The 60,948-nt window shown below is 41.4% G+C and overlaps 6 protein-coding genes across 12 annotated transcripts in view; 2 read left to right on the top strand and 4 right to left on the bottom strand.

The window, feature by feature from the left end:
- Positions 1–1,430: 1,430 nt before the first annotated feature.
- Positions 1,431–6,230, bottom strand: LOC102714476 (pentatricopeptide repeat-containing protein At1g03560, mitochondrial). Of its 3 annotated transcripts, XR_005812236.1 has the most exons (3): positions 3,732–6,230; positions 3,087–3,477; positions 1,431–2,592 (listed from the first exon to the last, which is right to left on the bottom strand). XR_005812236.1 is itself a non-coding variant. In XM_040526194.1 (2 exons), the coding sequence occupies exon 1, from the start codon at positions 6,223–6,225 to the stop codon at positions 4,288–4,290; it is 1,938 nt and encodes a 645-aa protein (XP_040382128.1). In that variant the 5' UTR covers positions 6,226–6,230; the 3' UTR covers positions 2,785–3,477; positions 4,253–4,287. The 3 variants fall into 3 exon arrangements, 1 of the variants encoding a protein (XP_040382128.1); XM_040526194.1 differs by lacking the exon at positions 1,431–2,592 and having other exon boundaries at positions 2,785–3,477; positions 4,253–6,230; XR_005812235.1 differs by lacking the exon at positions 1,431–2,592 and having other exon boundaries at positions 2,795–3,477.
- Positions 6,231–10,285: 4,055 nt separating this feature from the next.
- On the top strand, positions 10,286–14,517 carry LOC102714024 (COP9 signalosome complex subunit 7). 3 transcript variants are annotated; one of them, XM_015839311.2, is made up of 9 exons: positions 10,286–10,585; positions 10,753–10,828; positions 11,491–11,579; positions 12,076–12,165; positions 12,380–12,424; positions 12,513–12,583; positions 13,096–13,228; positions 13,499–13,604; positions 14,194–14,517. In XM_015839311.2, exons 1-8 carry the CDS (start codon positions 10,415–10,417, stop codon positions 13,568–13,570), a joined length of 747 nt encoding a protein of 248 aa, XP_015694797.1. In that variant the 5' UTR covers positions 10,286–10,414; the 3' UTR covers positions 13,571–13,604; positions 14,194–14,517. The 3 variants fall into 3 exon arrangements, with proteins under 3 accessions (XP_015694797.1, XP_006657716.1, XP_006657715.1); XM_006657653.3 differs by having other exon boundaries at positions 10,287–10,585; positions 13,496–13,604; XM_006657652.3 differs by having other exon boundaries at positions 10,296–10,585; positions 13,516–13,604.
- Positions 14,518–19,497: 4,980 nt separating this feature from the next.
- LOC102713752 (poly [ADP-ribose] polymerase 1) lies at positions 19,498–36,361 on the bottom strand. Of its 2 annotated transcripts, XM_006657651.3 has the most exons (21): positions 35,981–36,361; positions 34,794–35,027; positions 33,559–33,608; positions 33,246–33,432; positions 31,151–31,316; positions 30,774–31,074; positions 29,748–29,943; positions 29,506–29,664; positions 28,887–28,947; positions 27,846–27,909; positions 27,485–27,742; positions 26,806–27,043; positions 26,603–26,715; positions 26,434–26,510; positions 26,181–26,344; positions 25,425–25,616; positions 25,195–25,303; positions 24,754–24,836; positions 24,524–24,661; positions 19,873–20,055; positions 19,498–19,784 (listed from the first exon to the last, which is right to left on the bottom strand). In XM_006657651.3, the coding sequence occupies exons 2-21, from the start codon at positions 34,935–34,937 to the stop codon at positions 19,737–19,739; spliced, it is 2,931 nt and encodes a 976-aa protein (XP_006657714.2). In that variant the 5' UTR covers positions 34,938–35,027; positions 35,981–36,361; the 3' UTR covers positions 19,498–19,736. The 2 variants fall into 2 exon arrangements, with proteins under 2 accessions (XP_006657714.2, XP_015695279.2); XM_015839793.2 differs by lacking the exon at positions 35,981–36,361 and having other exon boundaries at positions 34,784–34,852.
- An 8,803-nt stretch (positions 36,362–45,164) lies between these two features.
- Positions 45,165–47,717, bottom strand: LOC102713476 (vacuolar protein sorting-associated protein 32 homolog 1-like). 2 transcript variants are annotated; one of them, XM_006657650.3, is made up of 3 exons: positions 47,583–47,717; positions 46,476–46,722; positions 45,165–45,548 (listed from the first exon to the last, which is right to left on the bottom strand). In XM_006657650.3, exons 1-2 carry the CDS (start codon positions 47,643–47,645, stop codon positions 46,492–46,494), a joined length of 294 nt encoding a protein of 97 aa, XP_006657713.1. In that variant the 5' UTR covers positions 47,646–47,717; the 3' UTR covers positions 45,165–45,548; positions 46,476–46,491. The 2 variants fall into 2 exon arrangements, with proteins under 2 accessions (XP_006657713.1, XP_015695036.1); XM_015839550.2 differs by having other exon boundaries at positions 45,165–45,543.
- A 6,090-nt stretch (positions 47,718–53,807) lies between these two features.
- Positions 53,808–57,677, top strand: LOC102713198 (ranBP2-type zinc finger protein At1g67325-like). Its single transcript, XM_006657649.3, has 8 exons — positions 53,808–53,897; positions 54,004–54,052; positions 55,182–55,300; positions 55,626–55,845; positions 55,929–55,996; positions 56,082–56,154; positions 56,552–56,664; positions 57,160–57,677. Exons 1-8 carry the CDS (start codon positions 53,883–53,885, stop codon positions 57,307–57,309), a joined length of 807 nt encoding a protein of 268 aa, XP_006657712.1. The 5' UTR covers positions 53,808–53,882; the 3' UTR covers positions 57,310–57,677.
- Positions 57,663–60,948, bottom strand: part of LOC102722136 (nucleobase-ascorbate transporter 11) — a 5,704-nt gene continuing 2,418 nt past the window's right edge. The window contains exons 2-10 of the mRNA XM_040525925.1: positions 60,914–60,948; positions 60,656–60,826; positions 60,088–60,188; positions 59,865–60,000; positions 59,655–59,705; positions 59,218–59,505; positions 58,879–59,113; positions 58,517–58,797; positions 57,663–58,351 (exon numbers count right to left, since the gene is read on the bottom strand). The exon at positions 60,914–60,948 is cut by the window's right edge and continues 63 nt beyond it. Of these exons, the coding sequence (XP_040381859.1) occupies positions 58,130–58,351; positions 58,517–58,797; positions 58,879–59,113; positions 59,218–59,505; positions 59,655–59,705; positions 59,865–60,000; positions 60,088–60,188; positions 60,656–60,826; positions 60,914–60,948 (1,520 nt within the window). The 3' untranslated portion in view covers positions 57,663–58,129. The remainder of the gene's footprint in view (positions 58,352–58,516; positions 58,798–58,878; positions 59,114–59,217; positions 59,506–59,654; positions 59,706–59,864; positions 60,001–60,087; positions 60,189–60,655; positions 60,827–60,913) is intronic.

Genomic DNA, 60,948 nt, shown 5'->3' with positions numbered 1-60,948 from the left:
GCACCAACACTAGATGAGGACTCCGGTGAGAGTGATGCCCCTATTCCCTTCATCTTGTATCTGACCAAGTTGGTATTTCTAACTTACGAATGACTATTTTTCGGAATGGGCAGATACTCATGTTGGTGACACTCACATAGGCAAACAAAAAACTCGATAGGGCCCGAGACAAAGAAAGGACAAAAAACCTAGAGGAGCCCCGAGGTCACCGCCTAGTGTTCACATCGACGATGAGACAGATTTAAGTCCTACGTACCAAAAATCAACCGACACTAGCTCACGGATTGAAACAGATAGCAGTGACAATAAAGATGGACAGGGAGGCAGTGGTGCACAGGGTGGTGGAGGTTCACACAAAGGTGGCGGCACACGAGGGGGTGTCCACAGAGGTTCACAATCACAAGCCCCTAGAATCCAATTCACATGTAAGAATGTTCAAAATCAATATGTACTTCAGTACATTGCATTGTTTTTCCCTTACAATATTTTATATTTTCTTTTTCAATATGAGTGAGGCTGAGTTCACTCATGCCGCTCAAGATGAAGACCATGGTGCTCCTGTATCACAGTGTGTTATAAGCTGAGGAAACAAATTATTCATGGGATCCTTTCACTCTAGAGGATAGCTACAACTCGTATAGTTCCAGTAGCATCCATGAAACTACCTATCCAAGATATACATATCCTCGTCTTGTTTCAGCTGATTGTCCTCCTGTTACATGGGTGTATGAGTGACAAGAGCCAGAGTGGTATGCTCAGTTGTACGTACAGTAGCAATCCACTGCTTGCTGGACAGGCCAAACTTGGCAAGAGTACAAGGCGGGATTGCTTCGGACGCAAGACCTAATGCTCATGTCGAGTATGACATGGCGTATTAGTACTCGTGTCATCATATTCTAGTGGTTCCGTTGAAGAACACATAAGTATTCTATTTCTGGTGTGATGTTTTAAAGAACTGCAATAAGTGATATTTCTTAGTGGAATTTTCCATAGCATCTTCCATTTTATCATCTCGGAATATAATGTTTACTAAAGATGATAAAGCTGGCGATGTATACTTCCAACAGGCTATATTCAGAACCGCAGGCAGTAACCATGGAAATATGAAGTACTCACCTACTATGTGTGCCATTACCTGCACATGTAACCAAAGTAGTCAGTATCCCGATCCGTATTTTAGTATCTTGTTATGCCATGATCCTACCAAGCCGAAACAATACTAATCCCACCTAGTATCCTAATTTTTTTCATTCGATCTTACATTTCACTTTCACACGATACTACCAAATCTTAGATAGTATCCCGATTCTGCGATCTGTATGATCCTACGATAATATGATTTTAAAGTAGATTGAAAATAGTGTGAATAAGTATGCTCAAGTTTACTAAAAGTGAATTAAATCTACCAAAATCAATATTATGTGCTTCAATTTATACAACATACATATTACATATTTTATATAAAAATATACACTTTCTCAAATTCAACAGTATGCCAATCCTACAATAGTATCTCGATTCTATGATACTACCAAACAGAAAACAATCCTACCTAGTATCCCGATACTGATCACCTTGCATGCAACAAACAAAAGAAACCATATCAGTCGATGTTCAATGCTAAGATAGCTCTGATCAGTCGGTTTACAGTCTGACAGTAAAATTAAATATGAGAAATTTATAGTGTAAGAATATTCATGATATTCAGGTTGATCAGCTCAGGGCTAGCATGAACTGCTACCAGATTTAGGTCCTTCAGCTCATTCTTAGAAAAATAATTGTCAGCATTAAAATGAGTCCATGTTTTGTATTGCTATTGATGATAACCAAAGAAAGCCGAAAATGTGGACAATTAAACCATTCCTCCTTGTTAGAGTCACATAAAAGAGGATACGAGAATGATTACCTTCCACTTCATGTTCCTGTTCAACATGTAGGATATCTGATATTCAACCTTCTCCACATTCCACATATGGAAAAACAAATATGTGTCTAGGGATGGCAATGGGTAAATACTCATCGGGTGTTGCTATCCCATACCCATACCCATTGTACCATTAAAATACCATACTTGTCACAGGTAAGAAAACCTCCCCATACCTATACCTGCTTGGGTAAACTTTACCCGTTGCGTCACCCATATACCCGCAAAAGTTCAAAACAATCTAAATATCACAGTTTCCATATAGTATATTGCATAGACACTAGATACTTAGGACATCATACATTCATATAGTGTAGTGAAAAATGTATAGATGGTTTAAATACCTATGGTTTTGGTTAATTAGGCTATGCTAATTTGATATTAGGCCATGACATACATTTAAACTTTATGGGTATTTATTACCCATGGGTAAACGGGTATGGGGATCATAAGAACGTTTCCATACCCGCATACCCATTGGGTAAAAGTATTTGCCCAATTACTTACCCACGGGTAACATATTTAGCTCATATCCATACCCTAATGGAGTAAATATCCACCAGGTCTCAGGTCGCGGTCCCCTTTGCCATCTCTATATGTGCCACTTGCAGCTACAGTTCAACATGTAACTCTTGATGTATCAATATCTTGATTCCTTGGAGACAGAACTGAAAGTAGTTAAGAGACTAAAAAATGTTATTGCGTCGCCTATAATCTCAGATGAACCATGTGTATTAAGAGTTTTTCTGTTACTCACAAATAAATCAAGAGCATCATTCCATGCATATGTATATTCCAACTATTTGAATAAAGTCTTATTTAATTGCAGATAAAATTCAGATGTGGGCAATACGTCAATATATCATAAGTTTGAGTAAACTGTCAACCATACGCATTCTGCAATGCTCAAAATTGCTTAAGAGCAAGTAGTATGTATATTAAGGGAAAATTTTAATTTCCAAAATGTACAGAAAGGACATAGTGGTACTGTTGTTAAGGGCCTTCAATTTCACAAGTTTGTCTTGCAAAACCCCTTTAAACGGGAATGTAACAAAAAAAAATCAAACTCGAAATAACAAAACACAATCTAAGAGTAGGTAATCATACAGGGTAACAGGGAAAACTAAAGTTGGAAATAAGAGGACGGGCACACATGCAGTACCTAAATGAATCCAAGATTCAAGGAAAGAAGCTCCATACACAACCGCAGAAGATTGCCTGGAGAGCCTCCAATCGTGCTCGGATTGCTGCTGAAGCGGTGAAGCCTCCAACATGGTCCTCGTCACTACGAGACAAGAGCCGCAAACCACCACCAGATGTAGGTCTGAGCTCGAAACGGAGCTCTGCTATGATTTCCCTTTAGTGATACTGATACGAGCTACTGAACTAGCTAAACATGGCAGTTTCTCCAGTTTCTTCTCCATCTCTCAATTTTGCTTTCTTTTTCCTGTTCTCCCAAAGTCCCCCAGATGAACTATAGCAGCAGACCCCAGCCTCATCCTCTCCCTGAGATTTTGGCGCACAACATTTCTCCCAAGGTGGGTGAAGAAAACCTGCAGCAGGAGAACAACAAAACAAAGCCAATCTTTTATGCTTTTTTATGCTAGAAATAGATTTGAGGTGTCATCAGATTACTGAGTGATAAGGAACCACACAAACTAAATATCCTCTAATGGCCCTTCATCCAAGGTTACAGGAAAATAGTTGCTACATTATCTTACTCTGGTAGTTCAATCTTAATAAAGTTTGTTTCACCCTAAAAGGAATGGCTATATGCACTTTGTGATATATAGTAGAAGAGACGTACAAGAGGTCGGAGCACCATTAGTGCCCCATATGAAGGTTGTTTGCTCTAACATGCTATATTATCATTGATATGTCTTCACGCTCCATCCTACTTCATCTCCAGCAAATGAACACATATTCTCTCGTGCCTTAGGCATTACTCAAAGGTGATACCTCAAATTAGTTGGAGAATATCCAGGACCGAGTTCTTTTCTTTTTCTTAGGTGATACTCATGGACCAACTTTCTTTTCTCTAGTTGTAGGTGGAAGATTGCTCTAACCTCTATGTTTACTAAGGCAATGGCATTTCCTTTGGTTGTTCAAAATTGACATGTTTCAAGCTTCTGGAATCCTGAAATCTGCCAAATGTTCAAAAATATTTGGAGGACATTCTTTCTCCTGCACTGCAGTGTGAGACCTAAGCGTTGTCCATGGTATCTCTACTCAGGCCTAGCTTCGGATTGAGGATTTTTTTTTTCTAATTCCTGTGCAGATAGATTAATTACTGTGAAAAAAATCATGCAAAATCCATCAGTAACTCACATGCCTTCCCACTTTCAATAACAATCAGCAGCAACTCACTGAAACAGGGTCTGAAATTTCACTCTTCTTTTGATGCTGCCAGATCTTTCATATCCAATGCCTATCTTACTATGCACTAGTTTGACAGCTAGATCAGTATTTCCTGCTTTTCGAAGTGCATTGATCATCATTGTACGAACCCTACCAGGTATTTCACGGCCTTTCTTTACAATTCCATCTGCTAATTTGCAGGCCTGCTTGAATCTGCCAGCCTTACACAGCACATTAATCATATCCTCATGAGCTGTCTCAGGAATAACCCCCATTGGAGCAAGTTCATCCAATATCCTGCATGCCTGGCTGAATTTACCAGAAAGACAGAGCCCATTGGCAAGGGTCCTAAAAGCTGCAGCTGTGGGGGTAATTCCCTTATCGATCATTGCGTCCCAAAATTTCAGTGCCTCCTCATTCTTGTGTTTCTTGAACAAACCATCAATGAGAATGGTATATGTATACACAGTTTGATCACAGCCATCATCTTCCATTCTTTTACACAAAGCACATGCATCATCCATCCTTCCTGATTTGGCTAATCCATCAATTAGAACATTGTAGCAGTATGAATCAGGCACAAAACCTTTAGCAATCATCTCCTCAAAGAGCTCCTGTGCTTGGTCGACCATTCCAGCTTTTCCAAAGCCATCAAGCAAGCTTGTATAGAAGATGGCATTCACTGCAATGCCCTTCTCTTCACAATTTCTGAAGCATGCAACAGCCTCATCAAATTTCCCAAAGCGGCACAGGCAATTGACAATCACTCCATAAGTAACTGAGTCGAGTTTAATCCCACTATCTTTCATCCTCTCAAAAAGTACCATTGCCTCCTTTTCTCTACCGAATTTACCCATTGAGTCAATGAGCGCAGTGTATATAGCTGCATTGGCTGCACAACCTCGCTTCAGCATCCTCTCAAACACTGCCATTCCCTCAAATGGCTTCCCATCCTTGCAGAGTGCACCAATCACCAAAACATAAGCATGCTGTGGTATGTCTTTCCCCATTCCTCTCTCCTCCATTTCCTGGAACAATCCTATGCACACTGGATAGGTGCCTTCGCTGTAATGGCACTGCATTAGTGTGAGGTACGTCACCTTGTCCGGTGTGAGCTTCGCCTGTTCCTGCATGTCGCTGAGCCGTGCCATTGCATCCTGCGCCCTCCCAGCACGGCAATACCCCTTGATGAGGATGTTGTAGGAGACCACGTCAGGGCGCACTTGATCTTCCGTGGACATTGCGTCGAACACATTGACGGCAGTATCAAGAAGGCCGGCGTTAACAAGGCCATCGAGAAGGCAGTTGTAGATCAGCCTGGACGGCTCGACGCCGGCGAGGCGCATGGCCTTCCACGCCCATAGAAGTTCATCAGAGAGGCCGAGAGCAGCGAGGCTTCGGATCAGAGACGCCGACGACGACGGCGTGAGGTGCTGCAAGGCGAGGTCCCCGCGCGCGCGCAGCTCGGCGACGAGCTGCCGCGCGTGGGCCGCGGCGCCCGGGCCGGCCTCCCCGGAGTGGGCGAAGGAGCGCAGCAGCGAGACGTAGCAGCTCACCAGGTGCTGCGGGTGGGAGGAGAGGAGGTCGGCGGCGCCGTCGGGGAGGGAGCGGAAGAACTGGAGCGAGGGGAGCGGGTGGGGGAGGAGCTGCGGCGACCGCAGGGCCGCGGCGACGAAGGCGGGGGAGAGGCGGAGGAGGAAGGTCCTGCAGAAGGCGCGGAGGTCGGCGGCGAGCGTGGCGGGCGGGGAGCGGAGGACGAGGGAGACGACGCGGGCGAGCCACGGCGACGGGGTGGCGGAGGCGGACGGGCTGGGGTCCGACAGGTCAGTGTACGGCTCGATCCACTCCGGCGGCGGGAGCGGTGGCGGCGGCTGGTGGTGGTGGTGGCCGTAGGAAGCGGCGGCCGCTCGCCGGCCTCGCGGAACAGAGCAGAATCGCCGCATTATTAGGGGACTAATGAAAAAAAAATGGCATTTGCACTTCATAAGCGTGGGCAGCTTTGAGCAAGTTTTGTACGCTGCTTCGTAGTTCGTTCAGTTCTACAGTATCATCGGTTTTTCTTAAATTGTAGTCGTCCAATTAGCCACCATGAGTGCTGTTCATTTTTTTTCCATTGACCGAGATCTTTCAATTTGGATAAAAATCCAAAGATATCAAATTGTAAGCTTTTTGCCAAATTTTGGATGGAAATCCAGTTTTTTTGCCAAAATTTGAGAGTTTTTCCTAATTATTTCGGTCATTCAAACAAAAAAATATTAATAGTACTCATGATAGTTAACTGGTGATAGTAAATCGTAAAAGTTAAGCAAAAATCGATGGTATATTATAAAACTGAACGAAACGGGTGGAAATTCGTGGCAGTGAAATAGAAAGATCATTTTTACTAGTGCATCCACCTTATAATATTAAAGCACGGTACTGGACATAATGGAAATAACAAGCTCTGGACAAACCCATCAGAGTGCTCTAGACAAACCCATTTAGATTTAATCTTACGTTTTGCCATATTGAATACTATGTTTTCTATGTTTTATGTTTTAATGTGATGAGATGGAAGTAGCAACCACCTATAATTTTATCGACATAATACATCTGACACACTTTCTCTAATACACCGTAGTAATAATTTTACTTTTAGAGTGAAGTGTATAGTTGGGTCGTAAACTTATTTGCCTATGTTATCTAGGTATCTACATTCTCAAAACGCATATATATAGTTTTAATTAGGTTATAATTACATAAAATGATATTATAGAAATATACATTATACTTACTAATAACATAATTAGGGCTAATTAGTTGATTAGCTAATATAGAGATGGAAGGATAGAACCTACGATCTTTTGAGCCCATCGGTAATAGAGATGAAGTAGAATAGTCACTGCTACAGGAATGATTTTTCTGGACACTAGTCCCTTTATTTCCAGGCGGGCCGTAAGCGCCACCTGGAAAAATCGGCAGATCGGCGTCGGGCCGTTACCCGATGGGAAGATGCATTTTCCCGTGTGGGCGTCTTAAAACGACCGCATAGAAAAATGCATGTTCTCGTGTGGTCGTTTTAAGACGCTCGGATGCAATGATGCACGCATATATAAATTCCAGCCTGATCGCAACCTTTCCTTCTCACCCTCGTCGTCGCCACCTCCTCTCCTGCTTGCCCTCACCGCCGCTGACACTTAGATCCGTCATCATGACTCTCCTCTACCCCAAGCCACCTCTCCTCCTCCCCTCGCCGACGGCATCGATGATGCCACCAGCCTCCCCGACAAAGCTGCCACCGATCTCCTCCACCAAGAAGCCGCCAACCTCCTCCCCTCGACGTCGGGCTCCATGATGCCTCCTCCCCTGAGACGTCGGCCTCCACCAAGACATCGCCGATCTCCTCCACCAAGAAGCTACCGACCTCCTCCCCCTCGGCGTTAGGTTCCAAGACACCGTCGGCCTCCTCCCCCAAGCCGCTGGCCTCTCCCTCCCCAAGCCGCCGACCTCCTCCCCCTCAGCGCCGTCGGCCACCAGGCCGCTACCGGCATCGATCGCATCGGCCTATTTGATATGTGTTTGTGAGATGTGATATTTTATATCTAGGCAAATTGTGAGATGTGGTATTTAAAAATGTTTATCTTTTGATGTGTGAGATGTTAATATTTTCAAATTGTGAGGTATTGTATTTGCTATATGGGAAAGTTGTGACATATGAAACTTGAGACTTAGGATGATATGTGAAATGGCTAGCATGTGCTAGGCCGAATGCACGGGATAGCACATGCTAGCCAAATAGGATAATCCATTATCCCGTGCGGTCGACTTAACGGGACCACACGGGATAATCGATTATCCGTGTGGTTGGGCTATCCGCATAAGAAAATATTGATTTTTGTAGACCCTTTGATGCAGATGGACGGGACCTCCGCACGGAGAAATGCATTTTGACCGCACGGAATAATCCAATCTCTAGTAGTGAGTGCCATGTAATAGGCTTCAACTATGATTCTTTTTATTTAATGGAAGTTTTATTAAACTCAATTAATTATAAACTAAGTTTACTCCTAGCCTCTGGATAATTAAAATGCACACAAAGTAACTAAAAATTATATGAGCAAAAGAAATCAATTGCTATCAAATTGTACACTAAAACGCTACCCGTGCTCCTGGGTAAAACATTCCTTTGCCACCTGGTCCAAATAAATTAATGTTGTTTTGCACTTTTTGCATGCATGCTTTGGCGCTGTTAGGATATAGATAAAAACATGGGGCCTATACTATTGATTATAGTGCATGGTGTTCTAGCAGCAAGAAAAAGGTAAATTGAATATATTGTAAAAATCAAATGGTAGAGGTTGGAACTAGGTTTCACGAACTAATTTGCACAATTTTTTTGCAAAAAACATCCCATCAAATTTTTAAGCACACATTAAAGTATTAAACGTGGTTTAATTAAAAAAATTCAGATTCCGCTTGGAAACCGCGAGACGAATCTTTTGAGTCTAATTAATCCGTCATTAGCACATGTTACTTACTGTAGCACTTATGGCTAATCACGTCCTAATTAGGCTAAAAAGATTCGTTTCATGATTTTCCCCATAACTGTATAATTAGTTTTAATGTTTATGTATATTTAATACTTATTTAGTTGTCTAAAGATTCGATGGGATGTTTTTTGGGAAAAGTTTTTGAAAGGACCTAAATCTTACGTAGATCCAAAGTTGTTAGCTATATTAGAGTGGACGTATCATATAATATAAAAATGCTTTTAGGTTTGACCATTCTCCCGAGAGTATGTGGTACCATCATCATTAGCAAATTCCTACGAGGGCAAAACTAGATTTAGTTTGGTTTGGATTTATCGTACACTGTAGACGTACGTGTTTAGTTCAGTTCAGTTAGTTGGAAAGTAAGTTTAGTTATCATAAAGTCATGATCGAAATTGGTTTTCGACAAAACTTGGATTGAACCATTTGGTTTCGGTCATAACTGAAATTTGATACATCGAGTTTGCAACAAAAACAACATGACTTGAAAAAAAATTGGTAACACCTCCCCTCTTTTATGTCTTTTTCTTGCACATGCAAATAAACATCACTAATCAATCATATATTCAGTTCACAGAAGCCAAAACACAAGCGAATAAACATCCAAATCATGTCTTGTAATATTTATATTCGTTCGATTCTTTCAGTTAATCGATAATAATAATCGAATTAATCAGGATTATTTTAGTTAGTCCAAACGGATCCGATAATTCAGTTTCGGTTAATTCGGTACGACGTTTTTTTATTTTGTTTTTCAGGCCCTGTTTAGTTTAGAAAATCGTCACTTTGAATCTTTCGACACCTAAATAAAGCATTAAATATATATGATTATTAAAACTAATTAAACAGTTATGGGAAAATCGTGAGACGAATCTTTTAAGCCCAATTAGTACGTGATTAGCCATAAAATGCTATAGTAACCAACATGTGCTAATGACGGATTAATTAGACTCAAAAGATTCGTTTCACGGTTTTCAAGCGGAATCTGAAATTTGTTTTTTGATTAGACTACGTTTAATATTTTAAATATGTGACCGTATGTATAGATGTGATGTTTTTAAAATCATTTTGAACACAGTATCAACTTAGGCCTTGTTTAGTTCTCAAATTTTTTTCAAAATAACATCACATTAAATTTTTGGACACTTAAATAAAGCACTAAACATAGATGAACCAAAAAACTAATTGCACAGTTATGGTAGAAATGTTAAGACGAATCTTTTGAGCCTAATTAGCCCATAATTACCTATAAGTGCTATAGTAACTAACGTATGCTAATGATGGATTAATTAAGCTCAAAAGATTCGTCTCGTGGTTTCCAGGCTAGCCGTGAAATTCATTTTTTTATTCATATCCGAAACCTCTTTCACCATTCAATCAAACATTTAATATGACACTTGTTCTAAGAAAATTTCACTCTAAACATCCCTTACCCTACTTGGCACCGTGGAGCCCAACCGAACCAGAATTTTAACCCACTATAATCCCAAAACAGAGAGAAAGGCAGGAGGGGACATCACGAAAGCGAAACCACGCGAGACGAGGGACGGGGGGCATCTCCTCCAAACCCTAGCCGCGCCGTGGGACGTGATCGCCGGCGGCGATGGCGATGGACGCGGAGCGGCGGCAGGCGGAGCTGATCGAGCAGTTCTCGGCACAGGCGGCCGCTCTCTCCTCGTCGGCGCCGCAGCTGGCGGCGCTCGTGCTCGAGGCCACGTCCCACCCGGCGCTCTTCGCCTTCTCCGAGCTCCTCTCCCTCCCCGCCCTCTCCAAGGTAAGGCGTGCCCGCTCCTCCCCCTCCCCCAGCCACCACCGGCCTGCGCCCGCGCGCATTTAGGGTTAGGGTTTGGGTTTGGGTGCCCCCCACCCCACCCCCCTCCCCTTCTGATTTCGATCTGATGTCGTGCGGCTGCTGCTTTTTTTTCGCTCGTTTTGCTGCAGCTCACGGGGACGCAGTATGCTTCGTCGCTGGACGTGCTCCGCCTCTTCGCCTACGGGACATTGAAGGACTACAAGAGTAAGATCACTCCCTCCCGTTGCGATTCACACATTATTACATCGCCCTTGCGGGCGTGTTTGTGTTGTCATGCGCCATATGTGTATGTGGGTGTAGTGCATTGTCCTTTTGTTGTGGATAAGGACTGTATGCCATGAGATAGCCGCTTAACATGGACCCTAACGTTGGCATGTGAGGGTAAGAGGGTTATATATTTGGAAACTCTGAGATGAGGGATTACAGTCATTTAGTGGTTAACAGCAATGCTAATAACATATTAGTTCACACATTTTTGTATTATACTATTATAGGTTAATTTCATTGGCGCCCTAATCAATCAATTGGCATTTGTCTTGTGGTTTATCTCATGAAATTATATGTGGAAACATTATATCGCATTTCCATGCTTGAAATCAGAATTTGAGCTGTGATGATTAATTTGCCTTTGACCCACCAATATGATCAGTGCTCATTGTGCTGTTTGTAGGTGGAGGTAAACATGACCTTGTTCGTTCTTGTTAGCGTTGCTTGCTTGTGGTTACTAGAATTTTCTGTTTTTTCTCACTGTCATGCCATTAAAATGGTTTGTTGTTTGTAGTATGCTCTGTTTTTGGTAATAACCGTAAGTGCAGAATGAAATATTTACTGTTCCATCAATTATTTTGTTCTTATTGTATGTGTAGGTAATTCTGGCACCCTCCCTGCATTGTTACCTGATCAAGTCCGGAAGCTGAAGCAACTCAGTGTGCTAACATTGGCTGAGTCAACCAAGGTGCCAATTCAAGCTGATACTGTCTAATTCATAGAGCAGTTCTCTGCATTTATTTTGTTCTGCATACATAACTACTAAGGGAGTGTTTTGATCCTTGTCAGTGGGGATTCTAGACTTGCATAATGAGGGGAGTCATTGGATAGTAATTAAAAATGCTAGCTTTCCCTGGCAATCTAGCCAATCAGTGTCAGAAAAAATCTTGTCGGTGGTGGGGAATTAAAATGGCTTTGCCTTCAGCTGCAAGCATGTGACAGTGAAGATGGCACCAAATATATTTGCTTTGTGCAGTTCATAAGCCCAAATGAGCAAGTCTGTATTAACCATGCTGAGCAAAGTTAACGTAAGAGCTAAATGTACCCTAACTCACCATTTGTTTTTTTTGATGTGGGTTAGTTCAAAACCGCGACTATTATCTTTTACCTGTAATATTGTCCTATGTTTTCTCTGTAGACAATTCTAAATGTTCTTGGTTCCTTTTTCTCGTTTCTTTATTCAGGTGCTACCGTATGATCAACTCATGCAAGAATTGGATGTTTCCAATGTAAGAGAACTTGAAGATTTCCTCATCAATGAGTGCATGTACTCGGTGAGAATTCATTTTCACCTTTGGCACTTAAGTCTACATATTTTTCTGTCTTTTGACCTCCCTAGCAAAAACCATGTCAATATGAATATATCTTCAATGAAGAGCTCTTGTAAGCTCTCTAGCATTTAGGATAATATGTTTGTTTCTTGATCTTGATACCAAAGAGAATTAATATTTCTAGCACCAAATCTTAATGTTTTAATTGCTTCCTTAGGGTATTGTCAGAGGCAAATTGGATCAGGTGCGGAGGTGTTTTGAGGTCAGATTCTTGCAGCCTACTCAATTCATGGATTAAATGTGTTGTCGGCAAATGGACTCTTATCTCGTTTCTTGTCTGTACTTGACAGGTACAATTTGCAACTGGAAGGGATCTTACACCTGATCAGCTGAACAACATGATAGATACATTGTCTGACTGGTGTGTATATTTAATTTAGAAATGATTGTTGCATCCCATCTCTATTTGTTCCAAGAAATTTTAATGTTTTCATTTAAATATGTTTTCCCTCATATCTAATCTTCAGAAAGTTCATTGAGGTTGTATGTCCTGGGAAGTGGGAACTGCAGCTGGGTTATTTTCTACTATGCTTATTTTTTCTGAACTCCATGTGTGTTGTCCTAAGTTACTATTATAGTTCCGATGGTTTCAACTTTTAAGTTTGCCAATCCATAGCTTTATGTTGTTAATATGAAATTGCTTCCCTGAATTGGTTAAAAATGAATAATCTCTATGAGGTTTTTCATTTAGACAATAGTATATATACATTGTTAAGTGATGGTATTGTGTTTTGACCCTTCATTAATTAATTTATATGTTCATGCTTTGACCTTTCCCTTCTAACCTATTCTATGCTGAACATTATGAAGTGCAAGTTAAGGGGACTGATGAAAATTTATTGGTACCAACTCATGCTGATTTGTATTGCACAGGTTGGGAACATCAGATAATTTGTTGCACCAGATCCAGGAGAAAATCAAGTGGGCTGATACAATGAGTGAAGTGAACAAGAAGCATCAGAAGGAGTTCGAAGACAAGGTAGAAGAAGCCAAAAAATCAATCAAGGTGAGTTGGATTAATTGAAGCATCAACTTAGTTTGCAGTTTCTCAGATACTGAATGATGAACACAACTTGCATCTGTTTTGTTTTCATAGAGAACATCAGCATTTTGCATAATTCTTATGATTTTTTTATGTTATGCCCATTCTTCTACTCACCTGTGTCCTTTTACCTATTTGCTCCATTTTTATTTTTATTATTAATTACTTTTTAAGTATTCATATAGTATTGAATAGTGGAATTGCCGGACCTCGTTTCTTACTTGATGGCAGAAGTTGAACAATTTAAACAGGCAGACATCGACTTACGGGGGCATGACGACTTTCTCTCTGAACCTGGAGGAATAATGGATTTTGAAGAGGACCGCATCCGACCAAAAAGGTAACATTTTTTTATTTGGAGCAGCCCATGTTATTTTTCGTACCTCAGATGTTTATATTTTTCTTTTAAAAAAATTAGGTCAGTTTGCTGATAATTTGTAAGGGACAGCTAGCTGGGTTATGCTGTCAAGTACCTTTTACTAGTGGAAACAAGTACTCACTCCGTCCCAAAAAAAACTTCATTTTTTGTTTATGTTTCCATTGACCATTTGTCTTATTTAAAAAAATTAAAAAAATTAGTTTTCCGTAAACTAGTATTCATGTTTTATCATCTAATAAAAATAAAAATGTTAATTGTAAAAAAATTTAAATAAGATGAGTCAAATATTATATCTAAAAACTGAAAAATGAACTTATTTTGGGACGGGACGGAGGGAATAATAGATATACAATTGCAGTTCATGCCATTATTTGGCTTAGGAAAACCTAGCTTTTTATTTTTTTATTTTTAGATGGGTTTCAACATGTTTAAAAATATGGATGTTTAATAATATTTTTATTTTTATATGGGTTTCACCAAGTTAACTAATTTAGTGGTTCTATGAAATTTCCTTATTACCACAACTAATCTGGGTAAAATTTGGATGCAGGAGGCGACAACCAATGGCATAGTTTCAATGAAGTCGTTGCTGCCTCCCCAATTGTGGAAGTGCTGACGCCTGCCTCGAGAGACATTTTGGCACTAGAGCTGAGGAAACTCCCCTCATCAATTATTTATGGTGCTTCCTTTTAAGCGAGTAACCATTATCAGTGTTTCCTCTAGAGAAAATACTCGTTTATGGTACGAGATGTAAGAAGATGATTCTTACCGTAGCATTTGTTTGCTGGTTAAGAAAAAAAACAGGTGGCTGGCTTAGCACTGTAAAGATTATGGTTCTGATAGTATTTTTCTAAAGGTATTTACTCTGTTTGCATATTGGTTGTGTTTGTGCCTGTGATTCATGAGCTGTGCTCATCGAGTTAAACCATCAAGCTTGTAATTACCAATCCAGATGATCCTCTGTGCACCACAAGTTTCATTCTCTACTTTGATTTGAACCCTATCTGCTCTCTTTTGCATTTTGCATAACTCAAAATACCTTGGGGCTTGAGAGTCTGGTAAAATGCTACTCCACTGGTTGTCAAGTGGCAGCTGTCGGTGTAGAAACATTGGAGCCGATAGTTTGGTTACACAAAATTGGAAGCACTATAGAATGGTTGTAACTTGTAAGGCAGACTTGAGAAAAATGTGATATTTTCAGATATCCGTTTCATTGAGAACACACGAATAGGGGAGAATTTAGAAAATTTACCATCAACTTTTTTACCACCCAATCCACATGTACTCTACAATATATCACTACGAAGGTTAATTAATCTATTTGGTACCACTTTCTCTATTTTTCATTTACTAGTAAAATACCCATTCGTTGCAATGGGCTTAAACAAAATTGGAAAGTTATAAAGATGCTCGATTGACCTATGCTTGTTTAAAGATTATAACTAACATGTAATTCCTCTTCTTGATTTTGTATTTAAACTTGAATTTTTTACCATGAAAAACGGACAGTTTTAAATATAGAGAGAAAACTGGACAGAAATAACACTATTATTTTATTTTATGAAGAATTTAACTATTTAGTTTCAAATTCTAAAGTAGATAAAATATATCATAAAAAGTAGAAACACAAGAGGAAACGACGATTTACCTGTCACGAACCGAAGTTAAGAAAGTCAAGACCGTCATCGCAGTTTCCTCAAGATATTGTAGCTAAGTTGTAATACATGTGTGTTCAAATATGGTTTTTTCGACAACAATTAATAGGAGGTGTAAAAAAACTCAACTTTTATACCATTTCTCGAATCGATGATCGGAGACCGTGCACGCGTTGGGTTCATCGAGTAGTGCAAAATAGACTTTAAGTTTGTATTAATCATAGTCTGGATGAATTGATAGTAATCGAATAAATTTGGATAGTTGGATATATATATTAATATCATCTATTTATTTAAGTAATAAAAAAATCGACGATCGGAGACCGTGGACGCGTAGGGTTCATCGAGTAGTACAAAATAGAGTTTAAGTTTATATTAATCAGAGTCTAGATGAATTGATAGCGATCAAATAAATTTGGAACGTCGAATTTTCATAGCTGTCATCTATTTAAGCAACAAAAAAGAGAAAAAAGAGATCGATTGCATCGATCTACCAGCCTCCTCAGCCAGTGGGCCACGCACACAATGGCATCGTCCTCGTTCCTGTCCACGACGCCAGGAGAAAACGACCCGATCGGCCCACGCGTGTCTGGTTGGTCCAAGCAGACGACGTACCAATATCGTAGGCAAACAAGGCCGGAAGAAAGCGCTCGGCCCACGTGCGGCGGCCCACGCGCGACTGATCGGCCCAGGTGGATGACGGACGGAAAATTCTGGCAGAATCATTATCGCTTTTTATAATAGTATAGATTTTATATTTCTTAATTTCATTTATATATTTTTTCAAGTTTGTGGAAATTTTTGCCCTTGACCCCACCTGTCAGATCCAAAGAGAGAATAGATCGTTCTATCCACGAACATATTGTCCACCAAGACTCAGTGTCGTTGTCGCCAGCGTCCCCTCCTCCACCGAGGCACCGACCCCGCCACCGTGATTTTCATTGGCGTAGCCCATGCCGGCAGTGCTCCACCAGCCCACCGTCACGCCGTCGAGCGCCGGTCTACGCCACCGCCGCTGCCGCCGAGCGCCAAATAGCGGGAAAGGCTAGTTGTAACCAGCGTGCAAAAAGTAGCTACAGTTATCTCTTTCTTTGACATCTAGAAAGCCATGAAAAAATTGATATCTTAACATCAATAATATGCAACTGAACCGATGCTCTCAGATTCACAATCTCGTTGTGCTATCTTCTGAGCAATCTAGTTGTGATGTGCAGCAATGCAAGGATGCATTCTTCCCTGAATCATTCAGACTTGAAGATATCAGATGGCTTCTTATGTGGTTTCAAGCAGAGCTCCATCGCATTGTAGGCTGAAGAGAAGATGGTGGCAAAGGTGTTGTTTTTATTTATTTAGTTAGTTTTTTAATTGCTTCCAAAATCAATTGATAGATGAGATGGTAGCACAAAGCAGATCATATTTTGTTCAATTGGAGATGCTGATGTGTATAATAGCAGCACTAGCTGTGTGCACTTTTTTGACAGCATGTATAGTGTACCCAATTGTTATACGTTGTTGCTCTAAAAAAATAGATTAAATTTTGACAGCATATAGCGGCAGCGGTGGCACAGGGTTACGGTAGGGGCGGTGGTGCACACTGGCGGCCGAGACTATGGTGCTCGACGGTGGTGGCGCAGACCGGTGCTTGGCGGCGGGGCAATAGGCCAGTGGAGCATTCGACGGTGTGGGAAACGCCGTGGCACTGTGGCACCGGGGTCAATGAAGGAGGAGATGCGGGAAGAATGATCGATCCAAGTAGAGAATATCTCTATGATCTGACAAGTGGGTCTAGGGGCAAAACTGTCATCAAGTCTAAAAAATTGTATAAATAAAATTAAAAAACATAAAATAGATGAAAAATAGAGAAAGTGATACTAAATAGACTAATTAACCTTTCTAGTGATATATTATAGAGCACATGCGTATTAGATGGTAAAAAAGTTGAGGCAAACAAATTTGATGCTAAATTCTCTAAATTCTCCGAATAGGGCAACCGTCCTCTCAAAAGGAAAGAAATAAACAAAGAAGAAATGAAAAGATGGTTGTCCTCTAAAATAAACAAGGCTATCACTAACCCTACATTAGATAGATCTAACACGATGTTCCCCTCATCCATTGCTTGCAGTTACTGAGGTTAGCATAGCTGCTCAGGTAAAAATTGCTGCCATCTACTCTGTAACAAGAGCACTTTTGGTTAAATGATTGAAACAAAAGAAATGTAACATAAAGAACTTATTGTAAAAATGAATACAACATGTGACACACAAGATGTTGCACTTGATCTGCACAATCAGTACAATCAGGTATTGAAAAAGAATTCAGGTTGCACATTATATGCTTATAATTCTAGACTGAGACATTTAGGGGCTGTTTGGATGACATACTTAATTTGTCTAAGATTGCCACAATATTTTAGCTAATTTGCCTAAGGTTTGGCTAACAAAAATAGAGTCACACTTTAGATAACATGTGATAAGTGTGTCACTTTTTTATGTCATTGATATGTGATTCATGTATATTGAAAATAAAATCTTGTCACAAGTATGGCACAAACCTAGATCAAATTTAGCTAATTTGAGGTGTGACAAACTTAGATAAGTTGTGGTAATCAAACCAAACAGTCCCTTACAGTCTCTTAGTGCCATAGTGCCAGTTCACTTATCGAAGAGAAAATCTACATCAGATTTCACGCCGCAGAATGGTTTGCAGCGTGCACTGACATTGTGCTCACATAGACAATATAAGGGCACAGCTCCTGAATCAGCGATCGCAGTCCACCCAGTTGAAACATGATTTTGCTCTCATTAAAATACTGAAATCAGTGATATTGACCATGCTGAAGGTGATTGTTTTTGTCAGTTGAATCCAGTGAGTACAAATGAAATTTTATGTTCATGGTTTACATAAACCATACACGCTGCAGTTTATGAGATAAGACTCATTTGAAAGTAAACCAAGATTCCACATCGATGATAATAACAGTGAGGATAAGTACGGAAAATACCATATTATAGGAAATAAGCAAGTCTAAGCCACAAATAGTGAACAAAAAAGGGTCAAAATATGTCACTTTCATATACTCCCTCCGTCTCAGATTATAAGGGATTTTGACTTTTTGTTTACAGCGGTTGACTGCTTGTCTTATTAAAAAAATTTGAACGTATTATTTATTTTTTTTATTATTTTCTTTATTATTAAAAGTAGTTTAAGTATTACTTATAATTTTTTATATTTACACTAATTTTTTAAATAAGACAAATGGTCAAAAATTATAAGTGAATAGTCAAAATCCCATATAATATGAGACAGAGGTAGAACTAAGTTTTCAGTCTAGGCCACAAACATGATTTTAACTTTGACTAGATTCATTAATCGATCAATGTATATGTATATAGTTTATACATATGTCTGGATGTAATTGTATTAGTATCCACAAACATGATTTTTATAGTGTTATTTGTCGTAACTTTTTATCATCAAATATATAGACAATAGATAGTAAATTTTAACACCAAAATTTAGTCAACTAAATAAATTGTCCAAATAAATCATTATTATTGTGAACAAAAATATTTTATTTGTGTTTAAAGTTTATGAATACATATGCATAAAATTTACGACTAGAAATATTTTATCTGCTGACCCACCAGCATGGCACACAACAAAAAAAAAGAATCATTAAAGTGGAACGTAATTTATCTTTAATTTTTCAAAAAATCCAAGTAGCAATATAATTAACATAAAAATAGAATTGTATTAGTGCTATAATTCTGTTTCTATTTTTTAAAAAGAAAACCAAATAGATATTTCACCTGAATATATGTTCTAGGGCAAATGACCTACTCACTCTAGCTTTTAATAGAATTTTAATTGATAATGCTATTATTTTTTTGGTGCATTGGTTTATTTGCTATAAAAAGTATAAAATCAGAGCCAGAGTAACGCAAAACATCTAATCCATATAAAGACAAGGATATCATGCCTAATTATATACATTTAAATTTATCTCCACCCCTTGCAACGCACGAGCATTTTTTTTTTCTAGTCTTACGTTATGAATCAGAGATAATATTATAAAGGGCATCAATGTTAATGGGATATAGTGCCCAAAATAGTGGGCAAAATGGGCCAAAATGCAATACCGCACAAATAAAGCGACTGATGACAAAACAGCAGGGCAGACGAAATGCCACATGCGCACATTGCTATAGGAAAATAGGCAAGAGTCCGTCAAATGTCGTTAGACATGGGGATTACCTGTGCCACTCGCATGATGCCCATGCAACATTCCCCAAAATTATGGATCATATGCGAGCAGCAGATAACATATTTACCTACCTAAATAGATCATTTTTAACACATCAAAAGCGTAGCCTGGGCAGGCTACTGATACTGACAGATATTTCCAGTAATTAAATCAGCACCTACGTTACTCTTCCGTTCACCTCTTGTGATGGAACCTAACCTTCAATAGGAACTGCATCTTCACCTGCCAATGATCATGAAAGGTAATGAACGAATTTACAATGAACAGAAGAAAAGGAAAAGAGTAGGTAGGGGTAACAATTTGTCTGAACCTGGGATGTATTGTAGACAATATACTCATTGTAGAGAAGCTCCGATGCTTTGATATTTGCTGGCACTGGCTTTCCGCATGGCACAACAACATCATCCCTCCATTTCGCAAACTCAGACTCCAGTGGCACAGTTCTGCCTAAGCCCTTGGTCGAGTGTTTCCCTCTTGGAGGTTTGTCCATGGACTAAAGCAGTAACCCAGTAAGTGTGGTGCTAAACCATGAAAAATGTAGGGGAAAAAAAACAAATAATGCTACTAGAGTTGCAACGAGTGCTGGAAGGCATTTATACATGCATAGGATACATGGGTGCATAAGAGTAAGACTACCATTTCATGGCTTAAGTCATAAAACAGTTACTACTATGTATTTCACGAACCTAAAAGCAAATAACTCATACCACCACCACCATGTGAGCCTGATATAGGCCCAGCCTACAAGTGTGAGCATCGTTGTCTAACAAATGGGCCCAACCTATGAGGTAAACAAAGGGCTTGTCATGTGCAAGGGAATAACCTGTAATGGAGTCATAAACCACAACAAAGGGCTTGTCAACCTCTTAATGAGGTTCTACTAGAATATGATGGTACCGCCATAACTATATTACGATGATACCGCCATAACTGCGAATCACGGAACGTGCACCGTAGGTGTCAAGGGCGTTGGCGCCCAAGACAGCAGGCCCTCGACTACAGAGGTCGTAGCTCGAGGAGGTAGATGTGTCGGGGATTTTTCTCGAGCGCGCAATGTTGAAAGAGCTAAGATTTAGAACAGCAGAAGAGAGATTAGGAATAGGCTGCTATTGCTTGATTCGTAAATTATCTTTATATAGGCATTTAGCCTGCTACTAAAAGAAACAAAATATCCTGCTACTAAAAGGAAAATGCTGATTTCCTAGATTGCCGCGATGGGTGCGGGCCCGTCGCTGGTAGTGTCGGCCCCGCATGACATCTCCCCACCCCACCCCCCTCGACGAGCAGCTCGTCCTCGAGCTGGAAGGTTAGATAGCGGTCGATGAAGCTGTCAAGACGTGGGTTCGCCCTTCCATTGGACTAGGATTTGGCGAACTCCTCGGGCAAGACACGAATGCATGTCGTTGACAACAGTGAGGATGCGGTAAGGCCTATAGAACCGTGGCTTCAGTTTGCCTGTGGTTGTGACGTTGAGGGAGGCCGGGGCGCGATGGCGAAGACGAAGCCATACCCAGTCGTCGACGTTAAAGCTGATGTCGCGGTGATTCTTGTCGTAATGCCGCTTGTAGATGGCCTGAGCTTGTTGAAGACGATAGCGGACGTCTGTGAGAAACTCGCCCTGTTCCGCCCTACTCTTGGCGACGACTGCCACCCGAGCATAGCCTGGCTCATATGAGTGGATGGCGGGAGTCACGGCCGTAGATGACCCGGAACGGTGTCCTTGAGTGTCGATTGAAGGGTCATGTTGTAAACGCATTCCACCCATAGCAGCCAACTAAGACACTGACAGGGACGGTCTCTAGTGAGGCAGCGGAGGAACATGACGATGACCTTGTTGATAGCTTCGATCTGCCCATCGGACTACGGGTGGAAGGCCGACGTCATATGTAACTTGGCGTCGATGATACGCATGAGCTCCCTCCAAAACAGGGAGGTGAACACTAGGTCCCTGTCCGAGACTATGGATTGCGGCACGCCATGGAGCCGATCTCGGTGAAGAACGCTTGGGCCACCGATTCCACTGAGTACAGGTGCGCTAGTGGTATGAAGTGGCAGTACTTGCTGAAGCGATCCACCACCGTGAGGATCATTGACTTGCGACCGACACGAGGCAGCGCTTCAATGAAATCAAGGCCAACGTCTGCCCAAACTGCGGTAGGTACCGTGAGTGGAAGGAGACCAGCCAAGTGTAGATGTTCAGACTTGTAGCGTTGGCAAGTGATGAACGTGCGGACATGGTCCTGAACAACCATGTGAAGGTTTGGCGAGTGGAAGTCACGTCTGAGTTGATGGAGCGTGCGCTGAACACCTTCATGGCCATCACCATGTATCGCGGCGATGATTTCCTGGAGTGGTGAAGCCGATGGGATGTAGAGGCGGCTGTCGTACATCACCATGTCGTCGATCAAGGCCCATGGGGCCCTGCACTGGTTGGCCCGCAACTCATACCAGAGTGCCATTAGTACGGGATCAGAGTCGTGGGCTTGACGCAAACGGTCCATGAAGTCAAACCACGGCCCGGAGATGGTGAGGAGCATGGGCTCGTCGATGTTGCGCCGCGAAAGGGCATCTACCAACATGTTGCTAGTGTCCACCTTGTACTCCACCGTGAAGTCAAAGCCAAGGGGCTTGCCCACCTAATGATGTTGGGGGATGGTGGCTAAGCGCTGATAAAGCAAGAATTTAAGACTAAAATGATCAGTTCGTACCAAAAAACAGCGGCCCCATAGATATGGTCTCCAATGGCAGATAGAGGACAAGGCCAATTAATTCCCGTTCATATGCCGCCAATGAACTGTGGCGATGCGCCACTAGCTGGCTGAAGAAGGCGACGGGATGGTGGTCTTGGATGAAAACTGCACCAAACCCATGGGTGGAGTCACACTTGACGAACGGCTTGGCGAAGTCAGGGAGGGCAAGGACTGGTGCAGTGGTGATGGTCGTCTTAAGGGTGTTGAAGGCAGCTCCCACCTCAGCTGACCAGGAAAAGCCCTCGCGCAGGAACGCGATGAGAGGTGCGGCGAGCCGGCGATCGTGCCAAAGTCCTTGACGAACTTGAGATAGTAGCCAGTCGGTGACAGCTTGAACCTTAGCCAGGTCAATGGCGACGCCCATGGCATAGATGACGTGGCCGAGGTAACTGATGGAGGTGACGACGCATTGGAGTGGAATGAGGAACGCCTGGAAGTTGATGCCAAGAACTAGGTCAATGGCGACGCCCATGGCATAGATGACGTGGCCGAGGTAACTGATGGAGGTGACGACGCATTGGAGTGGAATGAGGAACGCCTGGAAGTTGATGCCAAGAGCTAGGTCAATGGCGACGCCCATGGCATAGATGACGTGGCCGAGGTAACTGATGGAGGTGACGACGCATTGGAGTGGAATGAGGAACGCCTGGAAGTTGATACCAAGTTGTCAAGGGCGTCGGCGCCCAAGACAGCAGGCCCTCGACTACAGAGTTCGTAGCTCGAGTAGGTAGGGGCGCTAGGGATTTTTCCCAAAGCGCAATGGTGAAAGAGGTGAGATTTAGAATAGCAGAAGAGAGATTAGGAATAGGTTGTTATTGCTTGATATGTAAAGTGCATGGTACAGTTATTATATAGGAATTTAGCCTGCTACTAAAAGGAACAAACTATCCTGCTACTAAAAGGAAACAAACCCCTTAATTCTAGCTTTCCTTAGCATGCTAATTCCTAGATTGCATTCTAGCCACTAGGAAACACCAGTGGCTGATGTTGCGCATCTTCTGTTGAACCATGGGTGCAGGTCCACCACTGGTAGTGTCGGCCCCACATGATAGTAGGTAGCAAAGGTCTAGTGTTGAATAGTGTGGACTATAGGCCAATATTGTGCAGAGCACACAATGGGCGTATATTAACTAAGTCACAAAAGTTCCAGTGTCGATGGATTGAGGAACAGGAACACAGGCCATGGAACACTAGTTTTAAGAAATATGGTACATAGAGGGTACAATGTACACCTCTTCAGAACGCTCCTTTAAAGGATGGAACATGTCACAAGGATTTCCAGGAAAGTAGTCCAGAATGATGGAATATTTCTAAAAACTTTAGGGCTTAATAAACTGAATGGACTTTGGCATCATAGCAGCAAATAGTGGGCAACAAGGGAGCAATGAATTGTCATGAGGAGGTCAGTCCCACGTCCTACTGGTTCCTCGTTTTAGGACGACAATCCATCTGATTCAGGATGAAGTTCCACATAGTTCCCGTTCCATGTCCCAGGACAAAGTTCCCATTATTGAGGAACGAACTCACGTTACACATTCCCAGGATTCTTTTTATTTTTTTGATCTTTCTAAATAAATAATTTTATTACTAAAGAGTTGTTCTTTACCTAGGTTAACTAACTCAGATTCTCTTGTTTTTAGCGTGCATGTTTCCCAAACTGCTAAACAGTGTGTATTTTGCAAAAATTTTATATAAGAAAGTTGATTTCAAAAATCATAACAATCCATTTTTTATGTTTTTTATAACTAATAATTAATTAATCATATACTAATATGTTACTGTGTTTTCGGCACCGCTTATATAACCCACAAAAGAACAGGGCCTAAACCTCATGTGTAAATATTTTCACCATCTAAACCTTTTTTGCCACGCCACCCCGCCTGGCGTGGTAAAAAAAAGAGCAGGGTTGTCACACAACCGCCACTAGCATGACAGGAAGCATTGTCATGCCAACTACTCAACGTGGCAAGAAATTGCTGTCTTGCTATGCCAGATGGGATGGCATGACCAAAAGGTTTAGATGGTAAAAATATTTATCTAGGAGGTTTAGTAATAAAATTATGTATTAAAAATGTTTTAAAAGTAAAACATTATTCCATTCCCAGTGACAAAGGGCAGGATCAATGGTCATATTTCATAGCAAGGATAAAGATTCAAGTTAATGTTAGAATTAAATTTTTCCTTTCAATATTGAGAGTTTTTATATCTCACCGTGGCTTTCTTCAGTTCATACATGTCACCTAGAGCAACCTCAGAAAGAAGCATCAGACCAACTGGATTCTTCCTGTCCACGTAACAATATTGTGCACTTTTGCTTACCAAATCAGCAAAGTAGAGGCCTTTTCCGAACTGTTGAATGAAAAAAATAGCACAATTAAATTGACCCAATCTTTTAACAAATGCTACAGTGGCACAATATATAAAGTGAACAAAGAGCAAACCATATAGCCTGTCACGGGAGCCTCGGGAGGTGCTATTCTTAATCCTTGACTAAGAATTCCAACAAAATTTGTCAATCTTGAACCTACAAATTAAATTTAGAAATAATGGAATCATTCAAATAGTAGAAAAAAAAGGGTTACTTAGGGGGGCATTAAAGAGATCTTCAGTGCAATTAAGAAAATGTAGCATTTTAAAATAGTAACACCACACAGGTAAACCACACGAACAATTAGGAAGGAAAATAAGCATTTACAACTGTTGGATTGCCTGCGAACCCTCTTAGCACTCATGCGCTGCCATGGCAAATACAGTACATGGATAATAACTTTGATCTCAAACCTAGATTTTGGCACCAAATGCTGAGCACATAAAAAGTAGGAGAGATTCCAAAACTATTTAAGATAAACCTTTTCAAATAGCCACCTGGACAGATTACTTACCATGCCATAACAGCATCTTATTGTGGAGATTGTTCTTATATCTTGAGTACTTATTGAATTCTCCATCTCGATCAAGCAAAAAGACTTCCTCTAATTCCAGTGACCAGTCCTTCAAAAAAAATTAAAAGAAAACATGTCAATACCTATACAGAATTAAACAAAGAAATAATCATCTGTATTGCGCAATCTACACAAAAAAATTAAGTCTTTTGTATACACAAGAACCATGCCTTGTGGGTTGGAGCATGAGTGTTGAGAAGATACTTCTCAACTAGCTTGTAATCTTCAGTATCGTGAGGCAGTGGGGTAATGGCACATCGAAGTTTCTTGTACTTGTCATCAAGAGACTCGTCATCGTCACTATCGAAGCCAACAAGTTTAGAAGCGATTTCAATATCTTGCAGAGCTTCCAGCATTTTCACCTGCACCAAAGTTAGCAGCACAAGAAAAGATATGATCATAGTTAGAAAACAAGTACAGAAGTAACACAAGATTCAAGATAGCAGTTCATCGCTGGGCAATAAATTGATAGCATTGTATCTAAGGCAAGGAGACAAAATGTGAAGCAAACGAGAAGAAAACGAAGAATGTCATCGGTCAGTAGTAAGTCAACACTTTCTCTTTAATCTGTTATAACATCCTCTCAAATCTTCAAAAGAATGACCCAGAAAGAAAAGACCAAACAAAACGAGAGCCACTGAGAACTTGCATCATAATTATAAAGACAGTAGTGAGAAAACACATTTTTTTCACTTCAATAACATAGTTATATGACACAGAAAGAATAAATTTGTGTTCCCATGATTCCATTTGAGCGTTATGTAATTACCAGTCATGTATGATCTACAAATGAAATGGACTACTTTAATTTCAGCAATGATCATAGAAAACTTTTATTCTTTCACGAAAGCAATCCAAGTTGTAAGAATAGTCACACAATATCTTCCCAATATACAGGAATATAATTCAAGGCAATAAGCACATACTTTGACCATCAAATCATCCTCATCTCGTATTATATGAGGATGAATTGAAGGTATAAGAGTGAAAAACCGATTGCTTGCAGCAACAATCAAGCTCTCTCTAAGTGCCAATTCTTGATTGTCAGTGTTACCCAATAAATTCTGTATATCAGTTAATGCTTCAAAGCCTGCATGCAGTGCAGGCAAGAGAATCATGGCAAGTTTGAATTATAGATAGATCAACAAAATGAGTTCCACAAGGAGCAAAATATCACACCTTTCTGGATATTTTCCTTGCTTAGTTTACCAAGTGGCATCTCTGACATATTAATTTCAAATTCCAGCATAGCAGCCCTGCAATAAAATAATGTGAAATATCTTTTTTAATAATAGAAAACAAAACATGTGCACATGCAAAACCTGAAAATAGAACAGCAAAATTGCACCTGTATGTTTCAACATTAAAAAGCGTATTCATGAGATCCAGCAACTGGGGAGCAAGTGAACTTTTCATATTGTTAATGTCTTTCCGCTTTGGTCCTTGCCGAACACCGTAGTCCTGCAATACATGTAGCAAATCAGATTGAATTCACATAATCAACTAAAAAGGAATAAATCCTGCAGGTAAAAACATTTTCCTACAACATACTATGTCAAGTGGATAAAATTTCCCAGGCTGCTTTTGGAAATTTGTTTTTTGTTCCCATGCTTCCCAGGGGTTTCCAGTCTTCTCCAGAAACAATCTTCTAAATTCCTGAATAGCTTCGGTTTTTGACATCTCCTCCAACTTAGTGCCTCCAATTTTTTCATTCCCAACTCGTCCCCACTTCCGGAATACATAACAATCAGACCCATTATCCTCTTCAATGACCTGCAGTATATAGTAGCTTCACAGACCAAAAAAAAAAAAGGATACATGTTAAAAGATGAGGTAGGCACGTAGGGTCCTTGTTCTTTGCAATAGCCTAAAAGAAATTTAGCAACTCGTAATAGTACTGAAAGAAAAGGTTTAACCTTATTTTGACAGTGGTATGCTCTTAAACATAAATCTGACAGGAAAGGAAACAGAAATTTGCAAGCTCTGATATTCTGGTGCAGAGTGGCAGTACACAAGACATACTTAATCAGGTCAATGATGAATGTACATGAGACATCTATGGAATGGATGGACAACTAAAACTAAGTTGGGCTTGAACAAGAAACAAGGACTATGACTTGAGGGCCATGTGTAATGAAAACCAAACCAACCAGACCTCGTATACGAAATATACCTTGACAAAAATGGAAATCCTGAGTTTGACAAGAAATACTATGAGCAAAATCCTTACCTGTTCACACCTCGTGTCAGGTCAGACATGTTCAGGGTTGTATTGTATATGCTTTTTCCATCTTCAAGAATATGACATGTATCTTGCAAACCAGAGGACTCATGAACTGCACTTCGACCTTTAACTTTAACAGTAATTGTGCCTCCTTTTGTTGATTCCAATGCAGTCTCTACTTTATATAAATCAAATGGAAGCACTCTATTTTTCCTAATGCATTCTCCAAGGTAACCTTCTCGCAGAATTGGTATCTTCAACCTCCTGCAAATGAATTAATAAACATAAATATATTACACAGTAGTTCACAAAACAAATAGTCCAATATAACGCATAAAAGGATACAGACAAAATAAAAATGTGATACCTTGCTTTCCTGACTTCAGCATTCTCATTCTCAAGCTCACCACATAAAACCAAGCAGCTGCTATCTGCAATGCAAGACTTCCATGTGAAAAAGTGAAATAATACAAAAAGAAATTCACCAAACACTAAGAGCCTACCAACTCAAAGAATCAATGACCAAGTCATGAGACAGTCAATAATATCTGATGCATGAAAGAATACTGGCCCAATGCTCGTACATTGTTACAGAAATAGAAAGAAAGAGAGTCAGATTGATAACATGATAACATAAAATGATTCCCTGAGCATAAGCGACCTGTATCTCCCATAAAAAGAAACACGAGTTAGGCAATGTATTATCCTTATATTTTATAAACATCAGTTAGATTAGTAGTCTAAAAATTACACATACGTGAGAGCCAACCAATTCTGGGAGTTCTAGTGATGGCTTTTGGTCATGGGGTGGTGTCAGACCACCATAGTACAAAAAACAGGACAGGGCTGGCAGTTCAACCAGAAAAAGGCAGAATCACCATCCTCACCAGGTCGGTTTGCTTCAAAGACCAGCCATGTAGTTAAACCGGTGAGAACCAGGTGAACCAGACAGTTTATGAGTAAAACTGCTGAGCCGGAGTATGCTGAAACAGCAGTTTGTGAGATAAGACCACTAGCTGGGCCAAGACTAGAAAGGGCCACTTGGGTTGCTGGGTACATACTGCCGTTAAGTGAGAAAAGGGAGAAGGAAAGGATACCCAGGATGTTGGGTTGAAAGCTCGAGAATTTAACCATCCTATTCCTGCCAACTCAAGAACATTGATCTGTATGAAACATAGAATATAAATAAAGCCACCGGTTCAGCACTATCTGCTTGAACCGTTCAACTGCTGAGCCAGTGAACCAAGAGGTCGAAACGGATCGACGGCCAATCCGGCTTTTTACTATGCCTACCACTTGGTTCTCATTGAAGGGGTGAACTTATAGCTCCAATATCATACAAAATCAAATGAAAACGGTTCAAAATTCTGAAAAAGAAAATTCAGTTCTAGATAACATGAGGAAAAACCTTTGGTAACCGTGGCATTAAAGTTGGCACCAGCATCTCTCAACTTCTGTTTCCATCCATCCTACAGTAGTTGGATTACACGATTAGTTAGTGGAATGTACAAACTAAATAACAAGAAAAGAGAAAAGGTATAGCCCCAATATCTGAGCCAAGTATTAACTTCTGACATAATGTTAGCAGCAGAGAAGAAAAAACAAAAGAAAAGGGTATCTCATGCAAATAGCTGCAAACCTATGTTAAAACTTGATGCAAAAACAGCATGCTAGATCATATAATGCAATTTGACCCATTATTCAACACATGACATGAACTTAACATGAACCAAAGCACGTACATAGGGAAAAAACAATCCCTTCGTACCTCGCAATTTAAACAGTCGCTCTGCATATTCCATGGATTAATTCTTTTTGGAAATTAAAGATATAATTGAGGTACTCAAGGAATCAATGAACAAACTAAACTAGCTAGTTTCAAGGAATTGACTTAAGCAAACCAATATATAAAGCATATACAACTGACAATTTTCAGGCTTCATGTCAGAAAGCCACACAGTAAATATGCATAACTCACAGGAGAACCTGAGGATAACTGTACCAAAAAGTACAGAAAGATTACTTACAACCACATCTTTAGATTGTGCTACTATAGAAACTCTCAATTTATCCAATCCATCACCAACGGAAGACCGGTTTTGCTGAGTTGATTGGGACGAAGATTTCTCAGGTGACATTGGCGGAAGAACTCGTTCTGGTTTCTTAACCTTTTGAGACTTGAACCACTGCAAGATACATATTTGCTTACCTAACAGTGGAAACCAACCATTGTGAATATATTTGTTTGGGAAAGCAAGCTTAGGCATACCTTTGTAAGATAATCATTATCCATCTCATCAGGAATTTTCCACTTCTTTTTACTGCGAACAGGCTCTGTAGTAGAATAAGTACACTTGGACCACTCTGATACGTAACCACTGCAATGATATTGGCCACCATGATAGTAGAGGAAACTAGAACAGACTGGGCAATGACCCAATGCTCCAAAAAGCATCCCATCAGCACTGCCAGACGAGGAAGAAAGAGATGAGGTCTATGCAATCAATAACGTTTGTCTTGTTTGAAATATACACAAAACATTCATGCCTTACTTCAGAGATTGCTAGCTGCTACAAAAGGGCAAAAGGCAAAAAAAAGGGCTCATTATATAGGCTAAAACTGAAATGGAAGTCACAGACCACCTAGTAAAAAGTACAAAATTATAACTGAATTCTGGTTTACACGCCTGCTGCCTTACTTTAACCGAACTCATGTAGATAAATCTAACACAGCAGCTGAACAAAAAAAAAATAGTAAACAACAAAAACAAATATCTTAGGTACTGTTTAAATTTGAAATTACTCTATGCACATCAAATTTAAACAAATGTGAATTCATAAAAAATAAAAAAGGAATAGCTACTTTAAGGAAAAAATAAGATGGTACAGCTACTATTAAGGAAATAATAATAATAATAATAATAATAATAATAATAATTGTATATATGGAACAAGTTCCAAAAGAACCACAACAAAAGGCATAGAATTCCACTAAGAAACCAATATCACATCCTATAACCACGGAGTTACCACAAGGATTTCGGACTAGAAAGCAAGCAGAAAATAGATCTAGCAAAGAACATAGAAGATCAATTGGGGCATTGGGGGAAACTATCCCGACAATTCATACACCAGCACCATTTGTCATCATTTATAATTATCCTCTAGCAAATAGCACTACACAAGGACATATTATGTGCAGGATTCTTGGAGTGCAGTTTTTTTAAATGTCAACCTCATTAGATGGAATAGTGCAGGAAATTAAAAACCATTACACAAATAGCATGCAGCATTACCAACGATCCAATAGATGCCGCTCTGGCCCAGATGTATCTTGCCCATTAGCGTCGAGCATGTTCCTTAGTTCAGCAGTTGACACATGCTTCTTAAGTTCATCCTTCAATTTCCAAAGTGTGCCACTCTGCTCTTTAAGCTTTTCTTGAAGGTCAGTAGAACTAGCATTGGACTCACATGATACAACAACTTTCCCTTTATTTTGTGCGCCTTCTGATATACTCTTGTCTATCTTGGGAGCTTTACAGTCATGCATATCATTGTCACTATTCTTGCGCTTGGAACCCTTAGAAGTTGTTTGTTCTTGAAAACCATACAAATAAAACAAGTCAGATTACAAAGTGGACTAAAGAAAAAATTAATCTCCACATTTCATTACCTGTTTTAGGAGCATCTTTCTTGACAAGATCAAGAACAGCTCCTTTATCCTCATGTGACAGGACCTCCCAGCCTGTGAATTTCTCAACATTTGCAGCTGGGGACATCTCCAGAAAACAGCTGGTGTGGTACCAACCTTGCCCTTCAAGCTTAGATGAAACACGAACCTAGACAAAAAGAAAATATTACAGAAACAATTTAGAGTCAGCACAAGGACCACGTTTTTAAAATATAAGTTGCCCTATCACAGTTATATAATATTCATGTATCTTCAAAACATACATTATGAGCTAATTCATGTATCTTCAAAACATACATTATGAGCTAAGTGCATAAAAAATATCAAACATGTACCTCTGATCATCAAATGTTTCCTATCTAGAATTAACCACAGTAATTATTGTACTCCCTCCATCCCAAAATGAAGCTATTTCTACCATCCACCATTTGTCTCAAAATGAAGCTATTTCTCCACCTACCTCCTCACCTCAACCAATCGCAATCATTCTCCATTTATTTTTTTTCACCTACATTCTTTTCTCAACCAATCATAATTTTCATCTAATCATTCCCATATGCCTTCATAATCCTCATGCTCAACTCTAGAAATAGTTACATTTCAGGGCGGAGCGAGTAATTCCTTAGTACTCAACTAGGAGTCAGTAAATAAGAAAAATCAATATAATAAATATTCAGCATATTTTGGTTTATTGTGTCTTCGCCCTAGCAAGTGTGGTCCTTGGTTCTCTCGTGTTAGGGGCATGGGCCACGCCCATGCAATAGTTTAGGCATGATAAACTAGGAACAAGTAAACAAAGAGAGGAGATGATTATCTAGTTAGGAAAGAGATAACTAGAGATAGAGATTGGATTGGTTCCTACATCCTACAATGTTAGAGATTAGTTCTTTGAATGTGAAGTCAGTCCTCCCTATATATAAAGGGCCCCCATGAAATCTATTATCAATCGATCAATGAATCTCTATAGTCTATAGCTAACCCTAAGCATCAGAGCCTCTTTTAGCGAGTTTTTCTAGTTGGTGGTGCAAAACTACAAAGGAATTCATAAAGACTCTTGGAAGGAGCTAACTTGGTACATTATCTTGATTGCTTGGGAGCTATGGAAGCATCAGAATGCCTGTGTGTCCAATGGGGCTACTCCTACCATTTCGGTGGTTTTGCAAGCAGTGTCAAATGAGAGTAACTTGTGATGCTTAGCCGGCGCGCATGTGCTCCAAAAGTTGCTTAGTAAGAAGATGACCCCAACTGTCTAAGGACGGTAGGGAGGTCGTTTTTGGAAGTGTCTTAGTTGTGGGAAACGATGGGTTGTTTCCCTTTTTCTCCTTCCCTTTTTGTTTGTACATATGTTCGTTCTTAAGTTAAATGAAATGCAGCCCTCCTGTGTTTCTGAGAAAAGAATACATTTTGCAGCTAGCTTCATTTGACAAAGTAATTTAACATAAAATTCACAGTCCTAATGTTCGCTAATGGAATGTGGAACACTAACTAAAACCAAAAGGGGGAATTGGGGCCTTTAGGTTTTCTAGTTACTTGAAATCCCACTGCATAAGCTTGGGAATTATTTACAGGGATTAGCGTACAGAAAAGAATATTTGATGTCATTATGTAGCAGAACCATATATTGTCTAGATGTAAGTTTAGAAAATAAAAGAACACATGAATGACCTGGTCTGAATTTCGAATAGTACAGTATTTTTCACAGACATAACAATTTTCCTAAATAAATAAAGCAATAAAGAATATGCAGAAATTTCAAGAGTATAGTATTTTTCCAAGAGAGTAATTATAAGGAACAAGAAATATGTTACAATCCATCATTCATACACATTTGCATCAAGGTTCATTCAAGAAGGAAAAACTTCTGCTTATTTATGATTGTTAGCTGAATGCTTTTTTAAGACTGTAAAGTGTTAAACTGTAAGGTGTTGATCATCAAGAGGAGGTTATGTTCAAGACTATAATTTGAATAGCAACAAAGTACAAACACAAATCTCATGTGGCAACAAGCATAAACATCCTACCTTCAAGGGACTAATTAGAAAGCATGTATAAAATTGATTGATCAAAAGATACAGACCGTTCCTTTAGTAATCTTTTCACCACACCGCCTACAGGAAGTACGAGCAGATTTAGCAACCTCAATAGTGCATTTATCTGAAATAGCCCCTGCAGAACTTGCCATAGCTGGTGCACTTCCAACATAACTTCTGATCTTCTCTTGGTCATCCCATCTAAGTGTGTCTATTCCTTCAACATCATCAACACTAATTGGAAATGAAGAATTGACTATTTTTAATTATGTTGGATTTCCAATAGATATAATAAAGATGAATAAACTACGATACTTAAGCACAAAATTCATGTGAAGAGTAAAAGATGAAGTTGCATACAATTTTATCTGGTTTTTCTTACTGAGGATGCAACTGGCATGATTCCACATCTGAAAAAGAGAAAACAGGGCACTAACATTAAATGGAAGTGATCAATTCATAAACAAATAACCATCGTTTTCTTCGTCTGCACCTTGGAGAATCTACCATGACAAAAAAAAGGTTCCAACAAAGGTTTACAGATCTTTAAAGAAAAATAAATTACTACGGACAACACAGAAAAGGTGCAATGTTATACACGCTATACATATCATTCTCCATATTAAAAAAAACATGGTCAGGCCAATGCAAAAATAAAAAAGAATATGATCAAGTGAAAATAATTAGAGTGAAATAATTAGAGTGAGCCAGTGAAATAATTAGAGTGATCCAACCAAAAAGAAATTAAGCTTCAGCACCAAATGTGCAAGATAAACAATCAATAATACAAATAAGGATTCTCCTCCAAGTTTTAGCTTTCGTAATACAGTTAAGCACCTCTATTACGCATGCACCCACAAAACAATTACAATAGTAAATAAAAAAAAAGCTGCCAAAACAATATCTAGATTATAATTTGCAAACCACACATAACTCATAGGAACAAGAACAGATTAACGAACAAACTAAGGAGAAAATGGTTTCATTGGTATACCCCGTTGCCATGATAAACAAGATTCACGCAGTTAGTTTATCAAATAACTTAAGCAACACCAGTTAAATTGCATATATCAAAGTTTGCGCCCACAAGAGCACTCTCTCTATTCTTGTGTATAGAATGCATGATAGGATCAGAAACAGCAATAAACCCAATGCTGGGATTGACAGATTATGCAACAAATCTGCATAGCACAAAACCAAATGCATCAAGAATTCCAAGATCGATTCGATCATGACCGAAATCATGAGAAATCACCCAAAGAAACAGATTTTTTTTCGCGCATCGAGATGAAAACCAATCACCCATCAAAGCAGAAAATTATTATGGTAAATGCCCACAAAACCGACATCCGCAATGCACATCAAGATAAAAAACGATCCCACATCAAATCAAACCAGAAGATACAACCAGTTCGTATTCATCCAATGTGCCTCTGTGTGTACAAAACAACCCAAAAAAACCCCAAGAGCACTAAGCCATACCAAAACCCTACCCTCCCAAATCCTAAATAAAGATTAAAGAAAGATTCATCAATGGAATGAAGAAAAACTGCTGGCGATGAGAGCGGTGGAGGGGAGGGGATACGGTTACGGACGGGCATGAATCCGTCGAACTGGGTGGCCTGGACCATCTTGCCGAGCCGGAGCTGGTCCTTGCCGATGGGGGACCTGCACGACTTGCAGGAGGAGCGTCCGGACTTGGCGTACTCCGCCTTCCAGGGTTTCGGCGGCGCCGCCATTCCGCCAGCCGGTGCAGGCGTGCGGCTAGTGCCCTCTTCTTCCCTTCCTTCTACAGCTTCTTCTTCTTGGCTTCTTTTAGGGGCAGGAGACTGCAATGACAAAGAGAGGAAAGAAAGGGGAGGGATATTTAATTATTTGCCACTATAGCATTTGGCAACTCTCTAAATGTCACTCTTACAAATGTATTTACATATATGCCATTGGTGAGAGAAGTTAAACTAATAAATTACCATTTTTGCACACTTGGAGCGACAACTCAGCATGCCAACATAGACCAATGACGCAAAATTACCAAACTACCCCTTTTATTCTGATTAACATAGATAGCAGTATAGCACAGCATAACACCGATGTAATTATGGAAAAATGCTACAGCACAGCACAGGATCCAAATAAATAACAAGTACATAACAGTACATACTATCTCATTGGCAACACCAATATTTTTTAGCATTTGGCCTTTACAGTAGACCACATATTGCCCAGTTGATCATTTAGTTTTAACAAATGGCCTAGAGCCAAAACAATGGCCACTGAGGCAGTAAGGTTACAGCACAGTGAATGATATTGGAACACATCAATGATGATGAGAAATTGGATAGCAATCGTTCGTGTGTAATAGCTATCATGCATCAGCATGGAATTTAGCCCCAAAACAAGCAAAAAAAAATCCAGCTCAAAAGGTTCCATCCCACTTGTGCAACTGCTCTGAGTCACAAGGAACAAATTAGAAGGCATCTTGGTCCCACAGGAGAGGCTAGTCAACAGTCACTAATTCAAAGTTCACAAGAAGACAGACTAGACACCATTCAAGCAAAAATAAATTGTGTGGAGTAGTTAATTAAATATCTACTGCCTAAAGTTGTATGGCGTGCCTATGTTACATCATAGAAAGAACAACCACCGGTGTGTGGATATATGCATAAGTAAAGAGGTAAAATGGAAGGATGACAAGAAGGCCATCCAATGCCGATTGCTGGATTCTAGTCAAATGGTTTTGTAATAGAGCTATTGCAGGGATGCAGGATGCTGGTTGATTTACTTATGATTACACCGGGCGACGTCGGCGGCGGGAGGCAACGGCGGCCGGGCAGGCAGCCGACCCGATGGGGACCGAGCCGAGCCGGCGGGAGGCGACGGCGTCCGACGACCGAGCTGACGGGAGGCGATGGCGTCCGGGCGGCCGAGCCGGCGAAAGCGGCCGGCCGTCCCGAGGCGGCAGCCGACAGGAGACGACGGCAGTCAGGCGGCGTCAACGGCGGGAGGCGAAGGCGACTGGGCGGCCGAGCCAGCGGGAGGCGACGACGACTGGCCGACGAGGCTTCGGCGGCGGCGGGAGGAACTGGCGGCGGCGACCTAGGGTTACCACGTTGAGGCCGATCCGGATGGGGCTGGCTGGATCCAGCTGTTTTTGTTTTTTTACCACAGAGGTAGTTCGGTAATTTCGGATCATTTATTCAACTTCGACATATTTATAAACATATTTGATTTGCAAGAGTGGCCTTTGGAGAGTTTTCAAATGATATAGTGTCAAATAGTTAAATATCCTGAAAAGGGCAGGAGGTGTCAAGATAGTTAAGGGAAAAAAAGAATTCATCCAAATGTTCAATATATAAAGGATTATTTACCTAGAGGATGTTTTGAAAAAAGTTTAAAAAGAATCTTATCTACCCCTTATTAAATACATGTAGGCATATGTAATAAGACACAATAAGGATTATTTACTTGTAGAATGTTTTGAAGAAAAGTTAAAAAAATATATCTTATGTATCCCTTATTAATACATGTGGACATATGTAATAGGACATAATGTATTCGTCGTAACACAATAAATTATGGAGCACTATGTATGAATGGTGGTGGGCTGGGAAGATGCTGGGCTATGCCACGTCGTTAGATTTGTTTTAGCCGTCGGATTGGAGATGGATAGATAAGAGTCTCTCTACTCGTCGTGAGCTAGGTGGCGGAAGGGACTTGCCACATACATCATCCTACCATTGCTAGAATGCTAAGGGCGCGGTGATGTCCCGAGTGGTTCTGCGTCGCCACGTCGAATCTATGCCTCCAGATTAGCTTCTGACATGCCCCTGCAGAGCTCCTCGTATCTTGTAGAGACCATAGGAGCCTTAGTTCTCGCGCTTGCACCCCAGGATTCTTTCATACAGGTCACGACGGCAGTGATCGCGAGAAGAAAGCGGCGGTGTGATGGAGGGAGAGGAGCAAATGGGTCTACCATAGCCGGACCGCCGCCGCCGCCACTCGACTGTCAATGTCATCGCCCGAGCTCCGCCGCAACCGCTCGCGTTGCGCCATCACCGCTCACTTTGCGTCGCTCGAGCTTCGCTGCCATAGCATCATTGTCGTTGTCGTCGCCCGATTTGCGCCGCAGGGGGATGTTGCTTATTCGGGCAATCAGCGACAGGAGGAGGGATAGGAGGGATGTGATTGTGTCGGTGCTGGAGATGGTAGGGTGGTGGTAGTTTTGTGTTTGTTTGTGTGTTTAGGGTATTCGGTGTAAAAATGTTAGACCTCTTCTTATATTGAAAAATTAGAAAGACTAAGAGAGATAAACTTAGGGGCTAAAATGAAAAGGTAGACCACTCCTGAAGCCACTTGCATTGCATGAGAGAATATTTTTAAAGGTGCACTCTTAGCTTAGGTGGCATCTTGAGACTACTCACATAGTGCATGCACCCCAAGGACATTTATAGTGGAGTACTTTCCCATATGCTACATAGATAAAGCTACTCCATAGTTCACTTGTTTTAGGATGGAAGTCACTGTGGGACCCACGACAGCTTTAAATATGACCCATAGCCACGGTGACCTCTCTTCCCTCATTGATCTCTCCGCCACTGCCTCTCTCTGGCCCCTCCCTCTCTCTACCTATCCCAGTCGTCTCCCTCCCTCTTCCCGGCCGCCTGTCCCACTCTCTGCCTCTCCCTCCGCCTCTCCACAGCTCCCCCTCTCTTTGGCACCCTCTTACTAGCAGTCTCTCATGCCTCTCCCTTCCTCTCTCCACCTCTCTGCCGCTCCCTCCCTCTCTTTGGCGGTCTTGCTGCCGTTAAGGCGGAACTCGCGTGGATGTGCGGTGGTGGTTGGGTGCGACGCGACGCGGATCTGGCGACGGAGGCACAGATCCCACTGCGACGGAGCACTGGTGGACGCGACGGCGGTCAGGTGGCAGGCGGACACAACGGATCCCGGGCAATGGCGGCGATTGTTGGGCATGATGTGACGTAGATCTAGAAGAGGGTGGAGGCCATACACCTGTTAACACCAAATTTTGGTAGATTTTCTTATTGGATTCGGATAAGGAGAGGTGTGATCACAGATAGAAATTTTATAAGGAGGAGTTCGAATCCAACATGGAATCGTGAAGACCAAGGTTTGGCGGCGTAATTTTATCTAGTAGTTAGAGTTAGTTAGGATTTTATCTCTAAGAGATTAGAGTCCGATCGGGACTTGTTTGTTTTTTTTATCTATTAGAAACCGTGTCGTGTTAAGAGATATAGTTTGTTATTTTTTATCTATTATGGGTCATGTCCGACACGGATTACTATTCACTCGAGGGTATAAATATGTATGCTCGGGGTCATTGTAAATCATCTACCAATCAATTAGATCAACTTCTTTCGGCGCATCGCCACCCTCTTGTCCGAGGTTTTCAACTCCAGCGGAACTTGGCACCTGACGCGGGGCTGCATCGCTTTGATCTCCAGCGGAGGGGTAAGTCCATCGTTCCGACGGGCCACGGTAATCGCGGCACTAGATTAGAACTGTCTCGGTTCGGTCCGATCTTCTAATCTAGTTGTGCGATTGCTAGTTATCGTATCAGTCTCAACTTAGATCACTTTCGTGTTTTGAGTTGATCTGATCGACCACTTTGGGCGATCTATGTTGGTTTGATATTTGTTGTTTGACATATTCAATCTAGTACTATCTCGGTTAGGTCCGATCTAGTAGATTGCGTTTGTCACATGGTTTATATCAGATTGATGTATTTTACTCATTGTTTTATCGGAGTACCAGCCGATAAGTTACTAGTCATCGGCTCATTGGCTTGATAGTAATCTAGATCTGTTTAGTATCTATCCTGACATTGCTAGGTTTAATCTTAAACTGTCTCGGTTGAGTCCGATCTTTTATGATTATTCTTAGCAATCTAGGCTTGGTATTTTATAGATCTTGGTTGTTTATTCGCCGTCTATAGCCGATGATTTTTGCCGATCTACATGCTTATTATATTTGCATCAATAGAATAGCCGATTGCTTTACCACATTGTTTCTATACCAATCGGCTTGATTTAGTTAGATCGGCAGTTATTTATGTTGCATCGGCCTATGAGAATTACAAGCAAATTGGTGTTAGCCAATCGCAACATATGATTTATTGTTTATTCCAAGTAATTCGTCGGTTTATTTATTAGTCTTATCGATCTTCATGTTTCCTATAGCCATATCGTGCTCGACTGGTTATGTCCAATCTCTGTATGTCTAGTTCGATCTGGTTATAGGGGTTCGTCCGATCGACTAAGATTAATAGGTAACTTGGTGGATCACATTGGTCTAATATTTACTTTAAGTCTATTTCTAGTGAGTTTCTAGCCGATCCAAGCTTTTATAACTGATCGTTCATCCTATCGGCTAAACGTTGCTGCATCAGTATCCAATCGGCTGGATATTTAGTCACCTATTGGCTCGATAGTCGATCGGCTTGCTTTACTGTTTATCTTGTTAGTTGCAGGATCAAACTGACTAGCACGCCCACGCATCATTCTAAGAATTTAGGTCCTACACTGGAGCTGTCTAAGATTGACTCCCAGGCCTTCGTGTGTGACACGTCAAATCACATTTTTTACGTCCACAACACCGGGAATCGATGTCACGCAACGCGTGCCTTGGGCGGCGTCCTCGCCACGCTCGAGATCGGGTCATGTGCACCCTACACAGGGCATGCGGAGCTTTGCGGGGCATCGCCGATGCGCTGTATCACACTCTCCAACATGGATGGTCTGAGCTACTCACTATGTGTCCGCATGTGAATGCCCTAAGGTCATCTGTTGGTTTCTCTGTGTTGTGACCAGACTGCCCGTGGGTCCCTCCAACAACTTTTCATGCCCGTGGGTCCCTCTAACAACTTTTCCTACTATCGGTGCTAAGAGTGGCACGATTTGACGGTTCCGGTCATGGCATCTAACGTACACGGTGTGCCACGACAGGGTGCGTACGACGGCACTGGTGGTAGTGGGGTCTTCCTGCAGTGCAATGACTCAGACCATGGTAGCTTCCACGTGTGGGGTGAGCCCAAACTCATGAGCAACAACAGTACTTACCCGCGGCCGAAGGCATGCATGTCGACTAACTAGCTACTTCATCATGCACATTAATTTATCGATCATTCTTGTGTATTTCAGGCTTCACTTTCCCACTCAAATGAACATGGCATGAATCTTGTAGAGCTCCTCGTCTCTTGTAGAAACCACAGGAGCCTCAACTCTCGTGCTCGTGCCCTGGGATTCTTTCACATAGGTGATGATGACACTGATGGTGAGAAGAAAGCAACGATGCAATGAAGGGGGAGGAGCAGATGGGCCTACCGTAGCCGGATCACCATCACAGCTCGACTGTCACCATCATCATTCGAGCTCCGTCGGCGCTGCTCGAGCTGCACCGCTGTCACCCGAACTCCGTCGCCTTCGCTCGATTCGCGCTGTTGTCGCTAGATCTACGACGTCACCGCCAAGCTCCACCGTCGTCGCCCGAGCCGCACCGACGTAGCATCGTCGTCATCGTCGTGGGGGATGCTGCTTCTTCCGGGCAATCAGCGATGGGAGGAGGGATATGAGGGAGGGTGATTGTGTCGGTGCTAGAGATGGCAGGGCGGTGGTAGTTTTGTATTTGTTTGTGTGTCTTAGGGTGTTCGGTGTAAAAATGTTAGACTTCTTCGTAGATTGGAAAATTAGGACTAAGATAGATAAAGTTATGGCTAAAATGAAAAGTTAGATCACTCCTGAAGCCATTTGCACTACATGAGAGAATATTTTTAGAGGTGCAGTCTTAGCTTAGGTAGCATCTCGAGACCACTCATAGGGATACGTTGCAGTGTGCATACCCTAGGGGCATTCACAGTGGGGTACTTCCTTATATGCCACATAGATAAAACTATTCTAGAGATCACTTCTTTTACAATGCAAGTCACTCTAAGTAGGACCCACGACAACTTTAAATAGAACCCACAACCACTGACCTCTCTCCCCTTGTTCTCTCCATCGCTGTCTCCCCATCTCTAGCCCCTACCTCTCTCTGCCTCTCCCAGTCTCCCTGCCTCTCCCCCACTGTCCCCCTCTTTCTCTGCCTCTCTCTCCCCTCTCCGTCGCCCCCTCTCTCTCTGGTGGTCTCTCCCTTCCTCTCTCTCTCCGCCTCTTCGCTGCTCCGTCCCTCTCTCCGGCGGTCTCTACCTCTCTCTCCGCCTCTTCGCTACTCCGTCCCTCTCTCCGGCGGTCTCTCTACCATTGAAGCGAAACTCGCGTGGACGTGACGGTGGTTGGGCGACGAGCCGACATGGCGGAGCCCTGGCGACGACGACGACAGTCGGACGTGACACGACGTAGATCTGGAAGGCAGCGGAGGCCACACGCTGGGAGTCGACGTCACGTGGCGCGTGCCTCAGTCGGCGTCCTCACCACACTCGAGGTCGAGTTGTGCGCACCATGCCTAGGGCAAGCGGAGCTCTGCGGGGCATCCCCCAGGCGCTGCATCGCACTCTCTCTCTAATGTGGATGGTCTGAGTTACTCACCATGTGTGCGTAGTGTGAATGCCCTAAGGTCACCCGTTGGTTTCTCCGTGCTATGATCCAGCTACTTGTGGGTCCCTCTAACAACTTTTCCTACTATTGGTGCCAAGTGTGGTGCAATGCGGCGGTTCCGGTCACAGCATCTGACGTACCCAGCGTGCCACGATAGGCTGCAGTACAACGACACTAGCGACAAAGTGGTCTTCTTGTAGTGCGACGACTCGGACCGTGATAGCTGTCACGTCCAGAGTTTTGCCCTAGCTAAGAAATAAATAAATAATACATTAAAAATAATTTGTTTAATTAAAGTTCAAGAGGAAAACTAGTGTATAAATTAATTAAATTAATTAGAAACTTTTTGGATATTCTAAATGTCCCAAAAGCATTTTAAATGATTAACATGATTTAAATTTAAACTAAAGAGTATAAACTTTGTTTCAATAAACTCAATAAAAATCGACAAAATGGGAGGCAATATCTTTTTTCCATTACTTTTTCCCTCCTTCCTTTTCTTTTCTGTTTCCATTCTTTCTTTCTTTCTTTTCCCTTTTCTTTTTATCTTTTCCTTTCTTCCCCTCCTAGCAAGTAGGCCGGCCCAATCCACCTTCTCCCTTCCCGCCGGCCTACTAGCCCAGCTCCTCCCGGCCCATCTCCCTTCCTCCCTCTTCTCTCTCCCTTCAGCCTCCTCCCCCTCTCCCGCATGGGCCGACCTAGCCTCGACCCAGCTACTCGCCTCCCTCCTCTCTCTTCTCCCGCTCTGGGCCTAGCCAGGCTTCAGCCCAAAACCCCGCGCCCAAGGTCTAGTTTACCTCCCACTCTCCCGGTCGCCGACAGGTGGACCCCACCTGTTGAGATCGCCTCCCACATCTAGCTAGCCCCGCGCCACGCGCTGCAGCTGTCGCCGTCGCCGCCGAATCGTGCCACCACCTCACCACAATGCGCGTCCACGCCTCGCGCCTCCTCGCGGGCATCCCGCTGCTCTGCCCTGCGCCTAGCCATCGTCGTGTGCGTCGCTCGCCGTAACGTCGCGTCGCTGCCTCGCCATGTCGTCTCGCCCTCGCCACTGCCCAGCCCACGCATGCTCCACGTCTGGACCATGCCGCGCGCGCATCCTGCACGCACCGCGTCCATGTCATCTCGCCGCCGTGTCCCAGCTGTGCCGCTCGCAATCGCCGATGCACATCCCGCGTCGCATGCGATCGCCGCCGCCAATCGTGCGCGCACAATCCTCATAGTGAATCCCGCGACGCATCCCCACATCTCGCGAACCCCACCGCCAATCTCGGTCGCTGCCTCCCGCTCCCTATAAATTCTCCTCTGGCCACCGCTACTCCTCCTTCGCCTCCCTCACGCTCACCTCTCATCGCCGCTTGCTGTTGTCCACCGTGGGGATTCGTCGTCAAACGCCACCGAGCACCGCTTCTCTCCTCCCCGCTGTCCTTGTCGTCGCTACTCCGGTGTTAGTGAGCATCCCCTCCCCCCTCTGACCCTTCCTCTATTTCCGCCGCACCACCGCCGCGAGCATCGTCGCTCACCGCCGACACCCGTGCATGCTTGCTTGGTCATCGTGGTCGCGTCGCCGGCCTTCAGTCGTCGTCGTCCACCGTCGTCGCTCGTCGCCGCCTTTGTCGCGTTGTTCGGTCGCTCGTCTCCCTTCGTCGGCGCGTTGTCGTCGAGGTCACCACCTCCACCTCTTCCTCCTTCCCCGTCCTCTCTTTCTCCGGCTCGCCCTCCCTCGTTGACGCCGTCGGTCTTCGCCGCCGCCATAGTCGAGCTAACTTGAGGCCACCGACTCTATCTCCTTTTCCTCTCCCCTCCGCCGCAATAGCCGCGAGCGCGTGCCGTCGCCGTTCTGTCACCGCACTTCACTCGCGATCGTTGCTCCGGGCTGCCGCCGCTCTTCCCCGCGGCCGCCTCGCCGCCGTTGGCCGTCGTGCTCCGTCCTTCTCGGCCGCCACCGTCTTCCCCTTCCGCCTTCCCTACCCTCACCACCGTCGTCGGTGCTTCCCACACGGTTGCTCGCCGCCGCCACGAGCAAGCATCACCGCGCTGCCGTAGGCCATCGCTCGCCGATCCCGAGCCAGCCCCGCTCCCCTCCCTCCGCCTACAACGTCGCCACACCTAGCGCCACCGTCGTGCGTCTTGCCACTTCGCGCCACCAAGCCGCCTGTTGCCGCCTAGCGTCATCGCTTGCCTAGCCGCATGCCGCTTGGCCGCCACCGCCTCCTCCTCCACCCCGTCCTCTCCCCTCGCCCGCACTGCGTCGCACCGCCGCTGCCGCTCTTCCCCAGCCGTCGCCTCTCCCTCCCTCGTGTTGCCGCCCCGCGCCGCCTTTGCCCACCTTGCCCCTCGCGCGTCGCGTCGCTCGCCCGCTCGCAGAACCGTGTGCCGCTAGCCGTCGCCGCTTGGCCTCGCCGTCTCCGCTTCTCCCGCGTCGCCAGCCGTCGCCACCGCTGCTGTCGCGCCACCGTTGCCACTACTCCCCGGCCGTTGCCGACCGTCGTTTGCATCGCCGCCGGTGTTGCTCGCCATCGCCTTCCCCCTCCTCTGTTTTGGCCAGGCTAGGCCTCCCCTTCCTCTGTTTCTCTCACTGCGTTGTGGGCCTGCCCAACAGCTCTCTATCTTTCTCTCTGCCGAGTGGGCCCTTTCGGTCAGCCCACTCTCTCCTTGTCCTTGAGTCACTGACCAGTGGGTCCCCTCTGTTAGCGATTGCCTCTCTCCTCGCTGACCTCGTGGCTTTCAATTAATGCGCAATAATTCGATTAAGGATTTTCTGTTTAGTTTAAAAACATAGTTAAACTTCTAAAATTCTTGCTGCCTCCCCAATAGTGGAAGTGTTGACGCCTGCCTCGAGAGACATTTTGGCACTAGAGCTGAGGAAACTCCCCTCATCAATTATTTATGGTGCTTCCTTTTAAGCGAGTAACCATTATCAGTGTTTCCTCTAGAGAAAATACTCGTTTATGGTACGAGATGTAAGAAGATGATTCTTACCGTATCATTTGTTTGCTGGTTAAGAAAAAAAACAGGTGGCTGGCTTAGCACTGTAAAGATTATGGTTCTGATAGTATTTTTCTAAAGTTATTACTCTGTTTGCATATTGGTTGTGTTTGTGCCTGTGATTCATCAGCTGTGCTCATCGAGTTAAACCATCAAGCTTGTAATTACCAATCCAGATGATCCTCTGTGCACCCCTAGTTTCATTCTCTACTTTGATTTGAACCTTATCTACTCTCTTTGCATTTTGCATAACTCAAAATACCTTGGGGCTTGAGAGTCTGATAAAATGCTACTCCCTCTATTTCACAATATAAGCCTATCTAGCATTGCCTAGATTTATATGGATGCTAATGAATGTAGACACATATATAAATTATATACATTCATCTATGAATAAATTTAGACAAGGCTAGAAAGACTTACAATATGAAACGGAGGTAGTACTCCACTGGTTGTCAAGTGGCAGCTGTCGAACTGGGTGTAGAAACATTGGAGCGGATAGTTCAATTACACAAAATTGGAAGCACTATAGAATGGTTGTAACTTGTAAGGAAGACTTGAGAAAAATGTGATATTTACAGATATCGGTTTCATTGAGAAGACGCGAACACACGAATAGGGCAACCAACAAGAAGGTTGTCCAAAAGGGAAGAAATAAACAAAGAAGAAATGAAAAGATGGTTGTCCTCTAAAAATAAACAAGGCTATCACTAACCCTACGTTAGATTGATCTAACACGATGTTCCCCTCATCCATTTCTTGCAGTTACTGAGGTTAGCATAGCTGCTCAGGTAAAAATTGCTGCCATCTACTCTGCAACAAGAGCACTTTTGGTTAAATGATTGAAACAAAAGCAATGTAACATAAAGAACTTATTGTAAAAATGAATACAACATGTGACACACAAGATGTTGCACTTGATCTGCACAATCAGGTATTGAAAAAGAATTCAGGTTGCACATTCTATGCTTATAATTCTAGACTGAGACATTTAGTGCCAGTTCACTTATCGAAGAGGAAATCAACATCAGATTTCACGCCGCAGAATGGTTTGAAGTGTGCACTGACATTGTGCTCACATAGACAGTATAAGGGCACAGCTCCTGAATCAGTGATCACAGTCTACCAGTTGAAACATGATTTTGCTCTCATTAAAATACTGAAATCAGTGATATTGACCATGCTGAAGGTGCGTCCACTAAATACATCAAGTGATTGTTTTTGTCAGTTGAATCCAGTGAGTACAAATGAAATTTTATGTTCATGGTTTACATAAACCATACATGCTGCAGTTTATGAGATAAGACTCATTTGAAAGTAAACAACGATTCCACATCGATGATAATAACAGTGAGGATAAGTACGGAAAATACCATATTATAGGAAATAAGTAAGTCTAGGCCACAAATAGTGAACAAAAAAGGGTCAAAAGATGTCACTTTCATATACTAAGTTTTCAGTCTAGGCCACAAACATGATTTTAGCTTTGGCTAGATACATTAATTGATCAATGTATATAGTTTGTACATATGTCTAGATGAATTAGTATCCATATGAATACATATAAAACTAAAAAGTCTTACGGTATGAAACGGATAGAATATTATAAAAGGGCACATCAATGTTAAATGTAATTTGCAGTGTTCGTAACGATGATATACTAACCACACAAGATTGTGTCTTTTTTTTTATGTATCTGATTCTGATCGCATCGAGCATAAGTAACAGAAAGAGGCATACGTTCAGAACTCTGATTTCATTTGTCTTCTTTATTGCTGCTGTGATCAGCAATCATCTTCTCCTTGGTATTAATGCGCAACTGGACACTTCCAACCTGGTTCATTTGGCTTTCATAGTACTTCTTCCTCTTTAAACACTGCATTGCTGCTTGCTTGTTTCCTGATTTTGTGAACTCCTTGGCTCGTTCCACCTCCTGAGAGATTTTCTTTTGCAAAACTGCCTCTTTTGCTGCGAAGACATCACGAGCCTATATAGCCACAGTATAAGCAATTAATTCAGAAGGTAATCAAACGATGCATGCATTCATATTTCATAGGGCTATCAACAGTCCTGCATATCATACAATCCTTTAGCTCAGTTTAACACTTTCAGATAAATTTGCTCAGAAGGACAAGAACAAAACGAGATAAAGGAAAATTAGCTCCAAAAGAAACATGGTATGTTTTAGTCCAGCATTCATGCAGTCACAAATGCAGCAACTATAACTGAACTACTGAAGGTAACTCAAAAGGGAAAGAGACGGCAATTTCAAATAAGCCTTTTTTTTATGTAACCATGAACAATACGACCAAACAAATTCAGATCAGATGCTATCCTCGCTTTATCTTAATTTTTATGCTTGACTACGCTCATGTAATTTACTACACTCGCTTTATCTTAATTAGTCTTCTTCACATTACATCGTACTCCAATTCGGGATTACTGCCAAGCCGCATACTTTATCAGCAGGGAAAAAAAATACACATATTGATCTACCAAAAACAACAACGAATTAACAACAACAAGGTCTACCAAACGAGGGGGAAAAAAGCCATTTCTGACACACTGCAACCTCAACTCTGAAACAACTCGCAGGCACATCTCGCTCGACCACACTCACATTCGCATAGCTGGAGCAGATCATCACTGCGGACAAGAACGCGACCGAAGAAAGAAACGCAAGAATCGCTCGCTCGCTGCATCTCCCGCCGCCGCAGCGACGGGATGGAGGGCAAAATGAAAGGAAAAGAAAAAAAAAATCCCAACTTTGGCTTCTCTCTGCTGCTCTTCGAATCGGCAGTAGGGTAGGGGAGGGGGAGAGGCAAGATCTTAATACGATGATGTTACCTGCTTGAGCTGGTCGGAGGCGGAGCACTCGCCGCGGCAGCCGCGGAGTAGCCAGGCGAACATCTCGCTCGGCGGCGGCGGCGGCGGCGTCGGCGGCGGGGCACAGGGGAGGGGAGGGGAGGGGAGTGGAGCGGAGCAACGGCCACACCACACCCCGAGAATAAATAAAAGGACTAGGAAAACAAAATCATAAAAAGGGAGAAAAAGAGCATGGAAGGAAAGCAGAGAGAGCCATGACGAAAAAGGAAGACTCCGTTCCATAATTTGACCACTATTTTCCAAATATATATTTATGCATGTATATGATTTTTATGGAAATATTTCCTTTTTAAATAGGGCTATCGCATAAATAACCATATTTTAAGAGCTAACTACGTATTTGACTTTATTTTTTCACTTTGCAAATTTAACCCTGTTTTTTAAAAATAAAGGCGCCGTTTGACTCTGAAGTTAGGCTATGTGAGTTAAAAGTGAAAAAAAACTTAAAAATAAGAGACGAAAAGACCAAAATGCCCTCGCTCTCAAACCTTAGGCCTTGTTTAGTTCCAGAAGAATTTTCTAAAAATATCACATCGAATCTTTGGACACCTAAATAAAGTATTAAATATACATGAACATTAAAACTAATTACACAGTTAAGGGAGAAATCGTGAGACGAATCTTTTAAGCCTGATTAGGACATGATTAGCCATAAGTGCTACAGTAACCAACACGTGCTAATGACGGATTAATTAGACTCAAAATATTCGTCTCGCGGTTTCTAGCCGGAATCTGAAATTTGTTTTTTCATTCGTGTTCAAAAACCACTTCCGACATCTAGTCAAACGTTCAATATGACCCTTTTAGCAAAAATTTTTACCAACTAAACAACCCCTTATATGCTATCTCTCACTCTCTCTCTCGGTCGACAGGCGCAACGCTCACTCTCTCTCTCGGTCGACAGGCGCAACGCGGCGGGAGGGGGGCTGAGGCGGCCGGCGGGGCCAGCGCGCGCTCGCTGCGGGGCGGCGGTGGTTAATCTTTCTTGCAAATTTTCTTTCAAGTCTGTAAGCAGCATGCAAATTTTCTTTTAGAAGATGGATTAAATATAATGTTTTTGTAGCCATCGTGGCAATCGTGTAAATATGTAATGGAAGGAATATGTGAACCTGTTGGGCAATCACAATATAGCAGATTGTTAGCTTTTTGCTGATTGTGAAAATTTTCAGATTGAATTTCTGCAAGCTTTGTTTGGACTATGGAGTCTTGCATTTAACCTATTGCTTTGGAGGAATATACATTTAGATTGAGTGTGTCGAATTGTTGGCTTCGCTTGTTTTTGTTGCCAAGTTGCTCCTGGAAGTTGGATTGTAAATTTGAAATTGTAGTTCCGGACGGATTCCCTGATATCCCTGAATGAATGTCAACATGATATTATTGTGTGCTTATAAGGAATTTTTTGCTTCTCAGGACTCGATTGGAAGGATCACGTGTGTTTTATTGAGATAGATGAACCATGAAGGAGACTATTGATTAGTTCTCTTTGTTCTATAGATGTATAAAATTGGACCAATGTACAATAAACATTTAGAAGTATGGTCAAATATGCGAGGATAAAAATATACATTCATGTCTCATTTAACACCGTTAAGCTAACTTAACGGACTAGGGTCAGCCGTCCCCTTCAATTTTGAAAACCGGGGTCAAATATGCAAAGTGAAAAAAAGTTCAAATACCCAGTTAGCCTTTAAAGTAAGATCAGTTATGCAATAGCCCCTTTTAAATTATTTTTAGTTTTTTTCCTTGGCTTTATGCCCACACTTTCCGAAACATTAAACATTAGGCAATTTTGTAAAAGATTATAATCATCTCATGTTTCTAGTATAATTAACTTTGTATTAATTAATTTTATTATTTATACCATTAAATAGTATCAAAAAATTAAAAAAGTTCGTCTTTCATAAAAAACACATCTATAGTCTCCACTCTTATGAGGTGTATATATAGTAATACTTATAAAAGTTTGACATCATTCTTAGTCCAAAAACAATAAGTATTAAGGAACTGGAGAGAGTACACAATAAGAATCACCTTGTATCTCTACTACTTTTTTAAAACATAGACGTTCGTCCTCCACCCCCTCACACGTAGCGTGTTTCCACCTTCGACAAAACCGAAAAAATTCCAACTACACTCCATTCAGAAAAAAGAGGGTCAAATAAATAATTTATGTTTTCTATTTGATCAGTATATTGGATCAGGCCCATAAAACAACTAACAATATATTAACTCACTATGCTATTGCTAAGCACGGGTAAATACTAGTAATAATAAAATTGTAGTTTTGTCCTAAAACATATAACTATCTTTTAGCAAGATATATGAAAAGTATCTATATTTTGGTATGGCCACAAGGGGAGTAGCACCATAATTTTTGTCTGGGAATTAAAGATTATCTTAGTCATAATATATCTTATAAGGTACCGAGCGCTAGACATGGTTTTTGCATCAAATTATATCGATCCTGGAATTTAAGAGTTTCTTGGGATGAATATGAACGAACTAAATCCATAGTCATCTTTATAATTTTTTATATTTAAGGATAGAGAAAATGTTGTTCAGTGTCTTCTTCCCCTCCCCTCTCCCTCATTTTTCATCTCTCCCTTATTTTTTACGAGGATCCAACATGCACGGTGCTGGGTCCGCCCTGACGTTGTTTAAGTCAGATGTTTAGAATTAACCATGCTATGAACAAGGAAGGTTGTTAACGAGCAATCTCGTATGCCCAGGCTCGGGCTGTGTCCTCGAGCTGGTCGGAGGCGGACTGGCGGAGCACTCGCTGCAGTAGCCACGGAGTAGCCAGGCGAACATCCGAGGATAAAAGGACAAGGAAAATAAATCATTAAAAGGAAGAGGGTGGTCATTTAGCTTATTCCAGCAAAAAGTTAAAACAATATATTTGCAAAAAAAATTATAACTTAAATTTTTATATACATGTTCTTAGCAATTTAGAAATCAATGAAAAACTAAACTACGATGAAAAACATCAAATTCTATTTTAAATTTAAGGGTAAAAAATTTATATAGTTGACTTATAAACATAAGTAGGAGCAAAAAGAATGCACGGGAAGAAAAACACAATACAATATGTTTTTAAACTCATAATAGTTTTAGACTTTGAATTACGTGCAATTTGGGAGTTGCATAGTTGTTTTGTCCCTTCGAGATGTACTGGTAGTATACCCATGCTAGCGCTACGACCTAACTATACTTTTTTTAATGTAATCATATGTAAACCAAAAAAAATGAACTTGTTTGTCTATTAAACATTTATTAATTTGATTATTTAAATAAAATATGAGGAAATAGCAGCAAACCACCACAATTGTTAATTTTTTAATTCGATTATTTAATTATAGGGTGTGCCGATATGCTAATTTTAGAAACATTACAACATTAAATTGATACACTAATTTCTAAATCACTATGATACAAAGTTCACATATTGCAAAGATAATTTTAATTAAATAATTTATTCACATTATCTGATATTAACATAAAATTTAAACTCTATTGAACTAAATTTATTGAAAACCACTTTATCCAAAAGTTGTATTACATACAACTTTTCGTCTTCCTATAATAAATAAAATTTTGTTAACATTGTATATATCAAAAGTACAAAATATCTTTGCAACTCTCAAGACTAAATTTATTACGAGTTAAAAAAATTCATCGTGTCTTCTTATATTACATAAATATATATATATATATATATATATATATATCAAATATTAAGTGTCGTATAATTCATAGTAAATATTTATCACACAAGTTATTTATAGTTTTAAAAAATATATGACAACTTTTAACAAAGTGAAATTGCTAAGGATATTTTTCATTAGTTATGTTTACGGTTAATTATTCTCAAGAGGTGCACATGTGTTTCCGTGATTTAAAGCATATTCTACCGTGATGCATTATTTGACACATCAAGAAATTTTTACTTCTTTCAGATAAAAACATGGTGCTAACAAGATATTTGTAGAACACTAGATACTTATTCTTATTGTATCAAATATTTATATTTGATATTATTGTTAGTTATCTGACTATGAGCCTGTTTGGGGAGCTTCTCTCAGCAACAGCTTTTCACAAAAGGTGCTTCTGCCAGAAGCTGTACCAAACGGTCCACATATTCTAGAAAATAAACTAAGAATCCAGAAGCTGAGTTTAGGAGTTTTTTCAGATTATCAGAAACTGGCTACTAAGCAGCTGCTTCTCAGAATCTAAAGTGCCCCAAATAGGCCTTATGTAGGCGTCCAATATAGTGATCTAGAGCCTTGATCGATCTTATGTTTATCACAACTGCGGTATGCGATGGTTATGGATTTCATTGTCCTGGTATCATTGTCGGTGTTATAACAGTGTGATTGAAAATTATGATTGAACTTTGATTTTAAAGATACACATTGCATATTTGTAGATGTTTATGATTAAATAATTTATATATTTATATTTATATAAAGTCTAATATATAGAAAATATTTCTTATTAGAAATTTATTTTCTAACATATGAAAACTTTATAATCAGTAAGACAATTTTGAATTTAGAAATTCACTGATATATAGAAAATCTATGTAAAAAGAGGTGGAATCCTTCCTAGTCGTCTGATCTTTAAGATGATTTTGGCTGTTGGATTTCAAGAATAATGAATGAGGTCTGTAGTAGTTTGTGCACTATAGGAGATACAAACGTCAATAAAATTTTATTTATTATAAGAAGACGGAAAGTTGTACGTGATGCAACTCTTGTTTGTATAAAATGTTTTTCATTAAATTTAGGTTTATAGAGTTTAAATTTAATATTAATATTAGGTAATATGAATAAACGATTTAATTAAAATTATCCCTGCAATGTGTCAACTTGATGTTGTAGTGATTTTAAAATTTCTATATCAATTTATTGTTACAATGTTTCTAAAATTAACATTTAAACTTGGCCTTGCAAGTTTTGTAATTATCGTGTAAATTTGAAAATTTCTAATTTATTACGATATGGTCCAACCTATAATTAATTTTTAAAAGTTACAATAGTCAACATTAACTGATAGTCTGTTGCTATTTATCGGAGTTTAGTTAAATAATCAAATTAATAAATGTTTGATAGGCAAATAATTTTGAATGTTTGGTTTGTATACGATCGCATTAAAAATTTTATAATATTTTATTTATACTATTAAATTAAGCGGCAATGTAGCACATGTATAGTACTAGTTTGGTAGTAATTAAATTGCAAAATCATAAAATCCTTTATACTGTTAGCTATCTTAAACACAGTGCCCATCTATATGAGAGTATTTTATCTTCACGAAGTGTCGAGAGTAAAGGAGGTTTGAGAAAGTAAATAGTGTGTGGTCATATTAACAGCAAAACCACAAAACTGGCCCATAATTGTTTAAGTCCGGATATATTACCTCGAAATTTCCATCAATAGCATATAAAAGAAACTGATAATTACAAAATAGCCAAAAAAAAATTCCCCCTTTCGATCATAAGCACGTGCCGATTTTTTTCCCCTTTCCGATACCCACCACTCCAGTCACATAAGATCTCCAATGTTTTTGGTAAGTTAGGGTGGCCCACAAGCCAGCATCATACTTTATTGGAATTAAACTATATTTTATCATTATAACCGTTATCAACTGACGTATAAAACGTAAAACATATACTATAATATTTAATACACTATATTTTATATGTTTTGTATTTATTATATGCAACCAATGCATGATGTTTTTCTCTAAAATAAATTGCATACATTTTGGAAGCACGCGGCTAAGCAGTAGACGAACGAAAAAATAACTTTTAAGTTTTTTTTTAAGTTAATAATATCATGTAGTACTATTAATCTAATATAGACTTATAGAGAGCGCTATTGTCTCGCTGTTCGGTTGTACATGCCTTAATACGAGTGTTTCGGTCAGTCATACTCGAAGATGCGTTGCGCCGCTGCCTGCCGCGTGTCCGACCCGGTGGGCCCACCCATCGGTGACCCACCCCCACGCAGCACACACGGACGCGGCCCAGCGAATCCACAGCTCGTGTCATCACATCACACTCACACCGCGCCCTCCGAAAAAAAAAAAACTCCAAATAACAAACAAATTAATATATACTGTACTAAACTAAACCTCGCTCATTTTTCATTTCTCTCTTCCTCGTCTCGGCGGCTCGGCTCCCCCCCCCCGCCGCCGGTTCTCCCGTCACCGCCGCGCCGCCGCCGCCGCCGCTGCTTCCGGTATACTCATTTCTGTTCGATGGCTTCTGCGAAGGTACGCGGATGGGGTGTCGGTCTTCCCTGGTTTGTGTTGTGAGGTGGGAGTGGGTTATGCTGGTGGTCTAGGGTTTCGTCATCCGAGTTTTGGCATCTGGTTGCAGGTGGAGAACCGAGGCGGCGCGTTCGGATCGAAGAGGTCGCGCAACGACGGTGAGAACCCCCCTTCCCCCTCCCGTCTCTAACCTGTTGCGGTGTTTTTTTGCTTATTTGGGTTTGGTGGAGTAGAGTGTTAGGGTTCTTCGTGGGTAAGGTTTTAGTTTGTGGGGGGAGTTAGGGGATTGGTCCAATCGCGAGGCGTGCAGGTTCAAGGATTTTGAACATGTTAATTTGTTCGAAAAGCAATGCAAACTAATGAAAACTAGAAATTGGCTGTACTGTACTGGATTGCAGTGTGTTTTTTTTTCTCGTACATATAGCATTTCTCCTTGTCTTTGTGACAAGGTTTGGTTGCTCATATGACATGTATGTTTCGTTTTCATTGAGCGACAGAGAAACTTATTTGTATTGTAAGTTGGGCGACAGAAACCATACTCGAGAAACTTCTGTATACTATAGTTTGATGGGTTACGTAGTCTTATTGGTAGTGCTTAGACATGTAACCTCATTAAAGCTTTTCGTCTCAATAAAAATGTTTAATTGAGTTCTTGAATAGTTAAATATTCCTGAGTTTGCGGAGCAAGTCACTGCCTGGTGACTACTGTCTATATGATATTAGTTTTTTTCCTTTTAATTATGCACTAACCTAATATCATTGTGCTGCTTTCTGGGGACCCACATCTGTAAGTAGTTGGTGGTTATTTGGTTCCGTCTTACTATTGAATTGTTCGAACATTTGTGTTTGCTTAGGTTATCTGTAGTTCTTTTCTCAATGTTTGTCATGTGAGCTTACAATTTATTTGTGCAGTGTTTTTTTTTTGAAAACATAGTGCAGTTTTAATCTCTTTGGCGTCTTCATGTGGTGAAGATTGTCTGCATAAATTTAAATTAGTTTCTGGAAGATAAAGTCCTGTGCTTTGGTCAAAATATTGGGGTAGGTAGCTTGCAGCCTTGTATTGCTGCAAAAGTTTATGCGTGTTTCTATTTTTGTGTTATTACTATGCTTCCCTTACCATTGTTTGGATGTCAATTTCCAGAGGGAAGTGTCTTCTGTTTATTATGTTGTCCCTTGTTCCTTTTATGGTTAGGGAACTCACTATACTGTCTTGTACGTGGATAGGGAACTCCTACTGTCTTTTAATGCTTGAGTCTGTTGGTTAAGAGAAGGTTCTACTATTTTCAGTGTCTGTAAGGGAGGGGGACTGGACTTGTCCTCAGTGTGGTAATGTCAACTTCAGTTTTAGAAATGTATGCAACCGCGGAGCCTGTGGTGCACCCCGTCCATCACCGAGTCTAAGCCCAGTAAGTTGTTGTAGATTCCCTGAGTGATGTCATTACTGATCTGTGGTGTCTGGTGGAAAACGAGCCAACAGTGGTGATTTGTTATTTTCCTTCTTTCGCATTGTTGACAGACATGTTCCTCTTTATATATAGTCTTGTTGCTATTCTAACCTGTATGTATCAGTGTATATGGCTTTTGTGGTCTCCTTTTTCTCAACTAGACATTATAGTGAAATTCTAACCTGTATGAACGTGAGTGACATGAGAATATGAGATAAATGAATTTACTCTGCTATATGCACCATCTGAAGAATCATATTTTACTAATTTTTGCATGCTTTTACAGAGAGTGCCACCTCCTGCTGCTGGTGGATATGATCGACCACATCTGTTTTACGGTGGTGCTGGCACCCCACCCCCTATACCTCTTGGGTCTGGTAGCTATGGTGCCCCTTATCCACATCTTGGATTGCGGTATGGATATGGTCCACCGGTAGGACCTCCTGCTTCATATGGCCTTTTTTCTTCTTATGCACAACCTGGACCGATGGGCAGTCCGATGGGAGGTCTGTGTTTCTTTCTCAATTGAATATTGCAGTTATCTCAGATACTCAGATTGGCATATGATTCCTTTTGGTAACTGTTACAGGTATTGGCTATGGCCCTGGACCTGAGCTAGGCCGATATGGCTATGGTTTTCGAGGATCTCCAATGCCGGTTTGTTCTGCCCTTAGCTTCTCATTTTATAAATTGGCCTTCTTTTCTCTGGGAATACATAATCATTCTACATATATTTATAAAGGTTTCTAGCCCATGGTCTGGTGGACAATTAGTGGAAAATAATGACAACACTGCTTCACGGAAGCGTCGTGGAGGTAACTGATGACATCTCTTATATACTTTTGCTATTTCTTCTGTTTCTGGCTATTCCTTTTGTAAATAACTTGGTCTGCTATTCCTTCAACAAAATGTCATACATGATAAATGTGTAAGCAGTATGTTTTGTAGCTCATCTAATGCATTTATGTAACCATGTGCTATCCTGCTTAGATTTAACACAGCTTCATTGATATGGTATCATTGCAATTTTGTCATTCGCTTGCTTTTGGTGAAAGTGGAGTGTTGTGTGTACCAGCTTGTTATTTTCCTGTTTTCATTTTCCTTTAAGTCATTTACTTATAAGCTAATAGAAATGTACCTTTTCCATTCACTTTCAGTAATTTTCTATTTATCGACTAGTTTCTAGTTTCTCATGGAATTTGTCATTTATAGGCCCAGATGGACTGTCTGAGGATGACTGGGTCTGCCCGAAGTGTGATAATGTCAACTTTTCCTTCAGAAACAGTTGCAACATGAAGAAATGTGGAGCTCCAAGGCCAAGCCCTGTAAGCATACTATCCCATTTCTATCTTTCCAACACTATATGTTATTCAAGTGTTTTCCTGTCTGCTCAAGATAGGAAAGCCCTAGCACGTATGTCACTTAACAGTTCCAAGTGACCATTATTAACTGAAATATGTTCACATGATTATATAACTGTATTGTTATCACTGTTGACAGAATTAGGGTAATTTTTGTTGGGATAATGGCATACATACGATTACTTTTTATAGACGAACTCCACTTAACACTTCTCATGTGATATCACAGATAATTTTTTCTACTGTCGCTTGTACAATTAAATTGTAAACAATGTGGTCTGCTCCTATATGCTATAATGTTGTTCCGTGTCACGCTTTGTGTTTTGCACCGTCACAACTAACTGTGTTAGCATATCTTCCTATGCATCTACTAGTGGCTGAACACTTTAATTCTTTTTTTTAACACACAATTAGATAAAAAAAAAATCGTAAACTTGTTTTTTTTACCCTCTCTTCCAGGCATCTAATGCTGCTCCATCTCGCCAAGAAAAGGACGCTCCGGAAGGGAGCTGGACCTGCCCCGACTGCAACAACCTGAACTACCCTTTCCGCACGGCGTGCAATCGGAAAGGCTGCGGAAGCAGCAGGCCGGCAGCCCCGGCAAACTAGGGCTCGCCGGCGAACAAGGACCGGTGGCCCCGGCGAAGTGGACCTACCTTGCGCCCACGATGGGGTAGCGAGAGAGACCTTGTTGTATCCCTAGCTTATACAAGTTAATTTAACGTGTAAACGGCAGACATGTTCCCTTGCGGCCTGAGATTCGTTGTGCTTGATTTTAATTTCGCCTTCTGAATTTCCTCTACGATTAATAGAGCTTTTAAACTTTGGACTAACGTGTTCTTGCTCCCCTGGAAACCCGTGGGATTCGTGTGTATTTTTCCGAGTCTTATGTCAGACTCAACTGCACAAAATTTTCGTATCTAGCTGATCTTTGGGGTCGCTAATTGTGCTCTAAAAACCTGTCTGAACAATGATGGCAGCTGCGCAAAATTTTCGTATATAGCAGATATGTTCTGCCAATTGATGGCGTATCTAGTTCCAATTCATCTTTGGGGTCACTGATTGCGCTCCCAATCAGTATGAAAAATTAGAGCAGCACGCCTATAGACAAACTAATCTGAGCAAATCCTTTACGTAGACAAACTCGTCAATACATAGGTCTTCCTCCCTAACAAAACGACTACATTTACATGTGGTATCGCTAATAATACATCTTCGGAGCTAGGAGCAGCAAGATGGTCCTATCTAAATAAGCATACCCGTGTATATATATATTATATATATGTTTCCCCATATAAATCCTGCAGCAGCAGCAGCAGCAGGTTGCAACAGAACAAATAGAATCTTCACCTCCGGCACCGCAATGTGCAGTCCAGGGGGGGGGGGGGGGTTCATTCATTCCTTTTTTTTGTTTGTTTTTTTGTTGTTGTTAGATGCCGACGCACTTGGCCCATCTGAACCAGCACGAGATCTTGTCAGGTAATCGGTACGGCTCCAGGGACGCAGGATCCATCTCCAGCGAGTTTGGGTCTGACCAGATGTACACCCCGCGCTCCTGCTTGCTGCCCGGCACCGTGTTGTCGAGGATCAAGGCGACGAGGAGCGCCACCACCACGTTGACGGACAGGAGCGCGTTCACCGCGAAGTTTAGCTGCAAGATGAGTGCAGAGGTGGTGCAAATTTTGACCAAAGCTTTTAGACTAGATGCAAGAGGAGTGGAGTTGGGGAGTTGATGCAAATTTTTTACCGAAGTTTTCAGGCTAGTTGGATGCTAGGATTTCCACACAGTGGTAAGAGGGAGAGAGAGAGCGCTTACCCCATTGCTGCCGCTGCGAACTGGTCCGCTTGATGCTGCGGCATACGGAAGGAGATAGCTTGGTAGGATAAGATTGGTGCTGGGCTCATATTGCTGAAAATAAGCTGGGACGGACATGGAGATGAACAGCGTAAACCCGACAATTATCATGTTCCTTGAGCTTGCAGCTTGGGTGTACCGCAGCGTGGACAAGCCGAGCGCGACAATTAGTGCCCAGGTGAAGCACAGAACGGAGGCGGCCAAAGCAACAGGGATAGAAGCAAGAAGAGCTCCAATTTTTCCTGCAGCCACAGAATTCCAATGTCAGCGGTCTGCAACTAATAGATGAGACAAGGACAATGCAAAAGAATGATGCATCCTACCAAAGAATGAAAAGATGACCAACAAGGCCGCGCCAAGCTGCAAAGCTCTTCTGCTGGCCATTTTGGTATTCTCAAGGGTATGTATGTTCTCTGTTAGAGTTGTCGAGCCAGTCCCTGTACCCCATACTCCAGCGATAAGAGTAGAAATCCCTTCAAAGCCAATCCCTCTGCTAACAACTCCACGTGTTGGTGGACTAAGATTGACCAGCAATGATGCAGCATGATACGAGGAAAGCTGCAAGTGTGCAAAGATATTAGTATAGTTGCATATCTTAAGCATCAGTTTTGCTTCAGTACTCTTTTGATAGTGTTATTATTCTGCCAACAGAAGCTACATACCGAATCAACTGAGGCAACGAGTGAAACTATTATCATAATGATGCTCGTCTTGAAATGAAATGTAGGAGGGCCCCACTGGAATGGATAGGGAACCCTCACCCAGGCAGCTGTTCTCCATGCATTAGAAGCATCAGTTCGACAACGCCTCATGGTTTCTAGATGCCTTCTGCACGAATCCATTAATATGTTTGAACTGGGTATATTTGAGCTGCAGCCCTTGAAGTTATATGCTCCACCAGCAGTGAGGAAGAATGCATAAGCCCATACAATGGCAACACTGAAGGGCACCTGCCAACAGCATATCTCAGGTCAGTTAGCATGATGTAATCATGTAAAGCATTGGTTCACCATGGTTGAAGGAAAAGGTAATATGCTTGTCTGATATATACACACAGCGAGAATGAATCTATATAGGGGGTAGAGCATTAGAGAAGTACCGCATAAATGAGGAAGATACGGTTGCCAAAGAGTGACACTTTTCTCAAGTACTGCAACACATGAATAGAATAATCACTATGGTGCTCAGAGTATATAGAACAAACCACCTGCCATTGTTATGGCAATATAACAAGCAAGTTACAAGCAGATGCAAGGAAAATAAAATAGGAAGCAATTAACTTGGCAAAGTTGCAAGGATAGTAGAATACCAGTGTGCACAGCAGAAGCAATACAATAAGGGGCATGCTGATTTCTACACAACTGCCAGCCTGAGGGAAACCATAACTGAAAAAGGCTAAACCAACTGCAGCAATAGTCGGTGCCACAACAACCGGGTTTATCAACCTGAATACCATAAGTAGGCGTAAGTATACACCTTTCATGGAGAGTGCAATTAACTGAAATGGTTGGCAGATTAGTTCATTGGCATACCTTAGAAACAGTGACATAAGACCACTGTATCCCAAAATGATCTGGAAAACTGAGCCGACAAGTATAGCCCCCTGTAGTTCCCTCATTATGTGCTTGAACTTCTGCATATCATAAGAATGAATCCTAGATTAATAATCAGCGAGCCTAGCTATCATAATTTAAATTTGGGTATAGTTTTAAAGATGCCATTTGATTTTCAAATCCAATGACTAATATTAGTATATTACATTATCCTGTTTTAAGGGTGACTATTTCATATTTTTCCATGTCATCACAGAAAAATATTCATGGTCCTTGGCAATTGGGCAGTATGTTCATTGTAACAACTCACAACTGGCCATGCAACTTAATCCAAACAGCTCAGCCTACTCGCTTACCACCACATCTCCAATACAAGCTTTTTAGGTTACATGCAGCTTAATACCAGACCTAATTCTCCAGTCGTTCACATACATGAACAAAACTTTGTTCCATTAGAAGCTAATATTGATGTTCTCTAGATTAATGTTAATTGAATATTTGAACAGTACTTGCTGAGTAAAAAGGTGTTGTTGAACTCAGAACTTACATTTTCACTAAGATTTCTGAATTCCTCAGAGTTTGCAATCACCAATGCAGGAGCCAAATATACAAAAGAACTTCCTTGAATCAATGGAAGCCGAGAACCCAAAAAAGTATGAAGTATTGTTGTAAGGCCAGACACTAATAGGATGGTGGAAATGACTGTTGCCGTGTCCTCCTGCAACGTGAAGGAGCTTATTATTTGAAGGAAAATTGTCCAGCTAAACACAAATAAGAGGAATAAGAAAGGAAGGAAAAGTCATACATCAGATCCACCCATGGTCGGTACCAATATCAAAG

Source organism: Oryza brachyantha, chromosome 7, assembly GCF_000231095.2.
Source record: "Oryza brachyantha chromosome 7, ObraRS2, whole genome shotgun sequence".
Classification (NCBI taxonomy): Eukaryota; Viridiplantae; Streptophyta; class Magnoliopsida; order Poales; family Poaceae; genus Oryza; species Oryza brachyantha.
This window is presented reverse-complemented; position numbering and strand designations above follow the sequence as displayed.

Excerpts from the sequence above, each read along its gene's own strand:
- LOC102714476 (XM_040526194.1), bottom strand. The coding sequence starts at position 6,225 with ATGCGGCGATTCTGCTCTGTTCCGCGAGGCCGGCGAGCGGCCGCCGCT.
- LOC102714024 (XM_006657652.3), top strand. The coding sequence starts at position 10,415 with ATGGCGATGGACGCGGAGCGGCGGCAGGCGGAGCTGATCGAGCAGTTC. Across the intron at positions 10,586-10,752 it reads CCCTCCCCGCCCTCTCCAAG|CTCACGGGGACGCAGTATGC; the intron begins GTAAGGCGTGCC and ends GTTTTGCTGCAG. Across the intron at positions 12,166-12,379 it reads TCAATGAGTGCATGTACTCG|GGTATTGTCAGAGGCAAATT; the intron begins GTGAGAATTCAT and ends TTGCTTCCTTAG.
- LOC102713752 (XM_006657651.3), bottom strand. The coding sequence starts at position 34,937 with ATGGCGGCGCCGCCGAAACCCTGGAAGGCGGAGTACGCCAAGTCCGGA. Across the intron at positions 28,948-29,505 it reads CACAATCTAAAGATGTGGTT|GATGGATGGAAACAGAAGTT; the intron begins GTAAGTAATCTT and ends CAACTACTGTAG. Across the intron at positions 26,345-26,433 it reads CAAGGAAAATATCCAGAAAG|GCTTTGAAGCATTAACTGAT; the intron begins GTGTGATATTTT and ends CACTGCATGCAG.
- LOC102713476 (XM_006657650.3), bottom strand. The coding sequence starts at position 47,645 with ATGTTCGCCTGGCTACTCCGCGGCTGCCGCGGCGAGTGCTCCGCCTCC. Across the intron at positions 46,723-47,582 it reads CCTCCGACCAGCTCAAGCAG|GCTCGTGATGTCTTCGCAGC; the intron begins GTAACATCATCG and ends GTGGCTATATAG.
- LOC102713198 (XM_006657649.3), top strand. Across the intron at positions 55,301-55,625 it reads CATCACCGAGTCTAAGCCCA|AGAGTGCCACCTCCTGCTGC; the intron begins GTAAGTTGTTGT and ends ATGCTTTTACAG. Across the intron at positions 56,155-56,551 it reads TTCACGGAAGCGTCGTGGAG|GCCCAGATGGACTGTCTGAG; the intron begins GTAACTGATGAC and ends TGTCATTTATAG.